Below are 54,428 nucleotides of genomic sequence, written 5' to 3' on the forward strand. Positions count from 1 at the left end.
TGGGTCTGCAGAGTGAGTTCCAGGATAGCCAGAGCTGCTACACAGAGAAACCCTATCTTGAAAACAAACCAAACCAAACAAAAACCCTAAACTATATAAAGGCACAATAACAGAGGCAGCAGCAATCTACGGAACACTTAGTCTGATGTAGGCACTTGGCTAAACCCTTCTCTTGTCTGAGTTCTGGGGGCTTAGAGGGAGCTACTATCAACACCATCTACAGATAAGGAAGCTGGAGGCAGAAAGGGAGAGTGACTTGCCCAAGGTCACGTAAGTGAGTGACTGCGCTCTGTAGATTAGCAACCCACAGTCCAAGGGGACTCTAGACCTTGGCCATTTCCCTTCGATATAACCTGTAATGTTGAGGTAGGCCCTCTGTATGCTGACTTCTGACTGCTTTGGGAAGTTTAGATTCTGTGACCTGGCTAGATGCATACAGAGGAACAGGTCAAGGACCCTATAGACAAACGCAGTAGCTGGACTAATTTAGCCTTAGTCCCCTGTACCATCCTGTGTGGCCTCAGGCAAGGATTTCCCAAAGCCTTGCTTCCTTCATCTGTGGCACGAGTGGGAATATTTGAGGTACCCCAGAGGTAGGCCATTAATTAGACAGCAGGTGGGTCTCTTGTCTAACCATTTGCAATCCCCTCTACTCAGAACACTGCCCGAGTCACCCCCTTTGGGCATGGGAGAGGCTCCTTGCCAAGGGCACAGAGGCAAGAGGAGCTACAGACAGTTACTTGGGCTCCCTTCAGATCCCCGTGTGCAGCTGGGGAGGGAAAGAGGTAGAAAACCGGGGGTGGGGTGGGGTGGAAGGTGGTGGTGTTGTAACCCTGCTCCTCCGCACCCTCACTCCGTATCTCATGACCACTGACAGTTGAAACACTCATCTTCTTTTAGAGAAGCTGAGCTACATGTCTGAGGTCACATAGTAAGGGGTGCTGGGCTGTGGGGCAGGGCTACATAGAGCCTAAACATCCCTGCCTCTGCAGTCAACAGGACTGGCCTTCCCAGACTGAGGGAACGTGGCTGGGGCATCAGACTTATGAAATGGCCTTGAGCAGACCTTTCTGAGCCCCGGCAGGGGTGGGGTGGGGGTGGGGTCTTCAGGGCTGCTCTGATCTGAGCATTGAACAAGCTGAACAACCCGGTCTAACATCCACTACCTACTGCTCATCTAGTCTCTCCTCACCATCATCCTCTAGGCTCCCCAGGATTGACTTCTTGTGGGAAGCATTCTCTGCCCTCATGTCTTCCTGGTTATGTTCACACTTTCTCAGGAACCTGGGGTTGAGGTGGAGCATCAGGCTGGGGCTTGGCACCTGGACAGGGATGGTGACAGAGGCAGGGAAAACAGACATTTTACCTGAAGGTGATATCGCCAAGCCAGTACTCACTTAAACCTAGAGAGGGCTTAGTTAGGCATTATATCTCAGGCAAAGCAAATGCCATGTGCAAAGGCTCAGAGGAAAGACGTTGTGGGATCTGTGTATTCATCTTCCAGGAGTTTGGAGACTGACAGGGGCGGGAGGAAAGGCTAGGTCACCTGTGTTAATGGCAGATTTGAACTTGGGATCTCACTCACTCTAAGAGGTTTGGGATCAGCCCCAGGGCCAGGAAGCAATTCCTGAATACTTTGTAAGGGGGTCACACAGCTGCCAAGAAGAGAAAAAATTTCCAGGGCTGAGGGAGGCAGTCTCTTGAAAAGGGGACTGCAAAATGGGCAGACAAGAGACACAGGGCAGTGTGACAGAAGTGGGGACAGGTGAATGGAGAAGTCAGGTGGGGGATACTGAAGCATGAGGGTGACACAATGTGTACAAGTTCCCACAGTGCCTGGGGGTTGTTTGGGGTTGAGGCTAAGAATAGGGGCTGGAGTCAAAGACTGATCAGGGCAAAGGCATGGAAGCCTGCGTCTCTGGTGCCTTCTGACTTGAGAAGGCACATCCTAGGGAAGAAAGGTCATTCTGTATTCCTCAAGGTTGTAGCTTACCGCGAATGTGTCACCCCTGAGGGGGCCGAGACTGGGCTGGCCCTGGCCTTTTTGAATGTCTGGCAGAGGGAGAAACATTCTTGGGGCTTCTGGAGGACTCCAGTGTCTGGTACGGATGGTGTGGAAGCAGAGGTTTGGAGACACAAGAGGAGAGGTAGATTACTTCCCCAGTCTCTATTCCTGCTAACCTTCCTATTCATAGGCCCCTGCTGGCACCTCAAAACATGCATGAAATCATCCCTACTGCAGCCCCTAGAGGCCAGCACTCTGAACCCACTGATCCCTCTGCATTCCTTCCTGACCTCCAAATAGCGCCCCTTCCCCCATCCTGGCCAGAAGCAATCCACACCCAGGGAACCTAGCCTCCCATTCTACCAAGCCAGCAGGCTTGGTCTGGGAACATGAGGGAGCTAGGGCAGACCTCAGCATGAACTTCCCAAGCATCTAGGTTATAAAACCTGAGGACAAATTAAAAGTCTAATTCATCTTTTTCTTAGAGCTTTCAACTGGGTCCCAGATCTCCTTTGCACCTGGAAACGCCTGTGATCCTGAGCCTGGTACCTGTGGCTGGGGCCTCGTTTCCAAAGCCTACTTTAAGAGATTTCGGTATGGCTAGATGGCAGAAGCCAGCTGACTCCCTACCTACATGTGGCCTACTTGAGAGCTTAAATTTTGTACTCCAGCCCTTGACCCAAATTCTACCCCATATCCAGAAATTATAGCCTTGTCCTGGCACCCCATTTACCTTGTAGTCGTAGGTCCTGGGGTGCTGGCATGAGTACTGACTGTGGGGTTTTTTTTTTTTCTTCTTTTTTCTTTTTTTTAAGCTCAAGGGCTTTAAAAAAAGGACAATTCCTCCTGTCCAAGCCTTTTCAACAACCTGGCTGCCTGCCTAGCCATTGCGGCCAAGATGGCCACAGCCTATGCCCACAAAAGGCTGTGGGCAGAAGCTTGGCCAAGACCTGTGAAGGTGGTGGGTTGGGGTTAGGTGGGCAGCAGCTAGAGGGGAGGATTCCTCTTACACTAAGGAGGCACCTCCCTTGCCAACTGCTGCCTACCACAAGCTGCTGGGATTGGCAAATGGGGCAAGGTCTGGAGCAGAAGGACGGGCAAGCCCAGCTGCCTGTTTCTAGTGCTGGACACAGGGTTGGGTTCTCTGTGGCTAATGTTAATTTGGTGTCCAGGCAGCCCCAGGGGGTGTGGCTCTTACAGCTGAGGAAGATGAGGCTGAGAGGGTGTTGGCACTTGCTCCAGGTCACACAGTCAGTTAACATGGTGACTGCATACTGCCTCTTCCCTGCCTGGGGCCTCTGTCCAGGGGTTAAGCTTCCGGAGAGGCCCTGGTCAGAATGTAGTGGGGTTGGGCTCACGAGAAACAAAGGCTTTCTCCAGAAGGGCCATGTGTGTGGGGCCTGGCTGGATGCTAAAAGCTGGATGGAAAGGCATTCCAGGGGCAAACCAGAAACTGAGCAGAGCTGGAGAGTGGAGAGAGAGCGGGGCTTGGCAGAAGCGCCCCAGGGCCTCTCTACCTCCAAAGGACTTGACTGTAGGCTGCTGGGTCGGGCTCTGCTGGTCCAACTGGCCCAACCACTTCTGGGCACTATCCACTGCCTCTTTGCAGAATCTTACCAGGAGATGCCAAGTGAAGTCTGCCAGGGGCCTCAGCTCCCACTTCCCAGTCTCCAGACAAGAATAAAGAGGTCATGAGCTCCAGGCTGCTCTGTTCAGCCTGAAAGAGTCGGGGCCAGGTCATATCCCTCTGGAAGGGGACATGGGGAAACTGTCTGGGGAGACCTGTGCGATTACACTCTCTTCTTTAAATGGGCTTGTTTTTGCTTTAAAGGACAGACACATCCTTTTCCCATTCAAACAGCCAATGGATCCTTTTTTTTTTTTTTTTAAGGTTTCTGTGGCTCTCCCTGCCTATTTGTCATTTCCAGCTTTGGGTCCTCACGGGGCTTGGTCCTCACCAGCAAGGCAGTGTCCAGGTAGCTATGTGACCCAGGAATAGAGCTGGGTCTTTTATAGTGTGGTCAGAATCACATGGAGGACTGGCACCTCCCCCTCCTTGCTGGGAAATGCTTCCCTAGGGCAGGGAGGGGCAAGGCTGCAGGCCTGATCATACCCGTGCACAGTCCCAATGTAGCAAGGGAAGAGAGACTGCAAGGTGGTAGGGAAGAGGCTGGGGTGGAAGGGTGAAGGGTAGGGGTGTGGTGGTGGGGGATGCAGCTGTAGGTGAGGGCTTGTCTACAGCCCTTGGCCTTTTCAAGGACCTTTACTTCATCCCCTGTCCTTAGTTTTCTGTATCTGCCAAATGTTCTGGGAGCCATCATCCACAGAGGAGCTGAGACAATCACGCAGGAGCAAATAAGGGACTGGTAAAACCACCCCTGTCTCACCCTCCAGCCTTCACCTCTGTGGGCAGGCACACTAGTAGAACCCTGGCCTTCACCCCTGAGTGGGTTCTGGGGAGATCAGGATGTTCCTTGTAGTCTGTAGCTGACACTGGTGACCAACCCCAGCTCCACTGCCCATCTTTGCTGCTCCCAGATCCCTGTGAGGAACCGGTACAAAAGGGGCTTGCTCAGGGGACAGCCTGGCCGGAACTGTGCTAAGGTCAGTGCTGGGCTCCACCCACGAGAACCACAGGAAAGCCCTGTGCTCTGCTGTCTCCCAGGCACTTTCCCCATTTCTTCCCAGGAATTCTCAAGTTTCACTAAACAGATTTATGGAAGAGGAATTACAGGGAGGATTAGGCCAGCCCTGCTGACTTTGTGTTGACAGCTGGAACCAAGCCAGGTTGAGCTTGCTCCTCTGGTCTCAGAAGCCCCATCTCAACCACCAGATGTCATTATTAACATCTCCATTCCACAGATGAGGAAACCTACGCATAGTAAAATCACAGGTTCAGGGCAGAGCAAGGCAATCACCGTTCAGCTCTTCCCTGCCATGTGGCACCACCCATAAGGTCTTTCTGGTCTGACTTAGCTTGTCCCTCACCTAGTGCCAGAAGCTGAAGCCTCTGTGACTGCCTTAGTGACCTGAGGCCTAGGCATGCCCCACGCGTCCTTCCCATCTCACTACCCCCAACAAAACCCTGCCAGGCTCCGCTATTCCCAGCAGTTGCCCAAATATATCATTCCTGCTGCCTGTGTTTCCTGTCCCAGAAACATGAGTCTGCTCTCTCTTGAGCAGGCCAGTGTTCTGGGTGTGGTGGAGGTGGCTGCCCTGACAGCCAAAGCTTCAGGGCTAGAATAATGACACAGGCAGAGACAGAGCAAATGGTACTGAGCGAGCACGGGACAAAAACAAACTGCTGACCGAGATGAAATGGGAGACCCTGTCCCGTCTTCAGCTGGTGGCTCGCAGGAACAATGGCTGGTCTTTCAGGTTGCTTCTTTGAATCCTAGACTTCTCCTTTAGAGATCTTAGGACCCTATTTTGCTCATGGCTTGGGATAGTGCCAGGGTGGCAGGAATCTCTGTCCTTTTCTCTGGACAAACCCTCCAGAGAGCCCTCGGTGGTTACTGCTCAGTTCCACCCACCTCTGGTCCCTTGGCTTTTTCCTTAACCTGGAGAAGGAGGGGTGAAGAGTAGGAAGGAGGGAGGGAGGAAAAGAGAAGGAAAGAACCACTTCTGGGGGCTGCTTTGAGCCCAGTCTTCCTGAAGGATTTAAACCCATGTCATGAGAGACAATCCAGAACCCGTTCAGAGCCAAAGCCTGTGACTTAGCACAATGGCCATTCCTATAACCCTAAACATACAACATAGAGACCAAGTCCTTAGCAGACATCCACCCTGGCTGAGAGTGTATCTATTCTCCCCTCTCTCTCTCCTCTCTCCTATCTCTCTTTACATGGCCTCTTTCATAGGTGAGAATGGGTTGGGGAGGTGTGGTCCTGAGGATGCAGTCAGGGTCATAGACTCGGCATGTGATAAAGTTTCCTTCGTAGCCTCAATAGGCCCTTATTAGGTTGGCTGGTGACAGCTCATCTTGACCCTGCCCGGGACTACCCAGTGTTGTACCCAGCTCCACAATGCAGTGGTTCTAGCCAACCCGGTCTGAAGCCCTGACTTCTACACAAGTCTATCTTCTCCTTTGACCAGTCTCTGGAGCGAAGCCCACCTGCATCTCTCTTCTGCCCTTGCCAGAACATGGCCAGGTCAGTCTTAGCCGCTCTGCATTTCATTATGTCACAGTCCCCCTTGCTAGTCAGCAAAGTTGCCCTTAATTATGGTCCTCACTTCTTGGGTGCTTGAGGATTGTACACAAGGCACACATCTAGCACCTAGGACAGAGCCCAACCCTGGGTAGCCCCCATTATCAAACACAGTTACTCTTCATTGCCTTTTTCCAAGGCAGAAAGCAACAGGTGGGAAGAAAGGTTTGCTGGCTGGCCCAGAGCTCCCCAGTGGCTGGCTCTCTCGCTGTGGTCCCTGGCACGGGGTAGGTCCATTGTTGATGTTAATGGGAGAGGCTCAGTTTAGCTGCTGTGGATCTGGAGGAGGAGCTAGATAGGGTGATACCTGATTCCAGGTGGGCAAAGGTCACCTGAAGCTTACCTTGCACACCCTTTCCTTTAGTCCAGCCCCAGGAAAGCTAAATAGGGCCCCTCAGCTCAAGGAAAGGCCAACTAGGCATCAAGGAGGAGTCCTCTGTGAGGAGACACAGCCAAGATAGGCAGAGAAATGTTGTGGGACATGACCCAGGACACATTCAAAAGCCTGATGAGAGAAGAACGTTGACTGTCTTTCCAAAAGGAATCCAATGTGGCCAGAGTCAGCTTTGTGGGAAGAATCCACTGTCATAGGATGGGGCTGGGGACCTAAATACTAATTTTTGGGCTGGGTCTACCTTTCTTCCAGGGAAAAGGGACCCAGGAACCTTCCTCTGCCTATAGTGGGATAAGTCGCTCTGGTTTCTTCTCCCTAATCCAATCCTCACTGGGCATTTAAAATAAGGTTTGGAGCCCTCCATCTCTGTCAGGTTCCCCTATCCCTGGAAGTCTCAGGCCTCCAGAGAGGGGTCCACTTCTCTGAGAGTTAGAACGCAAAGAGCTGTCTAGACTTTTATTTCTTCTAAGTGGTACCCCTAGGAGTTCAGGTACCTCAGAATCCTAGAACCTTCTTTTAGCCTCCTGGGAAGAGTCTTATTTATTTATTTATTTATTTATTTATTTATTTATTGGGGCAGGGGTTCAAGACAGGGTTTCTCTGTGTAGCTTTGGTGCCTGTCTTGGAACTTGTAGACCAGGCTGCCTCTGCCTCCCGAGTGCTGGGATTAAAGGCTTGCACCACCACTGCCTGGCTATTTTGTTTCGTTTTTGGTTTTTTTTTTTTTTTTTTTGGAGACAGAGTCTTACATGCCCAGCCAGGCTAGCCTCCACTTGCTACGCAACTAAGGCTGAACTTGAACTCCTTTCCTGCCTTCGCCTCTTGAGTGATGGAGTCTCACTCTGACCCTCCATCTGTGGTTTACTCTGTAGTGGGAAACAAACGCAGGGCTTTCTGCAAGCTAGACAAATGCCCTATTATTCGACTTATATGCTCGGCCCAGGAAGTCACTACTTTGGGTAAGTATAATGTAACATCTTAGTGCTCTGGGCTTTGGGGACAGAAAAATGGACTCCCTGGCTTCCATTTGGTTCTCAGACTTTGGGCCCAGGGGGCCCTTAATGAACAAATGAATGAATGAGTTACGGCTGATGATCAAGTTCCTCTTCTGGAAAGAAAGCTTATGCTCTGATTGAAACGAGAGGAGCTCGGGACCATGGGCACAGGAGAGATTGGGAAGATGGAGATAGAGGTAATTCCCAGAACTATCTGAGAGGCAGCGCCTAGCAGACTGGCTAGAGCCTTTTGCCCTGGAGACCTCCCAGCTCCTTCTCTCGGGCAGGGCTGGGATCGGTAGGCCTGGCGGCGGGCACTGAGCCCGTTCGTTCCCGGCCCAGCTCAAGCCAGCAGGAAGAGGAGTGAGGCCAGGCGAGGCGGGCCAGCTGGCCAGTGGGGAGTCCCGCGCGTGGGCGCGAGTAGTTGGGGAACCCCCGCCGGTGCCTCCCAGGCTCCATTGTGTGTGCTGTGCCCCCACTTTGGCCTCAGAGTATAAAATAGTCCCCAGAGATGGGATGGCTTGCGTGCCACTGGCGGGCGAGGCGCAACTGAGAGCCAAAGAGGCCTGAGAGATCAGGGGACTGAGACCTGAGCTGAAAGAGGCTGAGACGAGCTGGACCCCCGGTTCTCGTGGGCGGAGTTTCGAAGGGGCGGGCGCCCGTGGGGCGGGTCCTGAGTGTGGGCGGGGTCGGGGCCGGCACCTGGGTGAGGTCGCGCAGCCCCGCCCCCTCGCACTTCCGTGTGCCGCGGCGCCAGAGCAGGAGGCGGCGGCCGCGGGATCCCGCGAGCGGCCCCCGGACTTCTACCCTCGGTGCCGGGACCCTGCCGGTCCCCACTGGCCGCCGGGCCAATTCTCACCAGGCTGGTGCTGACCTCCCCGTCCACGCGCATCGGGGAAAGCCGCGCCGCGAGACAGACCCCGGTCCTCCGGGACCCCTGGCGCCTGGCCCTGCGTCGGGAGGTGAGTGCGAGCTGGGCCCGGGCGCGGGGTCCTAGCTAACTCGAGGGCGCAGCGGCCTTTTGCCCTTCTTCTCTCTCCGATGGCTTCCTTTCCCCTCTTTCTTCCCCGGTTCCTGGTTCTGAAACTGAGAAACTGAGCCATTAGAAGCCGGAGTCCCGCCGAGCGCGGAGACCCGCCGGTGCCTCGGTCTCCTAGTTGGTCTGATATTCTCTTCGACGGCAGGAGCCCAGGCCTTACTGCTCCCGGCATCTTTACCCTTCTGGGCGCCTTCAACCCCACCGAGGGTCCGTGCGATCCTCCGGAATCTCCCTGGGGGCCTCTACACGTTCGTCGGTCCCCACCCCCTCTTCCCTGGTCCTCCTCTCCCAGGCAGAGTCTGCCTGCCCCCTTGCCGTCCGTGTACTCCGTCTCCCTACCTCCGCCAGGCCCGCCGCCCCCTCGACCCAGTCCTCCCGGAGCCGCGCCCCCGGCCCACGCTCGCAGGCCCCAGTCAGTCCAGCCTCCGGTCCTTTTCCACCACGGGGCGGAGGCCGGGCCGCCCGTCGTCCTAGCCTCCTGCGTCTGGGTCCCAGGCGGGCGGACCGGCGCGGCGCCTCCTCCTCGCCCTATCTCTTCTCTCGGTCTCAGTGTCTTTCTTGGCTCTCCGTCTGTCTCTGGGCTGGGCGTGGCTCCAGTTCTTACCATTTCCCCTGTCCTCTCCGCCCCTCGGAGCCCCCTCTCCCGGTAGCCTTTGCCTGGTGCTGTCAGTCTCTGTCCCACAGGAGAGACGCCACTCCCTCTGGGGGGCCTAGTAAGGTGATAGGGCAGCAGTGATGGGAGTGCCCTGCCCTGCTGGCTGGCATCGGAGAGGGAGACCAAAAACACCACCACAACGGTTCCCACTTCCCCAACTTCCTCGGTATAGGGGGAGGGGAGGGAAGCGGGCCTCACTAAGCAACCCCACTTAAACCTGTCATGAGGATTTAGAATGAGTGGGGGGCGTGGGATTCCTTTCTCCTCTGGTTCCTACCCTGGGCCCTTGGAGGAGCTTAACTTCTGTTGCTGTCTGTGTTTGGGCCTGTGGGTATGTTATGTATCTTGTCTCCTTGTGTATTGTTTGTCACTGTAGGACTTTCTCCGTGTGTCCTGTTCCACGTGTGACTTGCTTGTATGTTTATGACTATGTGTCTTGAGGCTTTATGCTTGACTCTTACAACGTTATACATCATGTCTTGGCGAAGGCGAATTGCCATTGGTCTCCCCTCTATTTTGTGATATGTGTCTTTGCTTGCTCATGTGTGTATATGTATCCCTATGTGTCCCAAAAGTCCTATGTGCATCATGTAATGGTGACCATCTGGCCATGAGTAGATCCTTTAATTATAGGAGCCCACACTATAGGCGGGCCAAACCACAAGGCTTGTGTGTGTGTCTGTTTAAGAGTGCCTACAATCGTTTTCGGTTCTTCCCCGCTGCTGCTGATCTTCTATGCCCAGGCTGATCTGGTATAGAGGGAGGGGACTGGTCCTTGGGTTTCCTCGTTCCTGCTGTGGATTAGTCTGGGTGTGGTGAGCAGCCCAGCCGAGGGTGGTTGTGGTGTGCTGGTGTGTTTCCTCAGTGGCAGTATCTGTGTGATGGTGTGAAGGCTCTGGTATATGACAAGACCATGCTGAAGGTGACACTGGCAGTCCGCGGCTGTAATGGGAGAGTGTGACTGGTAGGAGATGCGTGGTCTGACAGTATGCAGGTGCTGAGGCGTGACAGTGGCTGTGGATAACAGCAACAGGAGGGTGTGAGAGGGTATGGGCAGTAGGACTAGGAGGGATGCTGGGTGCCCAGCTGTGGGTAAGCTTACGGGAGAACAGGAGGTGCTGGGTGTGTCTGCTCTGCATGCAGAAGCCCAGCCCTGGCTGCTGGAGAGAAGGAGAAACCTGGAGAAAGTTCTGGGTTTGCAGTGGTATGCTCAAGACTTCAGGTTCTGGACCAAAAAAGCCATGGGCTCTGTAAGAGTAGGAGTCCTTGGGAGGCAGAGGCAGGCGGATCTCTGTGAGTTTGAGGCCAGCTTGGTCGTCTACAAGAGCTAGTTCCAGGACAGACTCCGAAGCCACAGAGAAACCCTAACTCGAAAAAACCAAAAAAAAAAAAAAAAAAAAAAAAAGACTAGGAGTCCCAAGCCAGGCCTCTGTATGCTGAGTTTTCTTTGTAGAGCAGAGAAATTGAGGACTCAGATTCTTCAGTAGTCTTGGCTACCGCACATGTGAGGTCTTATGTGGGGACCGTTCCTGGCTGGCTGCCCAAGTCGGAATCTGGGACCATATTTCCCTTGTAGCGTGTCGTTTGCCTCTTCCTGCCTCCCTGACTAGGCTGCAGGCAGGAAGGAGGATTCTCCAGAGTACCAGAACCCAGACCTGTTCAACCCTGCTCAGCCCCGCCCCAACCGGCCCCCAATCTCTGTAGTTATGGTGGGGGGAGTGGGGGTGACTCAGAACTGTGATTATTGCAGGGTTCTGACACCATTTATCTGGCACAGCTAATTGGAGTTTAAATTTAAACTGGAAATCATTTAAGTACTGATGGCAAGATAAAGCCTGAGGCTGCTGCTGCTTCAGGAAGTAGAGATGGGGTCTCTAATTGGGGGAGTGGGACTTCTTTGTTGTTGTTTTTCGAGAAAGTGTTTCTCTGTGTACCTGCCCTGGAACTCCCTCTGCAGACCAGGATGACCTCTGACTCACAGAGATCCACCTGCCTCTGCCTCCCAAGTGCTGGAATTAAAAGTGTGCACCACCACTGCCCTGCAAGGGGGTGGGACTTTTTGAGGAGACCTAGCTTGCAGTGGGAATGCCAGATACTTAGGCTAGGACCCTGTGCTGCCTTTGCCATTCCTCCTGGTCAGGATATCTCTAGGCCTCAGTGTGTTCAACTGTACAAGGGTGTGAGAATCACCTGAAACCACGAAACAAGGACTGAGATGAATTACTATTACTACTCTGTCCTCTTGCTTTCTTAGTGGCACTGAAGACTGAACCTGGGACCCTACTTGGAAGAATCACTGAACTCTTCTTTTTTTTAGTTTTTGAGACAATCGCATTAGGTTGCCCAGTCTGGCCATGAACTTTCTTTCCGTGTAGCACACATTCACCTTGAATTTTTGCTTTTTCTGCCTTGGACCCCTGAGTAGCTAGGCTTACAGGTTGTATTTCACCGTATTACGGTCATCTCTTGCTTTCACTGTGAATCTAGCACAAGAGCTGGCAAGACATGTTTTGAAGCCTCAGAGCCACCTGGGGCATTGGAGCAGTAATATTCCCCCCCCCCCCCAGTTAAAAATTAGGCTTACAGTTGGGCATAGTGACACACCTTTAATCCCAGCACCCAGGATGTAGAGGCAGGTGGATCTTGCAACCAGGGATACACAGAGAAGCTCAGTCTCAAAAAGGTAGGGGTGGGCGGAAAGGCTCACTCAGTTTACATAGTGAATTTGAAGCCAGTCTGGGTGACATGAGACCCTGTTCTTATCTAAAACAAAAAGGGGGGGGGATCAAAGGAATTGTCTGAGGTTGGTGCTTGATTGTACCCTGCAACTCCAAAACCTTTAGGTCCACCTCCTTGACAGGAGGGTCAGAACAGGTGTTCACCCCCCACCCCTACCATGTTCCATGGCCTCCTTACCATACTCGAAATGTTCTGGACAAGGACACAATGTTCTGGACCCTAACATGGAAGGGACATGTAGCTGGTTCCCAGGAGAATTTGAGCCTAACAGCCAGCGACAGAAGAGAAAGTCAAGCCCAGGGAAGCCTGACCTCCTTCGTCCAGCAATGCTGAGCCGGCCTGTGCTGGCTGTGCGGAGGCTGGCTGGTGCTGGAGCCTGTTTGGCTGAGCCTCCCAGCTCAGCTGTTTTCTCCTGTTCCTACAGGTCTGCTGGGAATTGGTCCAGGCAAGGGCGTTGGGCCTACTTACTTCTGGTGGTTAGTGAGTGACTGCAGGAGCCGGGAGGCCTGGGTAGGATGGATCGTCTAGGGCAGATGGGCACGGCACTGTGCCAGGGTACCCTTTCTCTTCAAGACTTGTCTTCTTCCATTGGGACTGGCTGGATCCCAAGTTGCATTAAAAAGCTGTGATCTGGGTATGAAGCAGAGTGTCCAGCGGAGGTGCCCATTGCTTTGTCCATAAGGGGCTTCCTGCCTGATACCTGGCTGTGGCTTTGACCTTGGAGTTCAGAGGACTGGAACCCCAGTACTGAGAGAGAAGATGCTATGACACTGTTTTTGGTCAGTTTGAGGGACAGTAGCATGTAAACCAAGGGTTGCGTCAGCTTTCCCGTGCTTCCTCAAACTGCCCTCGTGTCGCAGGAAACAGGTTCACCTGTGCCCCGTGGTGCGTTGAGTGCTTGTCTGGAATAGGATGGCGTCTCCCAGGGGGACCGAGTGGTCTCCTACTTCTCCCTTGTCTCCTCAGCCTCCTGATTCAGAGCTGAGCTCTGCTGGGCACTGTCTTTGAGGGATGCCAGGGGAAGGCTGCAAGTCTCTGAAGTTAGCAGTGCCCCAATTGGGCCAGGCTTGCTTCCTTGAGCCCCTGTTGACATAAAGTCCTGTGACCTAGGTGCCCCAGCTCTGTGGTAATGTGCTTAGTGTGTGAAGCCCTCGTATAAGCCCCAGCACCCAAAACAAACAGAAAAAGAAAGAAGAAACAGGAGGAAGGAGGAAGGAAGTAGTTCTGTGTGTGCCTGGAGGAGCCCCCGTGAGCAGAGGTCTGCATGTGCGTACACACATGCATGTGTGTGTCCTGGAATCTGTGGAGTGACAGGGCAGGCTGGCAAGGGTGGTTTCCCTTCAGGGGTCCCTTGATCAGCCCCCATTCCCACTCTCTGGCTGTTAGCCACTGTTAGTGCAGGACTTGTGAAGCATCTCAGTGTGGAGAGGGAGGAGGTTGAGGTTCTCACTCCAGTGGGAATAGGATAAGGGTCTTCTCTGAGTCTTCTATCTATTCATCCTACCCCGGACCTGGTGGGGAGGGATTGATCTGCTTGGGGCTTTCAGCTGCCTGAAGTCAGGGAAGCCAGCTCCTCCTAAACACTTAAGCTTTAGGTTTATCAGCCAAGGACCCGCCTCCTGCAAACTCAAACATCCTCTGGTTGGCTAGCAGAGACTGCACGTGCTCATACAGGTAGACAATGCCAGGCTGCACTGGGCATATTCTCCCCAGGCACACACTGCCTCCATGTAAGCACAGTTATTCACATGCATTTCCTCAAGGAACACACTTATACACTCCTGCAGAGTCGTACTTCCTTTTCTGACTATCCACACACATCACACAATGCCCATGCTAGGTCAGATGGGGAGCCCTGGTCTGGATTGTTACCCACTCTGGCAGTCAGAGTCTGTCACCTGACTGTGAGGGTCTAGGTGGAGCTGAGATCACAAGGGCTAGCTGGGAGGTAGTAGTGCATGCCTTTAATCCCAGCACTCAGGAGGCAGAGGCAGGTGGATCTCTGTGAGTTCAAGGCCAGCCTGGTCAACATAGATTGCCAAATCCACATAGAGAAACCCTGTCTAAAAAAAAAAAAAAAGAAATCACCAGGGTTGGAGGAAGTTAGGCCATAGTGTGAGGGGGATCTGCCCACGTGACCTAGGCCCCAGGCTGACCAGGGTTTGACTTTGGAGATAAGGGCACTAGTGTGGAGGAGAGTTCTAGTCAGCTGCTGCAAGCTGTGGCTAATGCCACAGAAGAGGAAGTGAGTGGGCTGTTTGGTCATGGGGCCAAGGTGATCATAGGCCAATGGGGGACCTACAGCTGCTATGTCCTCACACTCTACCTGGAGAGAGTGGAGTTGCTGAACTCTGCGGCCTGCCCAGCAGCACATTTTCCTCCTGGGGCCCAGTCTCCGAGGCTTGGGCCCAGGAAAGAGACCCAGCTGGTCCAAGATGTTTCTGGAGACTCACTTCCTCTGAGCTGCCCAGGAAGTGGTTTCAGAGTAGAACTGACCAGCTCTGCCTGTGGCTTGCTTCACCCCAGTTCTGCCTGTGAGGGGAGTAGTGTCTGACCCGTGGGTTAGGCCAGTTTACCAGGCTTTCCATACCAAGACTGTCCAGGCTTGTCTGAAACTCTGATGGAAGACAAGGGCCTGAGACCAATAAGTTGCCTGTAGCCCCACAACCCCAGGTCCTCCCTTGTTCCAAGCCTGTAAGCCAGAGCACAGGAACTTCAGCACCAGTAGGCACTGCCACCTGCAAGGGGATGTGTTCTGAAAATTAGGAAGCACCAAGCAGCCTTGTGGATAAATCTGTGCAAGTGGTTTTCACACCCAGTACCTTGTTTTTTTTCTCTGACAATGATGTTTATATTCACTTTTATGAGCTACTTGGGAAACAGCAGATAATGTATGCAAAATAGCAGGAACTGGCTGAGTGGTGGTGGTGCACTGCTTTGATCTAAGCCCTTGGGAGACAGAGGCAAGTGGATCTCTGCGTTCAGTGCCAGCCTGGTCTACAAAGTGAGTTCCAGAACAGTCAGGGCTACACAGAAAAACCCTGTCTTGAAAAACAAAAACAAAAAAAAAAACCACAACTATAAAACAAACAAACAATAGCAGGAACTGAAGGCATGGAAAGCACTTAGTGCCTGGTACAGAGTGACTAACTATTCAGGTCTATTAAATGATATTAATAATGTGCCATTATTGTTTGATGGGCTGGGGCTGGCTGGGTGCCACAGCCACCTGGCTATTAGATCTGTGACTCTCTCATTCTGTTAGTTCTGCTGCTACCCACAGTAGTAGGCATTGGGGAGGGCTCTATTGATTTGGTGTTCCTATGTCCTCTTCAGAAGGGGCCCCAGGGCAGAGTAGCTATGCCCAGTCAGCTCTTATTTGTGTCCCCTTCGCTCCCTTTCAAAATGAGGAAAACAGATCTCACAACAGTGTATGACGAGAAGGGAAAGGCAGCCCACAACTAGCTGCTTAGGGCTCTTCTCCGCTCCTCTCTGCTTGCGCCCATAATGAGGAGGTGGGTGATGAGCCCTCTTATCCGGTTGCCTATCCTTGGGACCCCTGAAGTCACCCTTTGGGTCAGAGAAGGGTCAGGCATTTGGAACTGATTAGGTTGGAAAGTAAGGCTTGTATGCCCATCCGTGTTGCATCACTGATATGTAGCAGTTAGTGGGAGGAACCGTCATGTCCCAGGAATACAGAAAAGGTCAACTTGTCTTTGCCCATTGCTGTTTGGAACCAAGAGGCTGAAAGTCTCTGGCGATGAAGAATGGTAAGGATGGTGGTGTAGCACACAGGCCCAGGAGGTTGGAGGGCTTGTGCCAAATGTAAGGCTATCGTGAAGTTACAGAGGCAATGATGGGCAGAGCAGGGGTGTTCATGTGAGACGTGATGGGAAAGAGCCACTGTGAGGGGTAGGGCATAGGAAAAGAGAATACTGCACACACAGAAGCTCCTCATTGAAGGAACTTGGTTTCAGGGAAGTGAAAGGGTCCCTATAGCCAGGGCACAGGGATGAGGAGAAGGCAGCTGCCCTCAGGGAGGCCAAGGCTACAGGTAGATAGATCTGGTGGGAAACACTAGGAGCTGAGTCAGGGGTGACAGGGTTTACTTTGTCTTAAAAGTCTTGAAAGCCCTGTTGGGAGCTGGGACATCAGAATTAGTCGGGGAAGGTGAGCTGTAGGGAGGCAGGTATTCCAACTGGGCTTGGCAGTAGCGACCAGGTTGGGGTAGGAGGTGGAATCAGGAGAGGTTTGGAAGCTCGCTACAAAGGTAGGCTTGGGAGTGGGCTGTGTGGGGAAGGCAGGCAAGCAGAAAACAAGCCCCAGGTTTCTGGCCTGATGACTGTGAACGTGGGCACTCTGGCAGATGAAGACACATGGAAGCAGGGCATTAGTAGGCTGCTGTAGGCTAATTTGAACTTTTTTTTTTTTGACTCATTCATGCAGTGAGGTTGGAGAGCCAGGTGGGCATGTACTCCTACAGTATAGGGTTCTAGGTCCAAAGTGAGACCTGAGAATCTAAAGCCAGGTTGGGGAGGAAAGGGCCTCCCTTTGGTGGGAAAACTTGGAAGACCTCAGATACAGGATAGAACAGCTGTCCCTCAGAGGTCCCTCCTGGGGCCAGGAGGGCAGGCCTGTGGTCGTTGAGCTGCTGTTTTCACAACAGCAGAAGCTTTGGATCACATCTCTAGACATGTTGAGTAAACAGGCCTGCCACTAGGCCTAGACTGGATCAGATGTCTATGTGGTATAGACTGTAGGGCTGGTGGGGACATGGTAGGAGGATGTCTGGAGTTCACCAGTGGCAGAGCCAGAGAAAGCTTATGAGTTTAGGTTATCAAGACATGGAGATTTCTGGGCCATGAGGAGCTATTGTTGACTGTGGACTCAACGACAGTAGCCTAGCTGGGATCCTGGAGTAGCAGGCAGTTTAGGGCATCCCACAGCTGAATTAACCCCAAGAGGATCAAAGACACCTGGAGATGGGTAGTGGGGCATGTGGGAGAGAGAGGGCCAGGTGGAGGATGGCGGTGTGCACAGCTTCTGTGTATATCTCTGCCTCATTCCAGGCCCCGTGCTCAGCATGGTCTATGGGTGTGATCATTCCCATATTGCAGATGGAGATACTAGAGAGGCTTGGCCATATTCTAAACTATATCCACCCAACCCATTTAGGCCTGAGCTCACCAGTTCATTTATTAACTTGTGAGGGGGATGGCCCACATATGGGTGCTCCTAGCTTTTCCAGCTTTCTCCAGATTCCTGAGGGGCTAGGCCTGTCCTCCACACATTGCCCATCTTGGAGGTTATAGACAGATAGCAAAAGACCAAAGTGACCATTTTGCCTTCTCCCGGACACAAAATAGTTTATTGTTATAAATCTGAACATTCTGGGGACCCTCTTTGAGAGAGGAGGGGGGGAGAGACTTGGGACCACCAACTGGGGGGCACTAGAGCAGTCCCCCTCTGCAAACATAGTCCCTCAGCCCTTATACGTCTGATGGGCAGGTCTAAGAGTTTGAGCTGGAAACTCTTTCCCCTCCCCTCTCCCTTCCCCCTCCTGGTCCCCACTGGCTTTGTGGCTTTGATTTAATTGCTTAGCCTCTTGGTCATCTTCTGTAGTGTGAGCCTGGGGCTCATGGAGGGCATGTGTGGGCTGCCCCCACCACAGCACTTAAAGTCCTCCCTCAGTCACCAGGTCTGTGACTGCCACCTGTGAGCTCCAGCTTCAGCATTGGCTTACTTCCTCCCCTCAGGGCCCTGCAGGCAAGTGGGCAAGTTGAGGCCTGCCTAGGGATGTGCTTGACCAGCCTGTCCTTTCTCTTCTGTATTTTGAATTCTCTTTGGATCTTCTGAAGAGGAAAACTCATCCTGGCCCGGTTCCTTGTTATCCTTCCCATTCCCTCCTTTTCTCTCCAGCCATTGTGCCCAAGGATCCTGTGACAGGAAAAGCCATACTCGGTGCCAGATCTATCAGATATGCAAGGTCCTTCCAGGCCTCTGAGTTTCTCTTTGCCTAGAGTGTGTCTGTTACCTGTCTGTATATTATGACTTAGCACACTGTGTGTGTGTGTGTGTGTGTGTGTGTGTTATCCTAGAGCAGGGTGTGTGTAGCTCTGTGTGTGTCTGCCTTCGAAGGAGACTCCTCATGCGTGTGTTTAGGTTAGCTGGTGTGCCCATGTGTGTACATGTGTGTGGTTGTTTTTGGAGAATCCTGGATGTTCCCCCTCCACATGGCTTCTCACAGAGAACCTCTTGTCCTCGAAGGAGCTGGCTTCAGGCTTGGGCCATGAAGGGCTTTTGTTTATCCCTCATGGATACCTGCAATTTTTCCATTCATTGAGCTCAGAGAGTCCTGATTCGGGGGTCTGTGAGAAAACTACAGTTCTGAGCCCAGTGCAGGCTTGAAGCATTCCTACCCCGTGTGTGTTGGCAGAGGACTTGTGAGCCATTGGACAGGAACCCGAGTCCTGGCCCTCAGGCTGGACGCCCTCCAGCCACCCCAGCCAGGAGACATTTGTGGCCTCGTTTCTACTTCAGTGCTCTCACTCCCGATCCTCACTGCCTGAGCAAACCCTGGCCCCATCTTGCTCCGTCCTCCTCTGCCTTCCACCACACTGTGTCCCATCAGCCTGTTCTGTCTGGGGTACTCACTCATGGGACCAGCCTGGGACTGAGGCAAACTTTTGTGGCTCCAGTCCCCACCCTGTTTTGTGCAGAGTCATGTCACTGCGTGCATATTTTCCTGAGAAGATCCCAGCTTTCACTTGATTCTTAGGGTAGCCCGACCCCTGTGCAACTGGAAAGGTACGGCTATGCTACCCAGGACCCACTTCCTATGCCCATGCACTGTGTTTGGGATTCTTTTTGGTTTTGAGGTAGGGTCCTTCTGTAGCTCTTGCTGAGTGATGGAATTACAGACAGTGCCCACCACACTGGCATGTAACTAACCCAGGTTTTCATGGTTTGTTTTGTGTGTGTATGTGTTGGATTGAGTTGAATTGAGGGTCTTATACTGAGTTCTACCAGCATAAGCTCTTAGCAGTGAGATTCTTGAGCGGCCATCATGTAGCCAGGAGAGAGATGATGGAAGTCGAGGGAGAGACACCATCCCACCTACAACAAACCCAAGTCCTCAGCACTTGAGACAGTGGCACAGATTACTAGTCAGCAGCAGCTGCCTTCATCAGGAGTGAGGAAAGATTACCAGGGCTGGCTTTTGGATTGGTACATGAGAAGAAGGCCATTCTGGCTAAGGGGACACTGCACAGGTTCATGGGGGCTGACAGGTGAGGTGCCAAGCAGCCAGAGGGATTTGAGATGGAGACCAAGATGGCGCCAGGGTGTAGGAAGCCTTAAATGGCAGGTTAAGGTGTCTGACTTCTAGGAACAGTGCTAGCTGAGAAGGTTCCATGCTGTGGGAAGGTCACAGCTGAGAGAGGGTGCTGTGGTTGAAAGCAGGGAGGAATAAGAGTATTGAAGAGTCAGGGAAGAAGAGTACATGGTCTCAAGGGGTGGCAAGGACATGAGGCCAGTCCCATGGAAGGCATTCCCTGCTCTGGAACCTGGCTGTTACCTAAGACCATGGGCTCTGGTAGAGGCCATCTCTCTGCTCTTCCTGCTGGCCCTGTTTTCTGAGTTGTGAAAGCCCATGGCCTCCTTGACCTGGTTCTGTCTGGGAATTCCACCATGGAGGTCAGCCTCCCAGGTGCTTCTGTTCACAGGCCCAGATTGGTTGTTCTTCATGCCGACTCTGTTCTTTACGACGGCAGGGCCAGCTTCTTCTACTCTGCTTGTCGCAGCACCTCTCAATCCATCCCATCCCGTGAGCAGACCTGTGTCTGCTCTTCTCTCCCTCGCAGGCCTATATACCGAGTAGGGTGACAGCCCCAGGAGGGCATCACTTTGCTGCCACTGGCATCTAGTCCAGCTCTGTACTACCAGGAGCTCTCGTTTGGAGATGTCTCCAGCTCCTTGTAGTACATTGAAAACTAAGGTCAAGGTTCTGCATAAAAGGTCTCAGATCCCACAGGCTCCCTCTACCTGGTCTGGTTCTGTCTCACAGGCCGTAGGGTTTTTTCCACTGGCCAGTGGGGAAGGCTGGGACTGGGGATGAGAAGAGAGACCTCGATCAGACTGCTATGGGAAAGTGTGGACAGGCTCAAGAAAACATCAGCTGAAGCGCCTGGTGGGTCATCTGACTTCTTCAACAGCTACCCGGGAGCAAAGCCCTGAGGAGCCCTGATCCTACTTCATGTAGCCTCTGCCACCTACACCTGCCTACCTCAGACTAGCACTCTCTGCCTGCCCATTCTGCTGCCAGTCCGTGCCTCCCTTGTCACACTGAGGCTAGCTTCACTCAATACCTTGGGCTGTCTGGAAACAGGTTTCTATCTGCTCTGGAAAAGGTGACCTGTCTGCTGTGACTTAGCTACTGCCTTCCTTACCTCAAGGCTTCTGATTTCTGGCAAGGATAGGGACCCAGGCCAGCTTATGTTTTCAGAAATGGAGGAAAGACAGTAGTTAAGGTGTCTGTGCAAGAGGAGAGGAGTGGCCTTGAGGGCAGGCCTAGGGCCAGTCCAGGATACAGGATGAGTGTAGAAAGAACTGCAGCATCCAATAGGCCTGCGTTCAAATCTTCCCACCCTTTATTTACCACTTACCACTGTGTGACCTTGAGTAAGTCACTTACCCTCTTGAAACCTTGATTTCTTTCTCTAGAAAATCCTACCTGGGGCTGCACAGGGATAAAGTGTGCAAATATAATTACAAGGCTAATGCAGTATGTTGTCATCTTGGACAGGACAGATTCTCAGAAGCGGGTGAGCTGAGATTGACATCTTGGCTGTTTGGCTCTTTCCTTTGGTCTCTTCCTCATAGACAGAATGGGAGAGCAAAAGCATAGAGGCTCAGAGCTCCCAACAATGGGGAAGGCCCGCTGCTCCCCCATGGAATGCTGTGAGGATAGCCCCCACTGTCCCCTGGGCCTGCAAAGTCTGAGGCCCAGGCAGTATCCTTCCTTTGGGGCCTGTGACCCTGGGCCTATTTGCATGGGGTTTATAAATACTGGGCACACCTTGCCTTTGTGTTCTCCTCACCCCTAGTCTTCCCACCACTGCACAGACACAGCAGCCTGTGGGCAGACCGACTTCCCTGTGCAGATGGGCACTGTTGCCCAGAGCCTCTCTCAGGATCACCCTGAGATGGCAGCAGATGCTAGCTTGTTTCCTTTCTAAGGTCTGGATACTCCAAATGAGAGCCAAATGGGCATTAGCACTGGCAGGCGCCTTTGCCTTCATTTTTGTCCCAGAAACTTGGGGCAAGGTGATTTGACTCCTGAATGACTCTTGGGTAGTCCATGGCAGCCCACAAAGACCACGACTCCCCAGTGCTGGTAGCACTGTGGCCTGGATGCAGGTTCAGGGCTGGGGCCCAGACCTGCTGTGGTTGTGGTTTTCCCTCCAGTGGCTTGTAACAGTAAGCTGTGATGAGTGGGAGCTGAAGTACAGACCTCAAGGGCAGCCCACGGGTCAGCTCCTGCATCACCCTCCTGTGGCTGCTCTGATTCTTTGTCTTCCACACAGCTCTGTGAACCCAGGGCAAGCTAGGAGCAAGGAAAGCCTTGGGCCTGCTGGCAGAGCTAGACACCAGGGGGAGCTGTGGGAGAGGCTGGCCAGCAAGTTTGTGGAGGGCCAGTGCAGGATCAGTTGCCACATGCTCCTGCAGACATGACTTTCCATCTCAGAATTAGGGACACAGAAGAGACCCAGTAGGGTACATGAGCAGACTTAGAGAGGGTGTCCCATAGGGCATGGGGGTAGCATTAACAAAGGGGCGTGTCCAGGGCCTGTCAGGCTGATGCTGGCTCTTATCCTAGTGGGCTTCTCATGAGCACAACCTAGAGACCAGGGACAGCCCTCACCTGGAGTAGAAGGCTGCAGAAACTCAGAAGGCCTGCATAGCCACACAGCCAAGACAGCACTGGTGTCAAGGACCTGTGTCTAGCCAGCCTTACCATTTGCCACTGGGATGGCTCTAATCTCATGTCCCTGAGGAGCCTAAGCCCCTTCTCTTATTTTTTCTATGCCTGTTCAGCTTTACTCTCTGAAGTATGAAGCCAGCTGCTCACTACCCTGCCTTCTTCCTGGTGATCTCACTGAGACTTGGGCCTGCTGTGATTTGGCCTTTGGTACGTGGCCTAGGGCAAGTGTGTGCTAGGAGGGGTCCTGTTTCTTACTTCAGACCCTGAAAGCACTCACTGGGACACTTGATGCCTTAGACTCTGAGGTCAGTAGGAGGTCCAAGATGTCTTTTTTCCTTGGGGATTTGGGGCATCTGTCCAAGATTCCTACATGTGACCAATGCCAGTCCTCTGTATCTTGCTTTTCACGCCACCATCTACTGACCTCCCATCGTATCTTATTCCCACAGGGCCTCACACATGCACTCCTTCTATGACTGTCCTTGTGCTGGTTAGCTTTTTGTGAGCTTAACCCAAGCTGGGGGGGGGGGGAACCCCGCTGAGAAAACACCTCCATCAGATTGGCCTACAGGCAAGTCTGTAGAGCATTTTCTTGATGGATGTAGGAGAGCTCGGTTGACTGCAGGCAGTGCCACTGCGGAGCAGGTGGTCCTGCGAGGTGTAAGAAAGGCAGCTGAGCTTGGTGTGGTGGCGCACGCCTTTAATCCCAGCACTCAGGCAGAGAAAGGTAGATCTCTGTGAGTTCGAGGCCAGCCTCTACAAAGCAAGTTCCAGGACAGGCTCCAAAGCTACATAGAGAAACCTGTCTCTAAAAAGCAAAAAGACAAAACAAACAACAACAACAAAAAACAAAATTCAAGAAAGGCAGCTGATGGCCTGTAAAGCAAGCCAGGAAACAGCTTGGTCTCCACACTCCTGCACTTTATGATGGACTGTAGACTGTAAGATGAAACAAGCTACTCAAGCTGCTTTGGTGGTGGTGTCTATCCTAGCCACGGAGAGCACACTAAGGCCCTCTTATTCTTACTGATCTGTCGCCCTGCAAGCCCATGCTCATGCATACTCCAGGCCAGGAGCCCACAGCAGCTTCTTTTTTCTTCCCTCCGGTTCAGTGCTCAGCATTTGCCCACCTGCTGGTTTCAGGTCAGAGACTGGGGGCAGGGGCACAGGCTGAGACTGCACACCTGCTCTGCCTTTTACTGAGTAGGAGCCAGACCCGGGCAGCATTTGGTGGAATCGGCCTCTTTAGTCTGTCTGCTCTGGCGTGGGCCCTAAACTCTGGCTGGGCACTCTGGGCTGGTCAATGTTTCCTGTTGAGCTCATCTGGACTGGGAGCTCTGGGCAGACCTGGCTGCTGCTCTGATGGCCCTGCTGAGGAGATGGAGGGAGCTGCCTCATGCTGGGCAACTGAGTTTTGGTGGTGGTTTTGTTTGTGGTGTGTGTGTGTGTGTGTGTGTGTGTGTGTGTGTGTGTGTGTGTAAGGGGATCATGAGTCCATCTTTGTATATTATAGTCAACATTAAAATATAGTTTTAGATTTGGAAGAAAATGTGAAACTGCACCCCTTTCCCACATCCCCCCACCGTGTCTCTTTCGTACCTCCTTACCTGCCTGGAAGGGATCTTGGTTGCTGTCTCCGTTCTCAGTTTGAAAAGACAGGAAATCTAAATAGGTAGGAGGCATGTGACCCAAGGGGCTTGTGTTCAGAAGGGTGCGGTGTGCTGAACCAAGTCAGGGTAGAGTTGGTAGAGCCTTCTAGTCTGGCTCAGTCTGGGTCTCAGTTTACCCATCTTAAGAGTGGGCTTCTTTGGTTGCTGAAGCAGGACTCAGTTTGGCCACGCTTCTTTGCTTGAGTGGTTAGGAGCAAAAGCAGCAGAGAATCAAGAGGGCTTTCGTGAGCCCAGCCGAGAAGAGGGCATTGCTGACACTGTGGGGGGCCCAGCACATACTGGATCCCTGGCTTGCTTAGGCCCCTGACCATGAGAGGGGCACTCAGTGACTTCCCACATGATTGCTTCAGGATCACAGACTACTCAAATGTCTCCAGGGTCCATTTCAGGAATGGGGACAGCACCCTGGCCTGGCAGACTGACAAAATAGCAGTCACCATAGTGGCTGTCACCCAATGGGTCTGGTGTTCCACCTTTTAGTTTTACCAGGGTGCCTCACATCCAGACTTAATGTTAGACTGCCCAGCTTTCCCCATTGGCACTATTTATTGCATTTGGTGTACCGTGTGGGCATTCAGGTGCTGTGAGCTCTGTGGAACGTGGGTGCCTAGGTATCCCCAACAGTGGTCTCCACTGCCTCTGCTCTACTGTCTTGCCGTCATGATCCATCATGTGCACAATCTCCCTGCAGGCTTCACCATGGCGCCATTCCTGCGCATCTCCTTCAACTCGTATGAGCTGGGCTCGCTGCAGACAGAGGATGAGGCAAGCCAGCCTTTCTGTGCTGTGAAGATGAAGGAGGCACTCAGCACAGGTAGTGTTGGAAGCTAGTCCCTAGAGAGACATGGAACCTTCTCACCTAGATTCTTCTTATCCCTCTGACCTACCCAGCTGAGGACCAGAAAGACAGAAGCAACCCAGTTCTCTCCAGGGTTTGAAACTGGTTGAATTGAGCCTCCTATGTCTTAGGTTTCATCCCACGATTTCCACATGTCTGCTGGGGCTAGGGCCTGAGTTGGACACTGAGGCTATTGTGCTCCAGAACTGACTTGGCTTTGCCCTCTTCCCCCAACAGGGATAGGTGGGCAGGTCACAGGAGATGAGACATCCCCCTCCCACCTCTGAGGGAACCTGGGGTCAGGGTGGCTTACAGGGGATGCTTCCTTCACTCTGGTCTCACCTTCTGCTCCCTGCCGGCTACTGCCTACACCCATTAGGTTCTAGCTGAGCTGCTTCTTCCTCCAGGAAGTCTCTGAATATCAGGGTCACTTGATGGCAGGAAGGTTTAGAAACACTGTCACTGTCTTTGTCCTCAATCCCATCGTGGCTGTGGCTTAGTGGTTACCTGAGGTTACCTTGACCCGTGTCTCTGTCTGGGACTCGTGACAAGGCCAGGCCATGTTCCTTGCCACCAGTCCTTGGCTGTCATGTGGCCATGCTTCCATGTGTTCCCTGGGTAACAGAAAGAGAGGCTGAAATGGAGGTTGAGCAAAGGGTAACAGGAGAGGGAAAAGCAGGAGTGAAGCACTGAGGGTGGGCTGCCAGAGTGCCCTGCAGGCTTGCTAGAGAGCCAGAGCAGACCCTCAGGACTGGGGAGAGAGTAGGTTGTGTGACAATGAGGGATAAGGAGGGAAGGAAGGACTTGAGTCCTAGCCTGATGTCGTCTGTCTGGCCCTGGTTGCAGAGCGAGGGAAGACCTTGGTACAGAAGAAGCCCACCATGTATCCTGAGTGGAAGTCAACATTCGATGCCCACATCTACGAGGGCCGTGTCATCCAGATTGTGCTGATGAGGGCAGCTGAAGACCCACTGTCTGAGGTGACCGTGGGCGTGTCAGTACTGGCTGAGCGCTGCAAGAAGAACAATGGCAAGGCGGAGTTCTGGGTGAGAGGGTCATGTGCTGTGGTCCTGCATGTGTGCTTGTGGGGTGAAACTTGGTGAGTGGGCACACCTCAGTACCAGTTACCAGTACGACTCTCCAGCCCCGACATAACAGGTCCTCAACCCTGAGCCTCTATACTTCCATTAAAAGGAGTAAAGACATCCCACCTCTGGGTCCCTTTGCTGAACGAGCACTAGTCTACAGTGCTTTATTGCAAGTCCGCTGTGCTGTCCTGACTTCATAATCCTATGTCCTTGGGAGGCTGAGGCAGGATGGTCACAGCTTTAAGACCTGGTGGGTAACCTAATGAGATCCTGTCTCAAAAATTAAAAATGTAAAATTAGACTTGGGGATTACCTCAGTGGCAGAATGCTTGTCTAGCACGCACAAAACCATAGATTCAGTCTCCAGCAGCGCCAAGTATGGAGACACTGCAGAATGTGACACCTTGTAGGCGCTGAGGGAAATTATCGTGACTACTGTGACTATTTTTCCCCACCTGTTAATTTTGGAAAGGTAGGATATGCACTATAAAGTGATGTGCTCCCACTCAATGCCAGGCCTTGAACTCAGAGGTACCTGTTGTTTTATTTGGGAGTGTTTTAAAGATATTATTGAGATGGATCAGAGGTCCTGAGTTCAATTCCCAACAACCACATGGTGGCTCACAACCATCTGTAATGAGCTCTGGTGCCTCCTTCTGGTGTGCAGGTACATGCAGGAAGAATACTCTACACATAATAAATACATCTTAAAAACAAAGATATTACAGGTCTAGCCAGGCATGGGACCAACATCATGCTACTTAGCAATAAAGAGGTGAGAGAAGAAAGCCGGCAGCTTGCCCAACTCACCTGCTCTCGCTGGGACTCTAGACACGTGCATCTGTCTAGTATTCTGTCTGGTTTTCTTGGTGGCAGTAGAATGCCAGTGCCAATACAATCCTGTAGGCTTCTGCAGCCAAACTAAAAAGGCTTAGTGACCATTGGAAGCACTGGTCAGCCTTAAATGAGGAATGGAGACACTCAGATGGAAGAGAGAGTGCTCAGATTCTTAGCCAGTTAGGCAGAGACACAGGAGCCCATGGGCATGTGCTCCCCCTGAGGAAATGCCCCTGGAATAGAGGCATAGGCCCTTCCCTGTAGATGGTCTGGGCTAGTGCAGAACCTGTCCCAGAGTACAGTGTGGGTGTTTCAGGCATGGTGGTGTGATGTCTGCATGTGCATAGGGGGATGGGGTGGGAGTTTCCCTCCACGCTGCTCTGGACCACATGGCTAACAGGGTGTGGGCTGAATCCTTTCACTTCCCCAAATGTAATAATACCCTGAGTGCATAGTGGGGCGGGGCCCCACCCTGTCCTCCCTGCCCACCCTCTCTTCCCTGGCCACTGCCTGGCCAGGCTATAGGGCCCCCCTTGGCCTTGGGGGAGGCCTTGGGGTGGGTTCTGAGTCTCACCTAGGCCAGGCCCACCCTCACTGATTTGACATCCCCCTCCCACCCCTGCAGCTGGACCTGCAGCCTCAGGCCAAGGTGCTGATGTCTGTGCAGTATTTCCTGGAGGATGGGGGTAAGACCCCCCACCTGGGCAGGGGCAAGCGCATTTGCCAGGTCAGGGGAAAACTTTGCACTGGTACCTAAGGAAGCAACTCCCATGGGGACATGTTGGGACCATCTTGGGAGGTTTGCAGGGGGAGCGACTTTCATGAACCCTGGGGCTGACTTCACCCTATGGCTTACAGATTGCAAACAGTCTATGCGTAGTGAAGAGGAGGCCAAGTTCCCAACCATGAACCGCCGTGGAGCCATTAAACAGGCCAAAATCCACTACATTAAGAACCACGAATTCATTGCCACCTTCTTTGGGCAACCCACCTTCTGCTCTGTGTGTAAAGAATTTGTCTGGTGAGGGTGGCAACACCTGCTGGGGTGGCCCAGGAGGGAAGGGACTGCGTATCTTCACTGGAGTATCGACCTTCACTCACTCTTCTGGGGCTTTGCCTTCCAGGGGCCTCAACAAGCAAGGCTACAAATGCAGACGTAAGTCTCTCAATGCATGCATGTGTGTGCTTAAGCACGTGCCGTTGTTTGTATCCCTGGGTCTGAATGGCGTGTCTGGACAAGAGCCCTGTGTACATGAGTGTGTGTGCTTGAGTTGGTGAGTGCCAGGCTGGCTTGTTGCAGCTTGCCAAAGCCAGTTCTGTGCATTCCTTCCCAACTCTGTGCAGGTTCTCAGGTTGTTTCCAAAAATAGACTATTGTAGAATTTACACGGAAACCAACCCCAAACCAGCCACGGGCACACACGAGGTCTCTATCCTCAGGGGTGGATGTGAGATCTTCACTAGCACTCCCCTGACTTTGTGTGCTTGTGGATGCAAGTATCTCTGATGCACAGGTGTGAACACACCTTTCACCATGACACACAGTGTGGAACAGGCTTTGCAGACTGCAGGTGTGGGCAAGCATAAGCTGCTCTACCATTTGTTCACTGCGAGGTCAAGTTCTTCACACTGACCAGGTGCCTCTGTTTCCTTGTCCATAAGCTAGGCTTAATAGATCCAAGTGTGAAGGCCCACTGGGACGAAATATGTAAGCTATGTTTTAAGGGCTTAGCAGCTGCTGAGCGTTTAATAAAAGAAGCCTATTGTTGTGATTATGCAAGCTTTGTATGCATGTACAGGTGTCTTTGTACTGAGGCATGTCATGTGTTCATGTAAAAGAGAGTTTACTTACTAGCTATTTGCTATCTTGAAATAAAGAAATGGGAAAGAGAGGCTCTCCGGCCCCTATACATCCTCCCTTCTGCCCACCCCCCACCCCACCCTAGGAGTCCTTGAGCCTTCTCTATTTTCTACAGCCCTTTAGATTGGCCCATCTCTTGCCCCATGCCTTCCAGGCTCTTTCTGGAAGGGCTGGCAGGAGGAGGGAAAAATGAAGCCCTGAGCTGAGGCCTGTGTAGGGTGAGGGTGTGGGCGGCCAGTGAGAAGGCTGGCTTTGTGCAGAGGGCTGAGCTTGGCCAGCAGTGCCAGCTCAGACTCTGCCTCTCTTGGTAACCCCCCCTCCCCTGTCCCGGGTCTGCGCCCCTTCAAGAATGCAACGCTGCCATCCACAAGAAATGCATTGACAAGATCATCGGCCGCTGCACTGGCACTGCTGCCAATAGCCGGGACACCATCGTGAGCTGGGCCCTTGGGGTTGGGGGATTGGTTAGATAGGAGGCTGTGGGTGCCCTAGCCTTCCTTTCCTTTTTGGGCCTTTGGGTTTCCCAGACCTTAGTGGAACTCTGTTATGAATCTGACAACGCACAGGGTTGGGGGAGAACTGGCATGTGACCCCTGACCTGTAATACCCTTCCCCTCCAGTTCCAGAAAGAACGCTTCAACATTGACATGCCACACCGGTTCAAGGTTTACAACTACATGAGCCCCACCTTCTGTGACCACTGTGGCAGCTTGCTCTGGGGACTGGTGAAGCAGGGGTTAAAGTGTGAAGGTGTGTGCTACCCAGATCCCAGCTACCCCCAACCTCCTAAGCCCCAGCACCCATCATGATACCTTCACCCCTTTCCCTGATACTTCAAAGGACTCTCATCTGTCCACACTTCATTTGGGGTGAACCGTTCATTTAGGAGGAACCCCTCCCCACTGCCCTTCAAGTCTCCATCCTGAACTTTATCCTCAAGTGTGCAGTTAGGGACTCACTGAGGAGAAGTCACTGGAAGTTCTTAACCAAGGCTTGCCACACACAAGCAGGCCCTGCTCCCAGACTCCCTTGTCCCAGGCTTCCCTTTAGGAGAGTCTCAAGGTCCTGAGGAAAGCGGCCTATCTCGCTTGTCCCAGATGTTAAAGGGATTGTAACTAGCTTCCATTCTCTCTCCCTCGCTGTCCCCTCCTCTTCCTCCCCTCTCCCTCTCTTTTTCTCCCCCTTTTCTCTCCTTCACACCCTTTCTCTTTCTCCCTTCCTGCCTCCCTTCTCCTTTCTTTTTCCCCCATCTCTCTCCTCCTCTCTTTCTCTGACCGGGATCTCTGTAGCCCAGGCTAATCCGCAACTGTATAGCTGAAGCTTGCCTCAAATGCAGAACAGTCTTGCTATCTCAGCTTCCCAATTGCTGGGATTATGGGTGTGAGTTACTGCATCCAAATATTTTCTTTATCTTTACTTAAACCATGAAATATTCGGAATGCTCACAATGGCTTCAGATGCTCTCATCCCTGAGAAGAAGCTCAGAAGTCCAAAAGTTCTTCTGTCTCCTCCCCTCCCTGCCCCCTCCCCTTTTCTCTTCCTCCCTGCCCATTTCTGAGACCTAACACTGGTTGCTCTGCTTCCGTCTCTTACAGATTGTGGCATGAATGTGCACCATAAGTGCCGAGAGAAGGTGGCCAACTTGTGTGGCATCAACCAGAAGCTCTTGGCTGAGGCCTTGAACCAAGTGAGCCAGGTAGGCAGGGGCATTGGGGTCTGGACCTAGGGTGATGCAAGCAGAGGCTCTCAGGGCTCACAGAATGCCTGAGAACTCTAAGGTGAGGCTTCTGTAAGATGAATTTAGATAACAGAGAGGTGGCCTTGTCATCTTGGGAAATTCCTCATTCAGGCAGTTCTTTACATGAGGAGAGACAGAACAGAGAGGTGGCCTTGTCATCTTGGGAAATTCCTCATTCAGGCAGTTCTTTACATGAGGGGAGACAGAACAGAGAGGTGGCCTTGTCATCTTGGGAAATTCCTCATTCAGGCAGTTCTTTACATGAGGGGAGACAGTGACTACAGGGCTGAGCATTGGGACATTTTGAACAAGAACAGGGTCTGTGTTATATATGTGTCATATATGGTATATTGTGTGGTGTTTATATGTATCTTGTGTGTAAGGTGTGTGTGTTTGTGTGTGGTATTTATTTGGTATGTAGTGTGTCCAGAATGTGTTATCTATGAGTGGGTGGTATATAGAATATGTGGTATGTATATACATATGCTGTATGTGCATAGTGTATATGGTTTGTTTACATGGTGTGTGTGTGTTGTATGTATGCAGTGCATACATGTCTATGTTGTATATGCATAGTATATATGATGGGTGCACATGTGTATGGAGTATGAATGCACAGTGTGCGGTGTGTGTTAGGTATATAAAAAAGGGTTCTCATGATGTGTATGTATTTACCTATGACTGGAACTTAAGGGATAGTAAAACTTTAGAGCAGAAATGAAATGAGTGACTAGCAGGAGGTTTCATGGGTAAAGGCTCTTTCCACTCAGCCTGACAGCCTGAGTTCCTGCTGTAGAACCTATAGACTAGGAGAGAAGCATCCCATAGGTTGTCCTGTGGCACATGCACGTGTGTGTGTATGTGCTGCACGCATGCACAAATAAATGTAAAAAATGTTTGAAAATAGGAGATTAAACAATTTATTATTGCTTAGGAAGGTATGGTTCAGTCACTAAAATCCTTTGCCTATAATCTGTGCCTTTTAGATCTCAGGGCCAGGGGAAAGGAGGAGTATGTCCTGGGAGTCCTGGGCTCTGCCCCTCTGACGCCATTGGGATTAAGGGGGGATTGTGATTGGGGATCCTCTCACTGGGCTAGCAGTTCTGACAGTCGTCTTACCAGTTGGCTTTCTTCTTATGCCCTTTCCCTAGAGATCTTCACGGAAGCTGGATTCAGGACCATCAGAGACTGTTGGAATATACCAGGGATTTGAGAAGAAGACAGGAGTCTCTGGAGATGATTCCCTAGGTGAAGCTGGGTCAAATACCCCCATTAAATCTCCCATTCCCCAACAGTGCAAAGAAAGGTGCCAGTCTTTCATGCCGAGTGAGTCCTGAGATGAGGTACTGAGCCCCTTTCTCTCCAACTCCTTCCCCAGCTCACCCTTGGGATTCCAATAAGTCTTTTTGTCTAGTAAGTTCTGGGAAGAGGTACCACCCATGGGGAGTGAGCCCCTTCTCTCCTCTCTGAGACCCTTGCCTCACCTACTCCTAACCCCTGGGAAGGGAGTCATGTAGACTGAGACCTTAGTCTCTCCGTCTCTCTAACAGACAACAATGGGACCTATGGCAAGATCTGGGAGGGTAGCACCCGCTGCAACATTGATAACTTCACGTTCCACAAAGTGCTGGGCAAAGGCAGCTTTGGCAAGGTGAGAGCAGCCTGTGACCAGGGCTCAGGGCTTTCCTGTTGAGCACCAGGGGCTGGGTGCTGGTAACCTCAGGGCCGTTGCTCAACATCCTTCCCTTTGGTAGGTCCTGCTTGCAGAGCTAAAGGGCAAAGACCAATACTTCGCCATCAAATGCCTGAAGAAGGATGTGGTGTTGATCGACGATGATGTGGAGTGCACCATGGTGGAGAAGCGGGTGCTGGCGCTCGCCTGGGAGAATCCCTTCCTCACCCACCTCATCTGTACCTTCCAGACCAAGGTTTCTGGCCTTCCCATCATTGCCCATGCCCAACCAACCCTGTCTTCCCCCATGGCAGGGCTGTGTCTGTTGCAGTCACACCTCCTAAGTTGTTACCCTCAGCCCAGGTCCTATGTCCCCTGCTTCCTGTGGGGGCTCCATGAGCTTTACCTCTGCTTACCCCCACCCCACTCCAGGACCACCTGTTCTTCGTGATGGAGTTCCTCAATGGGGGTGACCTGATGTACCACATTCAGGACAAAGGCCGCTTCGAACTCTACCGTGCTACGTATGTGAGGGCCCTGTGTGAGGAGAGGTCTAATGCCTCTTTGGCTGAGTCTAATGCCCTTTATCCTTTATTCCTTCCCCAGGAAAGGCTTGAGTCAGGACAGGGCTGGCACTGGGGACACTTGGGACACTGTGTGGGAAGCAAGCTCTGGCTATGGGGCCAGCACAGGTCCTCTGGGCCCTTGTCCTCTCTTTAGGCCTCAGGCAGAACAGCAGAATGGATAGTGCCCTTTACAGACCCTGGTGTGTGGCTCCCAGACTACAATAGTAATGCCTTCGAGCCTATGCATACCCCTAAACTAGTGGGCATACCCCTAAACTAGTGGGCATACCCCTAAACTAGTGGGCATACCCCTAAACTAGTGGGCATACCCCTAAACTAGTGGGCATACCCCTAAACTAGTGGGCATACCCCTAAACTAGTGGGCATACCCCTAAACTAGTGGGCATACCCCTAAACTAGTGGGCATACCCCTAAACTAGTGGGCATACCCCTAAACTAGTGGGCATACCCCTAAACTAGTGGGCATACCCCTAAACTAGTGGGCATACCCCTAAACTAGTGGCCTGTGTTTGCACACTCGTGTCACAGAAGTGCCCTCCTACCACAGAGCATTGTCTAACTTTCCCTTCCAATCTGCTGCCTGGACTTCCAGCTTCCACTCACCTGATAAAGACTGTGCTTGGTTGGGTCCATGGTGTCAGTAGAGTTATTGATAGCATTTCCTGTCCTGAGGTAGGGGATGGGACTGGTGGGCAAAGGCCTGGATCACTGTCTCTTCCTCAGGTTTTATGCGGCCGAGATCATCTGTGGGCTACAGTTTCTACACAGCAAAGGCGTCATTTACAGGTATTGGTGGTGTTAGGGCCCCTAGACTTCTGGGAAGGGTGGTGCCTAGCCTGATCACAGTTCCAGCACTGCTTAGAGTGAGTGTTTGGCTGAGTATCTGCTTAAACCCCTAACTCGGTACAAGGATTTTTCTGCCCCTTCAGCTGAGGCTGGTGCAGCTCTAGGAGCTGGGAGCTTACTGTCCATATTCAGTGCTCTTGGAAGGGGGGAGCCCTGCAGGCACAGAGTCTCCCTACTTTATGCTCAGCATATGCAGACGAGCCTGCACTCTGTATCTCTATGTGGGATGACATTAAACTATTTATCAGGCAGGAACTAACTGTGGAGCCAAGTTGTGTTTTTATACCTCTGTAATCCCAGCACTTGGGAGGCAGAAGCAGGCAGATATCTGTGAATTTGAGGCCAGCCTGGGCTACATAGGACATCCAGAGCTACATAATGAGACCTTGTCTCAAACAAAAAAGAATTAAAAATCAGCCTGGGCTGTATATTGATACCCTATCTCATAAAAGAAAAGAAAACCAACCAAACCAAGCCATGTGACAGTATGTATCAAATACTGGTGCTAACCAGTTTTCTGGGGTGGGAGTGAGGAGCTGCAGAGATAACAATTTAGAGAACCTGCTTCCCTTGCAGGGTTGGGTTCTTGCCATCCATGTCCAGTGGCTCACAACTGCTTGTAGCTCTCATTCTAGGGATCTGATGCCCCCTTCTGGCCTCTGTAGGCACCTACACTCATGTGCACTTACCCACCCACAGACACACATACATAATGTGTAAATCAAAGATAACAATAATAAATAAAAAGTGGGATGAGATACATACTCCAGTTTGCTTGTCCATGCCTAGAATGACTGGAGGCTGTCTGGTGGCTGAAGTTCGGGATACACCTTATGCTGTGTGTACATTCTATTACTGTTCCCATTCAGATGACTAATGGGGAAATCAACACGGTCCCTACCCTTGTTGAGTCAGATAAACCAGAGCTGGGAAGGGGGTGGGACATACCTGCCAGCCAGTTAGGGGATAAGGGGCAAGTGGTGTCAGTACCTCTGAACTTCACTCAAGGCTTCAGGAAGTAGGATATCGTGTGTCCCACATTTAGCATAGAGGGCTGCTGCCAGAAGGCACCTGTGTTTAGCATGCTGAACTCACCTTCTCCTCTGTGTTCTCTGTGCTCCAAGGAAAAGCTGTGGACTTGCAGGGCTGAAATCCAGCGTATAGCAGCAAGGCTAGGGAGGATTAGAACTGGCACCCAGGGATTTTCTGTCCCTTTTTTTCCTCAGGGACCTCAAGCTGGACAATGTGATGCTGGACCGAGATGGCCACATCAAGATAGCTGATTTTGGGATGTGCAAAGAGAATATATTTGGGGAGAACCGGGCCAGCACCTTCTGTGGCACCCCTGACTACATTGCCCCTGAAGTGAGTAGATGTCTCTCACTCAACTATGCGTTTACCTTGTGTAGTGATGAGGCAAGCAGGCCTGCTTTTTGTCCCACCCGCAGGGCTAGCTTTACACCCGAAATAACAACACACAAATTGTATTCATTTAAACACTGCCTGGCCCATTAGTTTCAGCCTCCTACTGGCTAACTCTCACATCTTGATTAACCCACATCTCTTAATGTGTGTAGCACCATGAGGTGGTGGCTTACAGGGAAGATTCTAATTTGCGTCCATCTCGGGAGAGGAAAGCTATAGCATCTGCCTCACTGCCTTCTTCCTCCCAGCATTTTGTTAGGCCTACTCTCCCTATCTAAGCTGCTGTCCTATCAAAAAGCCAAGGCAGTTTCTTTATTAACCAATGAAATAACACATAGACAGATGACCCTCCTCCATCAGCCTTGGTAGGGTAGAGTCATGGAAGCTTCCCAATGAAGGCTGGTTCCCTACTCTGACCACTGTTGCCCCCAGATCCTGCAGGGCCTGAAGTACACATTCTCTGTGGACTGGTGGTCCTTTGGGGTCCTTCTCTATGAGATGCTCATTGGTCAGTCGCCCTTCCATGGTGATGATGAGGATGAACTCTTTGAGTCCATCCGGGTGGACACACCACACTATCCCCGCTGGATCACCAAGGAATCCAAGGACATCATGGAGAAGGTAAGCCTGGCTGACACATGGCTTTGGGGTTCCAGGAGATCCTGTCTCTGGAATAGGGCCTCCCTCAACTCCGTGCCTGACATATTCCACGTCTTGATCTGTCCTTGTTCCCAGGGCACTCTTTTCTAGGCCTCCTGTCTGGAATCAGCAGGGTGTGATGACTAAGGGTTCGGAGGGAGACAGACAGACCTGAGGCTGAGTCTGGCTCTGTCTGTCTAGTGCTAGTGACCTTGGGTGGGTCACTTAACTTCCCTCTCCGCATCCTCAGAATTAGTAGAAGCACTAAAAACTGGGAACACTCAGCACCTGACTGACTACCGAGTGTCAGTAAAACATAGAGCTTTAGCCTCAGCCCCAGAGTTCCTGGGCTGAGCCTGTCCGGCCTTGGAGCCCTTGATCTGCTAGCAGTTTGCAAAAGCTCCAGTTTCTCATGGCCTTGAGTCCTGACCGAGGCCCCTGTGGATTGCAGCTGTTCGAGAGGGAGCCAGTCAAGAGGCTGGGAGTGACAGGAAACATCAGACTTCATCCCTTTTTCAAGACTATCAACTGGGTCCTGCTGGAGAAGAGGAAGGTGGAGCCACCCTTCAAGCCCAAAGTGGTATGACACCCACCCCTGTTCCAAGCCTGGTCCCGCCCTTGCCCTGCCCCCTTCCTGCAACATTCCCACACTTGCCCCTTTTCCTTTCCCAACAAACCAGCTTCCTGTTCTCCCCTGGCATGCTGTACCAAGCCTGTGCTCTCGCGTTCTCATAATCTCCCCAGTCCGACTCCGGCAGTCATTCACAGACATTTGGAACTGTGGACTCAGGGTCGTGAGCTGGAGAATATGGCTCAGTGGTAGAGCACTTAACCTAGTGTGTACAAAGCCATAGGTTTGATCCTCTGCACCACCAAATAAGAGGCAGAAACAGGCAGGCCTGATAGAGCATGCCTCTAATCCCAGTACTTGGAAGGTAGAAGCAGGAGAGTAACCACAAGTCTGAGGCCAGCCCAGTCTTCATAGTTACTTCTCAGCTGGCCAGGAGTGTGCAGGGGAACCCTGTTTCAGAACAGCAACAAAGAAGTCGTGTAGTGGTGGCAGTAGTGGTGGTGGCAGGTCAGCTGGGGATGCATAGCGTGATCTTGTCCAAGAGGCCAGGGACCAGGAGACAGGACCTCACTGTATTGTTCAGTATGACTCAGACTCCTGCACTTACGCTGGCCTCTTACAAGTGCACACCACCATAAGTCAGCCACCTTATAACTAAACTCTTCAATACATTGTGCTTTGGAAACCATGTCTTGGCCACCACAGTTAGGGGTTTCACCTCCATCCATCTACTTATGAATCACATCCATTTTCCAATTGATATTGGACGTGCTGAGTCCTTGTTGGAACAGAACGCTGTGCTGGGCTTTGGTGAAGTAAGAAAACACCCTAGTGCTGGAGGAGCCCTACCTGGTGACAGTCTGATAGAAGACAACCATACTGGAGATGTCACAGGGCACACATCTAGGGTTGCTTTGGGAGTGTATATCAGTAGGAGCCTGGGGTGCAGGGAGCAGAGTGGTCTGAAAGACTGCATGGAAGAACTGCTCTGTGTTAGTAGGGCTTGGGATGTCTTCAGACAAAAGCGTAGCTAGAGGGCATTCCTGGTAGTGAGCGATGATTCCATCAAGGTCCCAGGTCCTCAGAGGCCACTGGACTGGTTGGAATAGGGAGCGGATAGCACCTCTGGGAAGTTGGAATTTGCTGGTTGTGATGATGTACGTGTGTGATCCTAACACTCAGGCGGACACCGGAGGTTCTCAACTTGAAGCCAGAATACACAGCATGGTCCTGTCTTTTAAAAGAGAAGTTAGGGCACAGTATCCCTTTGTGATCACAGCGTCTTCTGCCTGCCTTTATCTTGCTTGCTTTCTGTCCTCTTCTGGGACACACTGTTCCCACTGGGCAGTCTCTGTGACATGCCCACATTTGTGCCTTGAAGCAGCAGGCCACTTTCCTATGTGGATCTTATGTTTATATAAGTTCCTGTGTATATCTTATATTTCCTTTTGTGGATCTTATATTCAGAGGCTCCCGGGGCAGGGTGACAAGCTGGCCCAGCTCTTGCTACAGAGAGAAGTTTCTTCCTGCACACACTAGTCAGGTGTAATGCCCCACTGGGGGCAGGGCAGGCATGTGAGTAAGGCAGTGGGCTCTTGGCCCCAAGAGTGGGCCTAATAGGAATTGAGCCCAAGGGCTCTAGTGTAGCTAGCTCAGTGGCAGAGTACTCACCTAGCATGTCAGTGTCCTCCCCAAATAAAGGTAAAAATAAAAAACAAAAGCCAGGCATGGTAGCACATAACTGTAATCCCAGCCCTTAGGGAGTGGAGGCAGAAAAATCATGGGTTCACCACACAGCAAGGCCTGACATCTCTGAGACTGTTTTCCTGCAAATAAAAGAGTAGCGTTTCTCTCTGGGACTGTGGTGTAGGGTAAGATGAAAAAAGGAAGTGAACCCAGGGCTCCCCTAATCTACCAGTTTCCAGAAGAAGCCAGAAATCTGAGTTTCCCTGTTAAAAATATTGTTTCGGAGTCTATCAAAGCCTAGCACTGAGGGCTAGGAATGTAGCTCAGTCGTGAAGCACTTGCTACACGCACACGAGGCCCTGGATGTGATTCCCAACAATTTGCCAGACAAAACCAGTACTAGCTAAATGCTTGTGCCTTCTAGCTCAGTTTGGCCCAAGGGTCACCAGCGACCTATCTCATCCAATCCTTTGGGGCAGTGAATTAGGAACTTGTCTTATAAACAGCCAGAGAATAAATATTTAGAGCTTTGCAGGCCAGGCAGTCCCGGTGCAGCCATACTCCATGTGTTGACGAGTGTGGCTGTATAAAACGATTTGTGGGCACAGAAATTTGCATTGGACTTCATTTTCATGTGACATTGGATAGCCTTTTAATTTTTTTTCCCTAACCGTTTAAAATCATAGAGGCTAGAGCTGGGAGTGGGGGTGCTTGGTGATGATGCCAGCACTTGGGAGGCTGAGGCAGGAGGATCATGAATTTGTAGGCAGCCTGGGCTACATGAGACTTTGTTTCAAAAACACCAAAACCAACTAAACAAAAATAGCAAACGCTATTCTTAGCTTATAGGCCCCTTTAAAAACAGAGCAGGAGACATGTGGCCTACAGGCTGAGTTCACCGGCTCCTGTCCTGAAGGGTGCCCCCTGTCTTTACTAACCCCTCGCTCCTCTCCTACCTTCTTCATCCCTTGGGGAATTAGCAATACCCAATGGTGGGACTGCCCTCAGGCCACCAGTGATACCCTTTTTCCTGACTGAGTAGACTGCCCTGGCTTCCCTGACCAGGACCTCAGAGGCCTGGGTGCCTGTTGTGCCTGTGAGGGCAGACTTTGGAGATACCCTGGCGGTCACCCTCACCCTCTGCTGCCTTCCCTCACAGAAATCCCCCGCAGACTACAGCAACTTTGACCAAGAGTTCCTGAGTGAGAAACCCCGCCTTTCCTACAGTGATAAGAACCTCATTGACTCCATGGACCAGGCAGCCTTCCGTGGCTTCTCCTTCGTAAACCCCAAGTTTGAGCAACTCCTGGACAAGTGAGCTCCCCGACCTGCTTTACACGCCAGTAGAGCAGGCCAGTCTGCCCTAGTTCCGCATCCGCATGCCCGTGGACAGCCACGGGTGACTGGGTGTTTGCTGCTGCTGCCTCCTCACCTCAGAGGGTTCGGCTCTTGTTGCCTGGGCTCCCAGTACTCCTTCTGTGAACTGTTTGTGAATTTGCTTTCCCTTTGCCATCCGAGGGAAACTGTAAATCCTGTGTTTCATTACTTGAATGTAGTTATTGAAATATATATTATATATATGCACATATATATAATAAGCTGTATATATTGCTTAGTATAGAAAGCATGTAGGGGACTGGTAATGTGTTGACTTTTTTTAAAAAAATAAAAAGCATGTATGTGTATGTATATGATTATATACATACTTATACATATATATGTATGTGTATATATATGTGACCAAAGGAAAAAGCACAAGCTGTCTGAACCACAAGGTTCTTTTATGTGTATCTAAATAAACATTGAATGGTACCAACCTGGCTGTGGGGACATTTATGTCCCAGGAAGCTGGTGGCAGGTGCTCCTGTCACTTTTAACTGCAGTCACAGACCCCTGAGTCTTCATGCAAATATGTTTGTATTTAGGGGTTTCCTTATTCTCGAGGGCCGTGGGACTGCAGGAGCCCCAGATGTCTCTGTGGGGTGATGGTAGGAGGTGAGACTGGACAGAGAGGGTCAGCCCAGAAGTTGAGAGAAGCGGAAAGCCAGGTCTGAAAACTGGAGCCAAGGCTCTGAGTTGGGAGTCTCAGGGCTGGAATACGTGCATAGCGTGCAATAGAACTCTGGCTTCCAGCTGGCGCTCGATCACCGCTCATGCACACACACTGTTAGTAGAGCACTTGCAAACATGCATGAAGCCTCATCCGCAGCAGTGCATAAACTCCACCTTTGGGAGGGGGAAGCAGGAAGATCAGGACTTCGGGTTCATTCTCAGCCACATAGTGAGTTTCAAGGCCAGTCTGGGCTATAAGAAACCCTGTCTCAAAAATAATAATTTTAAAAAGATTTAGAGGCTGCCCCCTGATTAGGCAGGAAGACAAAGAAAGGAAAAAGCTTTTAAGTATATCTGGATTCAAATCCCAAAATAGCTATTCATCAAAGATCATGACCCTTCATTGTTTTAAGCCTCAATTTCTTTATCTGTGAAATGGGATCAGGTCTCTTTTTGAGACAGGGTCTCTCTGTGTAGTCCTGACTGTCCTCAAGCTCGCTATGTAGACCAGGCTGGCCTCAAACTCAGAGATCCACCTGCCTCTGCCTCCCGAGTGCTGCTATTAAAGGTGTGTGTCATATGCCTAATTCTAACTGCACATTGTATTATTGCTTTTCTTCTTTGAGAGATGAGTCAGCCTCTAAATTCTAGAATGATTCCACAAGAGTCCTTGCCTACCTGGAGGAGGGGAGGGGAATGCCTGGATGGCGTGGCTGTGAGGCTCGCTCCAGTCTGCTGGGAGCACAGACTGCCCTGTCAGGGAACCTAGGGGCTGCCTGGGAACCAGCATGGCCTTGCTGTGCAGGGGCCCTGCCTGGGCTCTCTCCACCACCCCGTGCCTCCCATTCTACAAGCTACCAGTTTGTCCCTACCTCCCTTCCTGCCTGCCGCCTGGGGCACAGGTCTCAGACAGGGCCCTCCCTTGGGCCCCTCTGGTCCAGCCCCTGGGGCCCAGCTGGCTCTTTGTCCTGGAGGTGGCTGAGGCAGTCCTAGTATCTGATTGGCTGGTCCAGTAGCCATGCTGGTGACTGCCAGCAGTTCATTCTTCTGGGCTGAGGTACAAATTTCCACAGCCTGGGAAGGCAGGATGGACTGGAACTGACCCAGGGAGAGGGCTGGAGTGTTGGAAGTGTTGTTCCGTTCTCTCTCTCAGGAAACACTCCTGTCTCGCATTGTACCTGCCCCAGCCAGCCAGGACACAGGGAGCAGTGATACTCATTCTTCTTACACTCACCGACAATGTGACACGGGCTGTGATGGAGAACACTGGGATAACGGAAGCCTCGAGGAGGTGCTTAAGGTCCCCCGTCTCCTGCTGCCACTACAACATGAAAGGCCTCCAGAACCTCCACGAGTCCATGGGCAATGGCTGTAGCCCAGGAGTGGTGGCGTTTATGTTTAGGGCCACCCACCATCCTGCAGCTCCAAGTCAGACTTTTGTTCACAGCGTTGCATGCAAAGATGGGGTTCCTCCTCTGAAAGGAAGGGCTGAGTGGTTTATCAGCATCAGGGCAGGCATTGAGAAGAGGCTGGGACACAGTATATAAACACCAAGGCTGAGGTTTAAGTTTTGCTGAGCTACCCACACACTGTGCTACCCACACACTGTGCTACCCACACACTGTGCTACCCACACACTGTGCTACCCACACACTGTGCTACCCACACACTGTGCTACCCACACACTGTGCTACCCACACACTGTGCTACCCACACACTGTGCTACCCACACACTGTGCTACCCACACACTGTGCTACCCACACACTGAGCTACCCACACACTGAGCTACCCACACACTGAGCTACCCACACACTGTGCTACCCACACACTGTGCTACCCACACACTGTGCTACCCACACACTGTGCTACCCACACACTGTGCTACCCACACACTGTGCTACCCACACACTGCTACCCACACACTGTGCTACCCACACACTGTGCTACCCACACACTGTGCTACCCACACACTGTGCTACCCACACACTGTGCTACCCACACACTGTGCTACCCACACACTGTGCTACCCACACACTGTGCTACCCACACACTGTGCTACCCACACACTGTGCTACCCACACACTGTGCTACCCACACACTGTGCTACCCACACACTGTGCTACCCACACACTGTGCTACCCACACACTGTGCTACCCACACACTGTGCTACCCACACACTGTGCTACCCACACACTGTGCTACCCACACACTGTGCTACCCACACACTGTGCTACCCACACACTGTGCTACCCACACACTGTGCTACCCACACACTGTGCTACCCACACACTGTGCTACCCACACACTGTGCTACCCACACACTGTGCTACCCACACACTGGGTCATTCTTGCCAGTCCCAGTCTCCTCTCCTGTGGAAGGGAACCACCAGTCTGGTGGAGCAGTCGGTTCGAGAAGTCTTGATCCAGGGCCAGTGACTGGTGGGTACAGTCTAGGTGGGAACCTTCCTCAGGAAGCCTGATTCCCTGTGGAAGTGGCTCTTGGGGATGCTGTCTCTGCCTGGTTACCTGGAAGAGCACATGTCTCTAGACCTGCTCCCAGTTTTTGAGTAGGTGTCAGATCTGGCCTATGGCCTAAGGAAATAACTTCTCAGGCTAGACCCAAAGTCACTTTTCCTGGCATCTAGGGGCCTGAAAGAAGGCAGGTTGCCCTCTTCCTTGCCAGGCGGGTAGGCAAGCAGCAGGAAACTCCATCCTCAGTGTACAGGAAAAGCAAGTACCCCACTCAGTGCGGGACAGACGAACACAAGATGCTCCAGAGCCTGGGGACAGGAGCACAGACTCCAATGCCAAATTGTCTTGGTTTCAGTACTGTGGATCCCAGTGACCTCAACAGTGACTTAGTCTCCCAGAGCCCCACTTTGATGTCCTCCACTGGAAAAGGGACTGGTCACGATGTTGCTGTTGACCATGATGACACAGTGGTGTCATGTATTGCATAGACTCAGCTTAGTGACCGTTAGCCACTGTGCCCTGCCCTTCTACCCTACCCTGGACTCCTAGGGTGTCTGGCTAGACTGTAGGTAGCCACCCAGTCACCCAGTGCTCCCCCTTCAGACAGGGGTGCTCAAGAACCTTAGGCCCAGACATACTAGGATACCACTTCTGCATGTGATACCCAGAGGAATCCAGAAGTGAGCAGAGCTCTGGGCATTTGGGGAACTGTTTAAATATTTTCCTGACAGGTACAGGGCCAAGAGGTTGCAAAAAGAGCTCAGTAGAAAACTCGTGTTCCGATGGGGTTCTTCCACCTTAGTGCTTCATGTGTCCACTTTAAAACATATTTGTAGCCTGGCATGGTAACCTGTGCCTTTAACCCCGAGTTCAAGGCTAGCCTGGTCTACAAAGTGAGTTCCAGGGCAGCCAGAGCTGTTACATAGAGAAACTCTGTCTCAAAACAACAAATACTGTTTTTAAGTGTGTGTGCATGCGTGCACGCGTGCGTGTGCGCGTGCTAAATGTAGGTACCCTCAGAGGCCAGGGGAGTCAGATCCTGTGGGTGGGGCTGAAATTACAGGGAGTTGTGAGCCACCTATTTCAGGTGATGGAAATCAGACTCGGGTCCTCTGAACCAATGAGCCATCTTCCCAGCCCCAGATATATCTGCGTTTGTGGGCACTGGCATCTCGGGGTACAGGACAGAGCTATGGAAAAGAAAGACACCCAGGTGAGTGAATGAGTGTGTCGATGGATGGATGAAGGACCAACCGGACTCTGGCTGTCAGACCACCTGGAATTCCAGGGTCTGTCAGCAGTGCACAGTGATGAGGGGTATAGTCTCCGTGCCAAGTTCTGAGCGAGGAGCTCAGTCCTGGCTGAACCGTGGGACCCAGTGCCCAGGTTGGTCAGCTTGAAGGAGGCCCAAACATCACATTTTGAAAGCTTTCCTGATATTTATGTACATCAGGGTGGGGAGCCAGTTAGGCAAGGTGAGAATCTGCATGTTTCCTACATTTCCCATATTTCCACACCTTGGAAATCGAAGTCCTGCCAGCATCGCCAAGCTAGCCCTTGTGTGGAGGAGGCTCGGCTCTCTAGCCTCTGGAGCATTGTCCTGTGTCTAGGACTGCAGACAGAAAAATTGGTGGGTCTGTGAAGTGGCCAGGGCTGCATTGCCTACTGCCTGCCTGGGCTACATCGCCCCCTAGTGGAGGCCATCTATCAGGCGCTGCAGGGAACATGATGAACACTTTCTCACTTTGTTAGTCTCTAGCTGCTGGAGACCCGGAGGTATGGAGGCTATACCTCTTCTTCCATAAACAGTGACCTTTTTTCCCCAGAGAATGGTATCCATCCTAAAGTGGTAGCCACATTCCCCAACACAGCCTTGTTGATGTATGAACAGCTGGTACAGTAGGGAGGGCCACATCTCCAATAGGTTCTACTAAGAGGAACTAGGGGGTTATTCAGAATTTGCCAGGTAGGAAGGGCTCAGAGGGCTCCAGGACTTCCCACGGCTGTCTTACCTTAGCAGGACAATCCTCTACAGCTCTCCCAGGCACCTGCTTCCACTTTAGAATCATCAAAGCTGGATGGGACCTCTGGATCCCTCCGCCCGTGACTGCCCTGGGTGACTGCCTATGGGAGACCAGGCTGGAGGGCTGGGTCTGGTCTTCTGAATTCTGACCACCAACCAAAGAGGGAGGACATCACATGCAAGATCTGAAAACAAAGGACAAAGAAAGGTTCCCCAAATGAGGATCCTGGCTAGAGTCACCATGACCCAGATGGCATTGGGCTTCTGAGGTCTGAGGTGTTCTCTGAGTCTCATTATCTGACTGACTTCAGCCCTCCACCGCTATAGCCTCCGTGATTCTAGTCTTTGAAACTTAATGTCTGTTCCTAAATCAGGCTTTTTAAGTGTGTCTTAAAAGACCAACGGTTTCTTCCCTCTGCCTGTGTTAAATACACACTCAGCCCTGACATTTGCTGCTCAGCCCACGTTAAGCGCTGCACAAAGGCCAAGGCCCTGTGGGAAAGAGCTCTTCTCTTCCGAAATGCCTGCTGGAGTCTGCCTTTCCTCTGATTTCACTTGGATAGTGCTGTGGGCGGTGCTGTGGGCGGTGATGGTGTGTGCGCTGTGTGCCTGAGTTCTTATCTTCCCTGGTAGAAGCAAGTGCCTGCTGTGTGCCAGGAGCTTGACAGGTGTCTCTCGGAGCCTTCACCCAGCAGATGTGAATGAACATGCTTAGCATGCGCTGTGCGTGGCCCACAGGCTCCTGACAATGACACTATGTGAAGCACTGTTCTTCCCTGCACCATGGCCTGTAATTAATCTTCACAGCAGCCCCTGTAGAGATGGGTGTTAAGCCCCACAGTTCACCAATGAGTCAGCAGAGGGTCTGAAGAGTGAAGAAGGTTTGCCCCATAGCTCTGGAAGGCTCCTTGGAGTCTGTGAGTTAGTTCCCTGTTCATGCTTTCTTTGGCAATGAGCATAATTGCTCGCAGGCCACTGGGTTTGCTCAACACTAGTCAGGGGGAGAATGGGAAGGTGCCCCTCCCTGGTCCACAGAGGCCCCAAGAAGAGAGAACATGAGCAGGAACTGCAGAGGATACCCAGGAGGGGACATAGACAGCTACGAGGGGACATAGACAACTACAAGGGGACATAGACAACTACAAGGGGACATAGACAGCCACGAGGGGACATAGACAGCCACGAGGGGACATAGACAGCCACGAGGGGGATATAGACGGCCACGAGGGGATATAGATGGCCACGAGGGGACATAGACAGCCACGAGGGGACATAGACAGTCACAAGGAGGACATAGACGGCCACGAGGGGACATAGACAGCTTGGCTTGGCCCTGGAAAGCCCTTGAAGATTATAGATCCCCAGTGGATACCTTTGTGGATTCACAGTTAGGTAACTGGAGCCAAAAGGGAAAGGGGTGCTGTTGGACCAGGTTTTCACAAGTAGTCACAGGGAAACTTTCAAAAGGGTCAGTCAGCTATGTCCCCAACATACTACCTCCTGTAGGTCAGAAGCCTGGCTCCTCCTTTTTGTCCTCACAGATTCCCAGACAGCACAGTGAGCCTAGATCACAGCTAGAGGTAGATACTGTGTCCAGATGAGTTTGGGTGAGCGAGTGTGAGCACACGGCAAAAGAGAGCTTTTCACCTAGGCATGGCCCTGCCCCCAGAGGAAGCAGAGCTGATCTTCAGGCCTGCCTGGTACATTACAGTAGCAAGCAGAGGCCTAGAAACTGACTCAGGGCTGAGACAGCCACAGGAGGCCCCAGCTTATTAGACACCTGCAACAGTGCAGCACGGCTGCTCTAGCTGCTTCCTGGCCTTTAAGTCCTAGGTTCAGAAATAAGCCAAGCAGACACACTCTGCCTCAATAGTGAGTCAAAAACAACACATTTCACAAAATAGGTTTTGTTAGCTCAATTGTTCTTGAATATCCTGTTTGGAAACAAGGTTTTATGTTTCAAATGTTTAAAGGATTTTTTTTTTAAACTCTGGCTCAGGTATGTTAATAGCTCAGTAGTAAAGGCCCTGTTGATGATGGACCCATACTCAACCTCCACCTGGCATGTCTAGGAATTAGCATTGCTGGTGGTCAAATTATAGAGCATAGGCTTAGAGTAGAATCTGGGTCTATACCGGCTTGTTCCATTACATGCATCAGATCCTAGCCGGTTCCTTGTAGCTGCTGTTGTTTGGGTCTTAGGCAGTCTCCAAAGGCTTCTGTGGAGTTTTGTTTCTTTCAAAGCTATGTTTGTTTAATTGTATGTGCATGTGCACACATTCACATTAGTGTGTCATGGCATGTCTATGGACATGAGGGTACAACCTTCGGGGGTTGGTTCTCTCTTTCTACCATTTGGGTTCCAAGGATAGAACTCAGGTCATCAGTCTTGGTAGCAAGTACCCTTATCTGCTGAGCCATCTTGCAGGCCCTATTTCTTTTTAAAATCTATTTCTCTCTCTCTCTCTCTCTCTCTCTCTCTCTCTCTCTCTCTCTCTCGTGTGTGTGTGTATGTACATATATGCCCATGGAGGCCAGAAGTGTGGCACTGGATCCCCTTGAGCTGCAGTAAGGTGTGGATAGTCTTTAGTAGTGCCAGGAATCCTACAGGGTAGGGGCGCACATTCCAGGCACAACAATAGGGTAAGAAGCCCTGGATTGGGAGTCAGGAGTCTACAGCAGGGTCCTTCATCTTGCCATCCCCCTCTCCCCCACACCCGTGGACTCAGAGTCATCAGCCAGCTCAACAGTAGGAAAATAAGTGCCTGAGGCTTATAGGAATGGCAGACAGATCCCATGAGGCTTTAAATTATGAGAAAGAAAATTTGAATGTCAAATGTCCCAGTTCTTGGCACAATTTAAAATAAACTGACACGAACAGCGGTAGTTCCAACTGTCACAAAACTCCACTGCAAGTGGCAGCGGCAGTAAGAGCCAGCGATGCCTGCCGTGTGGCTCCTCTGCCCTGGTTTGGTGTCATGACCCACACAAAACTCTTGTCCCTTCACTCTCAGGACTTTCTGGTCTTGTTCAGAGAGCAGCACCGCTGGGCAGTCAGGAGGCCTCCAGATCCCCAGCTTGGAGCATCCAGGGCCTGAAGACACAGGTCGCTACAGTGTTGCAGGTCTGGAGGCACAGGTCGCTACAGTGTTGCAGGCCTGGAGACACAGGTTGCTACTGTGTTGCAGGCCTGGAGGCACAGGTTGCTACAGTGTTTAAGTAGGTTTCTAAAGGCAGATCCTGCATTAGAAGATTCCCTGGTGCAGGAGGGGTCATGACCCTGAATTCTTGAGCAATTAGTAAGCACTAACTACATGTGAGGGAAATGGGCAGATAAGGAGCAGGCCTGGAGGTCTCGTGAAGATAAGGTTTTGTGAGCATGAAGATGTGCTAGCTTTTCTTGAGTGGGCACCAGCAACCAAGGAATGTTCCCTGGAAAAGGGTACAGCTTATTCCTCATACCCCCAAATAAGTAAGTCCCACAGTAGGATATGTTTTAAGTCGTGATAACACCAAGTGCTGGTGGGATGCAAAACACTGGGTCCCTGTTGGCAGCAGTGGGAATAGAAACTGGCCTCATTTCCCACTGAAAGCAGTTTGGCATCAATGCTGTAGCCCCCCCAGTGACTCCATTCAGAGACAGTTTGGTGGTGGCCTAGAGTGCCTCACAGGCAAGAAATACTTGTGGCCAAATGTGTGTAAGGAAGCAATTAGAAATGACTGGAATATCCACAGAAGACGCCTAGAACAAGGAGCACAGTGCATTCCCTATACAATACTGGTTCTTTCTATTTTGAGATCCAAGCACCAAGCCTCCTGTTTCAATTCCACTAACATTCCCAGCTTCTATGAAAGGAGTGGTTCGTACCTGTAATCCAGGTACTGTGGGCCTCAGCCAGCCTGTAAAACCATGTGACCAAAACTTAACCTCCAAAACACTTTATTTTATTATTTATTTATTTTGGTTTTTTGAGGCAAGGTTTCTCTGTAGCTTTGGGACCTGTCCTGGATCTAGCTCTTGTAGACAAAGCTGGCCTCGAACTCACAGAGATCTGCCTGCCTCTGCCTCCTGAGTACTAGAATTAAAGGTGTGTAGCACCACTGCTCGGCTTCCAAAACATTTTAAAAAGGGGTACAGGGAATAAGAAGGAAATAGAGGGGAATTGTGAAGCCCTCTTTCCTCCTCTTCCTCTTGCTCCACCCCTTTTTTCTAGAAGGATCATTCAGTAGTCCAGGCTGACTTCAAACCCATGATCCTACTGCCTCAGTCTCCTGCATGCTGGGACTGCAGGTGCATGCCACTCCTTGCGACTTGTGATACCCTCTGCCTGGACCAATGCAGACTCTGAACCAGTTCAGGAGACTAGGGCCGCATGGGGATCCAGGCTCTAGAGGTGAAGGGCCTGAGAGTCTGAGGGACCCTCACGACCTTAGCTTCCATCAGTAACGTTTTACTTATTAAAATCTGTGGTCTAGGGCATGGCTTCATCATAGCTCACTTGAGCAAAGGCAAGTCCTGGGTTCTAGTCTAACATAGTGGAACATGCAAGGGAAGATATTAGAATTTTACCCCAGAGCACAGCGGAGGTCTAGAAAGGCTTATTTTAGTCTCTGTGTTTATGTTCAAAAGGGCTCATGATTTAAAGGTGCTTTTAAAAGAACAGCTGTCCTAACTCTTGACCTGCCAGCTGGCTACCTGGGTCCTTTTATGATGGTTCTGCACTCGGCGTTTTTGCTCTATGTCTTTCTTCTTTATGGATGTGACATTTCCAAGTTTTGAAACATTAAAAAGAATGAGTAGGAGAGAGGCCGAGGTCAGGAAAGCAGCCAGGGGCAAAGAAGCTGCAGCAGCAGAGAGGCCTGGGGGCCCATGGGTATGGAGTGTGGGGATGTGAATGCATGATCCCTGAAGGTACATCCATCCTGGTGGCTGTCCCCTGTCCCCATTGTTGAGGGGAGTACTGGCACTGAGAGCACAGGCCTGGCAGTCCTTTCAACCCTGGCCAAAGGGGAGCTGCCAGGTTTAAATTACCAGAGTGATTTAACCAGCACCTACGGTCGTAAGAGATGGGCGTTGGGACCTGCAGGTGGTGGGAATTATGCCTGAACTCCCCCTGCCTTTTTTTGGTTTTCTGAGACAGGGTTTCTCTGCATAACCCTAGCTGTCCTGGAACTAGCTCTGTAGACCAGGCTGGCCTCAAACTCACAGAGTTCAGCCTGCCTCTGCCTCCCAGGTGCTAGGATTAAAGGCACGGGTGCCACCACTGCCTGGCCAAGTCTGACACTTCTGATTAGAGGAGTGACCATTTTTCATGGGAACTCAGCTTGGCCTCATGACTTTTGCCCTGGGGACAGAGGACAAGCATGCCCCAGCCCTAGCTGTCCTCTGCCAATTCAAAGGCCTCAGTGGTTCAGGGGAAAGTAAAGATTTCCTCAGAAAGCAAACAGTAAACTTCAGCCCAAGAGGCTACAGCACAGTGCACTATGCATCTGTGACCTTTCTGAGGCCGTGAGAAGAAAGCGAACCCTGCATGGGCCTTCTCCACGTGCAGACGGATGGGGCCCAGACACTGGGGAGGTGTAGGCTCTTCCTGACCAATAAAATAGTTCTGCAAACTTTCAGATACTAAGAACTTATAAAGAAAGACTGTCCCAGATCAGGAAATAAAATACTGGAGATGTAATTGCAGCCCTCTGAACCTACTTGGAAACTCCCGCCCAGCTCCAGTCCATTTCCTCCTTCACCAAGAGCCTACTTCTAGCAGTCCCTTAGGCTCCAGGCTTTCCCTAGCCTGACTTGTGTGACTTTTCCAGGGTGCACAAACACCCACTCACCTCAGAACCCTGACAGACCAAAGAATGATTCCACCCAGGTCTACCCTGGTGAACTCGGGCGTTTATTGGGGTTACCTGCAGGAGCATGGTTACTCACTGTCGGCTGTCATCGGAAACTCATCCGGGTGATGACTCACCCAGGCTGTGTCCCTGCAGTTGCCTACAGAGCAGCAGGTGACTCCGGGGAAGAGCCACTCCCCTGCAGCCTATCTCTGGGAGCTGCAGCCTAGCCTCGTCTACAGAGCCAGACCAGGACAGCCAGGCCTGCCGTGCACCGTGCCCCCGTGTCTGCACTCTGTGAGCTGGCACCCAGTTACCGAGCTTCGGGCAAGGGGCTGGAGGTTAAAATACACAAACACACACAGACAGAGAAACAGCGACATGGGTCATCCTTGAATTCCCCAAGAATGCTCCCTTTATTGTGTTCAGGGGCAGATTATATAGAGATAGCCACGCCCCAGCCAAACCCACCAGAAACCACTCTCCTGCCATCAGGAACTCCTGAAGGTCTAGTGCTCAGAGCAGCTGTAGGCACTCCTATCAGGGGAAAACAAGAAATTCAGGATCTAGGGTCTTACTGCTCCCAACACAGGACCACACAGGAGACCCTGCCTCAAAGATACAGAAAGTATTTTGGAACTGGAGATATGGGTCAGCTGTCTTCTGACCTCTGTGGGCACCAGAAGGACATATGGTACCACACATATACATGAAGACAAAACACTCATGCACACAACATCAATCTGATAAAAATGGGGCTGAAGAGTTGACTCCATGGCTAAGCATGCTTGCTGCTCCTGTAGCGGTTCGAGTCCCAGCAACCATACAGTGCCTCACTATCTGGAACTCTTCTGACCTTTGCAGGCACCAGGCATACGTGTGATATACATACATACATAACATACATACATGTAGGCAAAGCGCTGATTCACATAAAGAAATCTTGACAATTTAAAAAAGCCCCCACTCTAGTGGCTTTTACTCTGGTCAGAGCTTATGTGTATCATCAGCACAGTTACAGAATATTTCTGTCACCTAAATGGAAACCTATACCCTCCCACCATTGCTCCAAGCCCCTGCGCTCCTGGAACTAGGTGTCCACTGATGTCTGTCTCCGCAGACAGGCCTGTGTGGAACATCTCAGACCATTTTGTGTGCATGTGACTGGTTAAATATATCCCTTCCCATGGTTATATGGTGTTCCATCATCCAAACTTACCATAGTTTATTTATTCAGTAAAAAACGATGTGAAATTCTGCTTTCAGCCAAGACGAAATTAAAGAGATCATATTTACCTTCCTTCCTGGAATGAACAAGCAAACAAACATTTTAAAGCCTGTAAAAGGGTATGTAACGACACTTCTAAGCAGACTCAGTGGTAGGCAACCAAGGCCAGGGTTATCCAAGGCAGCAGAAACAAGCTTGTGGCCAGCCCAGCCTCACTGCTTGTCAGTGGCCTCAGGCTGTGGACAGGGAAGGGGACCGCGTGCAGCAGCGTAGATCCTCCAAGATGAGGATCAACGTGGACATCCAGGAGGCCAACGTGAATGCAAACCCAGGACCGTGACCAACAGCGATCTCTCTGTGGAGACAAGAGAGCCAGGGAGAGAGAAAGATAAGCCGAGATGCCTGCAGAGGCCCCGCTTCAAATCCTCAGCAGAGAGTACTACATGAGGCCAGGCAAGAGAACCATCTGAATGAATTGGGACAATCCTTAGACCTCATGTGGGTCTGGGAGTGGAGCCTGATGCAGCATCCAGACTGGAAAGCCTTATGATTCAAGGGTCACAGTGTACCGTACCCAGAGAGGTTTACTACAGTAGCAGAATAAAAATTTACTCTAGGCTAGATATTTTTGTGGTCCTGCCTAATAAAACTTAGAAGCAAAACCCAAAGTTTTTTTTTTTTTTAGTTTCTCTTGGCTTAGTAGATGTCTTTTCAGAAATTTCATCCCATTTGTCTATACTAGAGAATGCCGCAAACCAGATGTGGGGACATTTTAGGGGGTGTTCTCCCCTTCTACCTTTCCATGGGTTCTAGGAATTGAAGCATGAGTAGTAAGTGCCTTTATCCACTGAGTCACCAAGTCATCTCACCGTACCTGATATTCTTTTTTAAAAAAGATTTATTTATTTATTATGTATAAAACATTCTGCCTGCATGTGTGCCTGCAGGCCTGAAGAGGGCACCAGATCTCATTACAGATGGTTGTGAGCCACCATATGATTGCTGGGAATTAAACTCAGGATGTCTGGAAGAGCAACCATTGCTCTTAACCCCTAAGCCATCTCTCCAGCCCCTTGACATTCTTTTAAAGATCACATGTCATAAAACAATCCTCAAAGCCTGGTGTGGATTATTCTACTGTAATTTCAGCATTTGGGAGCTGAAGGCAAGAGGATTTCCATAAATACATGGCTCAGATTATACATAGGGAGACTCTAATATAAAACAAAACAAAGACAACCCCTCAAAATAAAACAAATAAAACCAATTTGCAATAGATTTTAAGTATTCAGGTCACATGAAACATGTTTTCTGACCACGTGGTATTGAATAGGTGGACAATATAGGAAGATCTCTGGAAAGTCACCGAATGTTTGCAAACTTAAATAATATAACTGCAAATGATCCATGAATAAAAGAAGAGATTAAAAATAGGAGCTTCTAGGGTAGAAGCAGCTAAAGTAGCAGCACAGGATAGACCATGTCTTAGTCAGGGTTTCTATTTCTGTGAAGAGACACCATGACCACAGCAACTCTTCTAAAGGAAAACATTTAATTGGGGGTGGCTCACTTACAGTTCAAAGGTTCAGTCTATTATCCTCATGTCAAGAAGCATGACGGTGTGCAGGCAGACATGATGCTGGCTACGTCTTGATCAGAAGGCAACAGGAAATGGACTCCCAGACACTGGGCAGCATCTTGTGCGTAGGAAACCCCAAAGCCTGTCCCCACAGTGACACACTTCTTCCAACAAGGCCACACCCACTCCAACAAAACCACACCTCCTAATAGTGCCATTTTCCCTATGAGTTTATGGAGGCTAATTACATTCGAACTACCATAGATGAGAAGAACAAATCCCAGAAGGATGCATTGCAGAAACTTACCCATGAAGAGGTAAAAAGACCAGGTAGTCCTACAGCTGAAAGAATTGATTCTGGGGATTGGACCTAAGGCCTCAAGCATTCAAGGCAAGTCCTCTCTCACTGATCTATAACCCCAGGTCTTGAAATTAGAGAAGTCTATCAAGCATGTAAGGTGTGCTTACTTCAAGTGGTACATATATTAAAACTGGAATGCTCCAGAGAAGACTAGAGTGACAGGATGACATAAAAATTTATGAAGCATCTTTATTTTCTTCAGAAAGACAAACAGTACATGTTCTCTTGTATGTAGAATCGTGTGTGTGTGTGTGTGTGTGTGTGTGTGTGTGTGTGTAAAATGAAAGCAAAAGCTGGACCGTTTGGTGCAAGTTAGTGGACAGTGTTAGAGGCGGGAAGGGTGAAGGGAGAATACATGCCATCAGACTATAATGATCTACTTATATGAAAATATCATAATGATCCACTGCTTCATGAGCTTTGTTTAAATACTCGTTTCATCTCTAGCGTGGGTATTCTGCCTGCGTGTATTTCTGTGAACCATGTGCATGTCTGTGGGGGCCAGGAGAAGGCACTGGACCCATGCAATAGAATACAGCTGGTTGTGAGCTGCTATGTGAGTGCTGGGAATTTAACCTCTAAAATTTAACCTACTTTATTTTCTATATGAACTAAAAATTATAATCATTTTAAAAATTAAGTAAGGGATAATATCAAGACTACAAATTAAATGATGTAAAAGGTTATTTTTAAACTACATTTTATAGAGTAAGAAGCAATATTTTCCTGTTGTATACATACAAATTATATATATATACAATTTTTTTTTGAGAGAGAGAGGTCTCACTAGGTAAGTCACACTGACTTTGAATTCAGAATCTTACTTCAACTTCCAGAGTGCCAAGATCACAGGTGTGTCACTAAGGCAAGCTTTTCTAAAAATATTTTTATCTTTCACGTTTGTTTCTATTAGTAGTAGTAGTAGTATTGTGTGTGTGTTATGTATGATGTGTGTAGGGGTTCAAGAATGTCATGGAGTGTGCATACATAGATTAGAGGAAGACAGCTTTCGAGAGTCCATGGGATCCTGGGATCAAACTCAGGTAATCAGATTATCTTAGCAAAGGTTGTTCTTATCGAACAGCCATGCCGATCCCAGGGATGGAATTCGAGTCATCAAGCACAGTGGCACACATCTTTCCCTACTAAACTATCGTGTCAGCCCTCTGGCCAGCTCACTGATGACACTGTCACCTTCTGTGGTCTCAGAGGTATTAGATGGGGCTACGTCTTGATTCCTATGTGGCCACTTTCCGCTGTACCCATATTTAATGTACCTAGTTTTACACAGAGGGCAGCTATCCTGCTGTTCTTAGCAAAGCCATTCTTGGGCTAGCGGCTGACTGCTCTGGGATTAACCTGCTGTCTCAGCACTTGGCAGCTGCTGCCCTCCCCAGCTTTC

General features: G+C 51.0%; 1 protein-coding gene across 1 annotated transcript; it reads left to right on the top strand.

Annotated features, from left to right (window-relative positions):
- The first annotated feature begins 8,221 nt into the window (after positions 1-8,221).
- Prkcd (protein kinase C delta) lies at positions 8,222-40,094 on the top strand. Its single transcript, XM_041662799.1, has 18 exons — positions 8,222-8,564; positions 24,379-24,501; positions 25,372-25,571; positions 27,076-27,136; positions 27,309-27,471; positions 27,575-27,606; positions 28,659-28,744; positions 28,931-29,060; positions 29,906-30,006; positions 31,200-31,296; positions 31,599-31,699; positions 31,803-31,976; positions 32,153-32,244; positions 33,031-33,093; positions 34,380-34,518; positions 35,011-35,199; positions 35,669-35,797; positions 38,634-40,094. The coding sequence occupies exons 2-18, from the start codon at positions 24,387-24,389 to the stop codon at positions 38,790-38,792; spliced, it is 2,031 nt and encodes a 676-aa protein (XP_041518733.1). The 5' UTR covers positions 8,222-8,564; positions 24,379-24,386; the 3' UTR covers positions 38,793-40,094.
- Positions 40,095-54,428: the final 14,334 nt, after the last annotated feature.

The sequence above is a fragment of the Microtus oregoni genome, unplaced genomic scaffold (genome assembly GCF_018167655.1).
Source record: "Microtus oregoni isolate MIOR12 unplaced genomic scaffold, Mior012 000013F_ref0000133, whole genome shotgun sequence".
NCBI classification, from domain to species: Eukaryota; Metazoa; Chordata; class Mammalia; order Rodentia; family Cricetidae; genus Microtus; species Microtus oregoni.

What these genes read in the sequence shown, in the direction of transcription:
- Prkcd (XM_041662799.1), top strand. Translation starts at nt 24,387, where the DNA reads ATGGCGCCATTCCTGCGCATCTCCTTCAACTCGTATGAGCTGGGCTCG. An exon ending in GAAGGAGGCACTCAGCACAG is followed by an intron (nt 24,502 to 25,371) that starts GTAGTGTTGGAA and finishes CCCTGGTTGCAG; the next exon opens with AGCGAGGGAAGACCTTGGTA. An exon ending in GTGTGTAAAGAATTTGTCTG is followed by an intron (nt 27,472 to 27,574) that starts GTGAGGGTGGCA and finishes TTTGCCTTCCAG; the next exon opens with GGGCCTCAACAAGCAAGGCT.